Genomic DNA, 69,409 nt, shown 5'->3' with positions numbered 1-69,409 from the left:
GATTTTTTTCGCTATTTCCTTATCTTACTTTGATTTGTAATAATAATAATTTTAAATAAATGTAAATGAAAAAGAAACACGACTTTTCTCAAGTCTTTTACAAAGTCCATCTTCTCACTCTTTTGCTGTTGATTTGCTCATAAAAAAGCAATTTCTCATGTTTCATTATTCCCATTAGTCACCATACCCTCACCTCGGTTCGGATTGTTACCCTCATGGGCATTTCAGATTTGAACGATTCATGACCTTGTTTTTACGGTTTTGATGGGAATTGTAGCCATTTTTTTCCAGTTGTGACCGGTCCATAAGGTCAACTGGCCCAGCTCAGATCGACAAGAACTCAGTTGAAACGGTCGGCGATAATTAAAAAAGCCGAACGGTTGACATGGCAAAGAACTTGACTTTTTATTACTCAAAAAAAAAATCTTATTAAGCAGCAGCCAAATAGGAATAACCACATTTTAAAACAGAGTCCCACCGCGCTCTTTAATCTCTCTGCCATTGTTGTGTGCCCGGCGGACATTTTATTGCAGCTTTGTTCGCTCGAACATTCGTACATAGTCAAAGAAACATGTCAGAAGCGCCATGAAACCACAAGCCTCGGGGCGGAGGATGAGGGGGGGTGGGGCGTGGTGATACCATGCCACCGATTCCGGGTATATAAAAAAACCAAAGAGGATGATGGTGCAGAATGCGGAAACATTTACGTAAGATAAAAACTGTTCAATTTCCTTGGAATTTGCCCAAGATACATAGTAGTAACTTACATTAAACGGGCGTAAAAATGTAGTTTGGGTGTAGCTTTAATTTTGACGTTTTAAAACCGTCAACTTTACAAAATTTTTGAGACGATCTCCATTTAAAATAAACCCCGCGTCTCCCCATTACGTTTTCTTCTATTATCTTTATTCTTATCATCATTACTATTATTACTACTATTATTATTTCTATTATTAGTAGTATTATAACTACTATTATCATTATTATTTTAACTTCCGTAAATCATTGTGATTTCTGATCGCCAATTTCTTCGTTTGTTAGAAGCAACGAACATTTCCGTGGAGCTTTCAAATACCAATTTTAATTTCGTATTCATTCCAAATTGCGGCGTAGCTACGAGTTCAGTAGTAAAAGCTATTTGTAAGGGCGTCCTAGTAGCACCGGAGTAAAACAAAATTGCTATCGTATTGACAAGTTTTCATTCAGTGCCTCTAGTGTTAGAATACCACTTAGTGATTATTACTACAATAGAGCACTCAGGGAGAATTAAAATCACAGGAACGTTCGCAGCTCATCTGAAAGGTTCATTTTACGCCCTTAGATAAAGAAAACATTAATTTTGGTGTCACTCGAGCTCGTTGAAATTCCCATGGATGTAACTTCTTAACAGCAGACAAGCATAGGATATCAAAAGTTCTCTTCCAGTACAATGAAAACAGATTTCACTCCAGTCCTCTTTGAGCGTAAGTTAATAGCCAACTTGAAACTCTGATGAAGCTTTATCAAAACACAAGCCTACCTCTCGTTGTCCAGTTTGCGATTCTATCTTTAATTGTATTTTTTAGGGCGGTCTAAGGTGGGAAAGGGAAAAAGTTTACACTATTATGGCTAGGATTGAAGCTTTTTCAGTATTGTTATCACACCTCACATCTCTCCGTACACTGTAAGAATTTGATTTGTTCAAACGAGAGGGTCAGATCGGATGGGGGAGGGGCAGGGGGGAGAGGGTACAAATGCACGCCTTTTTTCAACAAAAGTGTCACCCTTGTATCAGCTGACTGTTAAATATTTTCTTTAGATATAAATAGGAAGAAAATACAATTACCTAAATCGTTATGAATCGACTTTAAAACCATAATGGAGACAAACGGGTACACCAGTGAAGAAATATAGAGAGGCAGACATTTTTTGTTTTCCAGTGCAACTATTTTCCTCATATATCTACTTCTACTTCAACTGTTATGGAGAAATTTCAAGTTATTCCAACCGGCCTTAGTCAATGCAGTGCACTGAGCGCGCGCAACATGCATTGGAAGCAATTATTTTCATGGTAACATGACATCACAATGAACGAAGCAGAAATCCTTGGAGTTCGTCTGAGAGATTTTGTGAGAAGCAGCAATGGCTTGTGTTCTCATACCGTTCCGTCGGGAAAAAGCAAGAGCTGATAATTTTCTAATCACAGCATCTGTTTCGTTACTGAATGTTGAATTACGCAAGAAAAGGTGGTAAGGGACAAGATAAAGTATTTTCTTTCTCTCTTTTCTATTAAGAGTTTAGCCTTCGAAGCTACTTGTCTCCCTAGAGTCAGACTTTTTTTTACTTTTCTGATTAGAAAATGATCAAAAGTTAAACTCTGACAAAGCGTACAATTTCAAAAACAATATAAATTTCACTAGGGATTAATTGAATTGAGGAAAAAATATGCGTTTTAGAATTTGGCTGAGTTCGATTTCACTGTTGAATTCCGCGTGAGACTTAAGCAACAGAAACAAAGGGTCTTTTCCCAAACTGAATATTGTTTGCCCTTTGAAGTTGCAAGACTCGGTGAAAAACAAATACTAAGCTAATTGGTATTTTTCACGGCAGTGCTGCAAGAGAAAGTTTTTGATAACGGTCAATCATTAACAGCGAGGGGGAGGGAGGGGTACGTTTTACTAGTTACCAGTCTTGGCATTAAGACATCATGGCGGCCGCCTTGAAGATATGATGTACTTCTTTGCCTTTTTGTCATATTCCAAAATAACAAAAGATGTAAGTGCATCTCAATGGCAACTTTCTCACATTATGCTGACATTCTTGTTTTGTTCTTCAACTAGGTTTCCCCACAAGCTTGCAGTTTTTTGGAAAAAAAGGAAAGCGAAAGACAGTACAAAGGTAGTCAGTGTAGACTTTGGATCTCTGTTCTTTCTCTCTTAGCTCATTAAACGTTATTGATGTCTTAATCGTCAGTTTGAGTTAAAGAAATATTTCTTGCAATTACTTTTTCTCTCAGCCTGTAGCATGGTTTGGAGATGTTGAAAATGGTTATCGTGGTGTTCATTTTTGGCCTGAGCCTGATCCAGTAGATGGTAAACTTACTCTCCTCAAGGTAAGTTTTGAACAAAGGCAACATGAGGTAGAAATTTGAGGACAGATTTCCTTAAAGTGCCACAGTATTTGGAAACGAAATTTTAGTCCAAAAGACTTGCCTTCGTCATAGTTTTCTTTTCGAAACCATCGTTTCCGTAAACACGTTATACCTACTTACTGAAGCCCTCTTTGCTTTTTTCATAGGCTTGCTCCTTCCTCCGATTCAATTTGCGTTGCGTTTTAAGAAATTTTGAAATAAAAACAGTCCATCTTAATGTTAAATATATTATAACTTTCATTGTAAAAGTTAAAAGCACAGCAACTGAAGAGAAAAAAAAATTATGAAACGCTATTGAATCTACGAAACGGTTGAGGACAGATGATTAAATTTATATTGCCAAAACCATTATATGAACTTTATTTCACAATAACACTTCCTGTAGGTTAAAAGACACTGCACAGGCAAAATTAATAGGGACCTTAACCAGTCAGGAGAGTGATGCCTAGGAAGACAAATTGATTAAAAAATAAATCTAAATTTTTGTTTGGAATTTCCTTAATAGCAGCATGAATGCTTTTACTGTCTCTAACAGTGCCACATCTCAACCTCTGTATAATGTGTGTGAGCCACATTGAGTTCCATATTGAAAGTGAAATAATTTTCTGTCAGTGTTCCTGTACACAGACCACGTCAAATTTGATTTGACTTCAACATAAAAAAGTTCTAAATGCTAGTGCTTAGCTGTTTTTCTGCTCATTTGGTCTTTTTTTTTTTTGCCACATCTTCGATTCCATTGTTCTTGTGGTTTGTTCAAGGTCCCTAATATTGTTGTCATCAAGTTTGTTTCTTTATTTTAAAACAATATTTATTTGTATTTGTAGAACTCAGAGGATAAAATGACAGAATATCAAGAAAAGCAGTGGAATATTTACATCTGTAATGTAAGCTTTTCCCTCTTCAATATTATGCAAGCATGTAGTCGCTCTTTGATATTATTTTCACTCCACACAGTTTGGAGTAAATCTGAACACTGTTTATCTTCCTCTTGCTTCTTTGAAATCATTAGGTGTCTCCTAGTGGTTGTCAACAGCTTCTGGCCACTGGCTGTATTGATATCAGCAATTACATTACAGAGATGCCTGGAAAAGTGGATGTTACTGTCACCCTTAAGCCAGCAATCAAGAAAGTTGTTTGTGGCAAAATTGAGTTTGAATTATCATGGATTATCCAGGAAGATGACGGAGTCATTCAGTGAGTATCCTTCAGTAATTTCCATAGCTAGTTATTGTAATGATCATCTAGCCTATGTTTGGCATTTATAAGTCAGTTACTATTATAATGTTATTTTAGATCCATGAACTTGATCAATAAACTTTCACAGTGAGATATTATTATTATTTTTGCTGCATAATCACAAGGGTCAACTAAAATCTAAAGTTTACTTGCTCAATGGTTTTTATTCATGCAGTTATTATTTGTTTTGTTTAAAAGTAATTGTATTGTGAAATTCCATTAACTCTTTTGCATTACCTTTACAGTCCCACAGATGAAGAGATATGGGAAGAGATAATGCAGGATGTCAGGGAGGAACAAGCAAGAAGAAAAGCTGTGGGGAAGACAGCAAAATATAAATCTTTGAAAAAAAGAAGGCACAGGAAACGTGGCTGCTCAAGTGATACAGACATTGCGACTGAAGAAGACAAAAAAAAGATAAAAGCAATAAAGTTGGCTGCTCAAGTGGTACAAAAATTGCCATTGGGGAAGATAAAGAAACTATTGAACAACAAGGTGGCATCTTCCCAAATGCTGAACCTCAGGTGGATCCCTCATCTGGCAGCAATACCAAAGTGGGGTCAGGAAAGGTCGGGAGGCAGTCTTCACCTCATCATGCACATCTTAGCCCTGTTTCCCCCCAAACACACCCACCTGCTAGCCAGGGTCTGCCATTAGAGAGTGAAGAGAAAAAAGAGGTGCAGAGTAAAAGGAACCTTCATAAAACTGTCAGGTTTCAAATTGATGAACAGCCTGAGGTATTACATGTTGTTGTACATGATGAAGAAGCACTGGACTCCTTGTCTGTGTTTTCTTCAGAAACTGTTTACAGAGAAACAGTTTTCATAAAGGAAGATGAAGTTGCAACAAAAGAGAAGTGCATTCCCAAGAGAGATGAAAATTCATGTAAGTTCTGTTTTGATTTCCAGCCTCCCATTCCAAATGGAAAGGGGCTTAAATTTGAATACTTTTGATCTTGATTTATTTTCAATCAAACAGTTTTATTGTAAGACTCCTTGGAACCTTGAGCTATAAGCACTAAATAAAAATCATAACTTTACATTTTTTTATTCTGAATTACAACTATTTTTGTTGATTATTGATGTTAACTTTTTTGTTCAGCCTCAAGTGGAAGCCAGCTTCACTCAGAGTTGGCCAGTTATGTTGAAGAGGAACTGAAGCTTGTTCAAGATGAATTATTATCTTCGGAAGAAGTCCGCTCAAAAGTAAAACTTGAAATGCAGAGAGCTATGTCATCAGGTGGATGATCCATTTCCAAAATGATAAAGTGAAATACCTTGGAATTTCAAAAAAACTTATGTTAAGTTCTTTTCCCCACTAATGAGTTATAAATCTTTAACTCCAGGATCTTATAGGTAATTCTCTTTACTGTCTGCAGTACAATTCTTATGATATTAGATCAGTAAAATTGGTATTGAATGGACTAATGCTATTGTTTTGATATTGTAAGGATAAATTCTGTCTTGATCATTCTCAGGAGTGAAAGTATTAAAAATATTAAAAAACAGCTAATCCCCAAACTAGAGATACTGCAAGTTTTTACACTTATTTCAGGTGTTATAAGCCTTGCTTAACTTACACAGCTTATACAATGTATTTGTTTACTTTTTGTCTGTAGACCACAAAGAAGAGTTTGAAAGCTTAAACCAAGGCTTGCTTATATTGGATAGCTTCCATTCCAAAGTGATGAAAAGAAAAGATGACCTTCTTGCCCTGTAAGTAATAAAGACTTATTTTAGAAACGAAATAAACATGTCCATTGTGACCTAAACTGTAGTCTTACATTGTAATCCATGATCCAATAACTCTGCACAGGTGCCTATATATGTTTACCAACTGCCTTTGATATGGATAACTAATCTATCTATCATATATTGCTTAATTAGTTTCTCTGGATTCATTTTTATTATTGTTAATAATAAAAAATGCGAGCAATGGATTGAATAATATTTGATTTAGAGATCGAGAAGTTCCAATGTTTGTCCTTGTTATTTATTTGGGTTTTTCAGAGACTGTAGTGGTTCTGCTTAACTAAAGGTTGTATTTAGCTTGAGGCAGATTTGCTTGATTTTCTGTTTTCCTTTCACCAATATAGTGACAAAGGAAATAACATTGAAAATTGTCTTAACTTGCTGTGTTCAGATTTGAGATGCCTTTCAGAAGTGGAAGGTAAGTATTCAGTTGTTTCTCCTCCTTTTTCTCAGTTTAGTGTTATTGGGACTGGTTTAGTGAGCCTTGATTCTTAACCCTTTACACCCTAACATCATTCTGTATATATATAAATACTCCAAAGTGTTGTCTTTACATTTCATAAGGTGCTGACAGGTGAATTTGTTTAACAACCTTGCGTTTCTTTACATAGTGATCATTTCCTTTATCCTTGTAATATTCTAAAGAGAAATTAGATGCTATTCACTCTTCAGGGCCAAAGGCATAAGCCAAAATGTAGATGAAGGAAACAATGTTTTGTATTTTGATTTTAGGGTGTAGGAAAACAGATGAGAACAAAGCTCATGAAAAAAGAGTTGCTGGACTCATTGCTGCAATTCGCCAGCAAAGCCTTCATGCCTAAATAATGGTAAGAAACAGTAATCTTAACTAATTTGAAATGCAAGTTATTAATTGTGACTCTAACACTTCATATAATAGCAGTCAATGTTGTATCTTAATTAGTTGAAATTCAAGGCTTATAGCTAATTTAATTTTCAGTGTTTTTGATTACTACAATCTAGCAATAAAATGTACTGTCTATAATTCTCTCATATGAAGTGGTGCAGATGTTCTTATGTTGGTTTATTTTCTTTTTTGCATTTCAGAATGAATGAAAATCCATCTACTATTTTTGAATATTGGTCATTTGTGTTTTGGATTCTTGTGAAAAAATTAAGGCAAGAATTGCGTTTTAGTAAGAACATGCTGCTGCTCTTTTTTCAAACAAATTGTTCTGTAATAAGTTCATTTATAACAGTATCTTAAGTATGATTTTTCTAAAAATGTTATATGATATTGAGTGCTCTATATTCAGAAAGAAAAATTCTTTTGATGAAACATTTTCTCTCCACTTTGTAAATAATCCTTTGTAAATAGTCCAAAATATGTTGTGTAAACAGGTCATGGTGCATTCTTGTTTCAATCTTTTAATGGGATTTAAATTTTTAAGAATTAATTTTTTCCTGCAGTATTTATGAAGCCACTGTAAGTTGTAATAACAGCACATTCCAAATCCTTTTCCTTATTTTGATATGATGTACCTTAAGTAGTTTTATAAGTCAGATCTCCTGTCTTAATTGTAAACAATATTTTGTAACTAGCTCATCTTATGGTTTGTGAAGTTTATCATCTGTACAAAAACACTTTTTTCCTGCAATATTCATGAAGCCACTGTCAAAGTAACACATTTCAAATTATTTTTCTTATTTTCAAAAGATCTACTATTCAAATAGTAATTCACAGGTAAAAGACTTCATACTCTCTTGTCAATATAACTTGCCTAAAACTGAAGAAAAACTTTGTTTACGTCTTGAAGATTTTTTGAGGTAAAGCAAAGTAAATGTCAACAGTCATGCTAAGTGGTTACATGTGCACATGTGGCAGTTTGGTTTATAAGTGAATCAGTATTGTTGCTGATGTTGGGGGAACACATTGTAATGGAGACTGAGAGACAATCAGTGTGACTTCAATATATATTCAGAACTTAACCTCACAGAAATAATGACATAATCAATTCATCTTGACCTTTCAAATCTGTGACATGTCAGTCCTTCTCATTAATTTAAGCTTGAAACTCTTTCTTGGTGCAGTTGAAGTCTTTTTTGTCAATCACACATGAAGTTTTTATCTTTGTTGCATAACATTTTATATGTAACACTCTTGTACTGACATTGGTATTGAGGTCATTATACAGTGGCTCTGAAATTTAAAAAAAAGTTAAAAGTTTATGCTCATAACTTCCTGTTATTATTGGATGGTTTCTTTTAGTTTGTAGTACTTTTGTATGTACATTACTACTGAGATCATTTTGCAGTAGCTTCAAAGTACGAAAAAAACCTGTAATTAGTTTCTGGCTACTTATCATATTATTTTTTAATGTTCTTTTATGAATGTTGGTTTTGAGATAATTCTACAGTGGCTTCAAAGTATGAAAAGAAAAACCTGTAAGTTAAGTATTAATAAACTTTGTTGTTGTAAAGTAGGTGATGATCATTGTTGTGTTCATGAGGCCATTTCCATTGAGTGTCGAAATTAAAGTGATCCGTGATTGCCACAGTTTTACTTCACCATTCTCGGTGATTAGGCCAGAAAACTCACCCCAAATGCAAGACTAAGACTAGTCGCTGCTCAATTTTTCCCGCGCTTATGTCTATCGTCCCGTTTTAAAATTACCTTAGCCGGTCAAGATTGAAGAGATCTTGACGCAAGTGATAAAGAAACAAACCAAAGAAATAATGGTTATGACACCAAATATAACAATAACTTTTCGATCGCAAGACAACCAGCTTAACTCACTTGTCATGTGTCGACTTGGCACTCGGAGAGCTCAGATACACAGTTTGTGCTGTGAGCCTCCTGTTGGTCGATCAATTCTGATAACAAGCAATGTGATAATCAGGATATGTATGGTACCATGCGATACACAGGTCACTATCCACTCAGAGCTTTCACCCCACTTCACAGATTAGAACTGTTGTGCAAGATTTTAAAAGAAGGAAAATCACAAACATAAACGGTAAAAAAATTTGCGTAACTGTGTAATCATGGCATTAAAATCGCCTGGTTACTAATTCTACCACTGTCATCGAAACGTGGAGGGGGACAGGGGGCAGGAGCCCGGGAGAACAGGGGACGGGAGAGGGCGGGAAGCGGGATCTACACGAGGGAAGGAAGCGGGAGCAGAAATAAAGAAGGCGATAGTTTGTTGTTTATTACTGGGTATTATTCAATCAAACACACTTACCTGGCAAAGTTTGAAATTTCCATTTAACATCACCAGTGCTTAAGGAAAATTTTGGAAACAAGAGAACGTAAATTTGCACTCGGGCTGGAAAAATAGCATTACTTCCGGTGAATTTGGAAATCCCTTCAATTCAATTACGTCATAGGTCATGAGATAGCATGACACATGTACACGTCTGGCAAGTTGTAGCTGCCGAAAATCTCCTGCAGAGAAAGCGATTCAGGTTCATACAGGTCAAATGTCGTCAAAGACTATAATAATCGGCCTCAGTATTTTTCGGTGTGGCAACGAGTGCACATCCCAAATTACTGAAGATTTTGCCTCCTGGTGCAAACTTAAACCTTTCCGCAGAAGTTTAAATAAGATTTCAACCTATCGATTCTACATCCTCTTTCCCAACCTCTCTTCCTCTCTCGAAAGACGAAGAAAAAGGACCCTGGGAACGAGGCTGTCGGGTCTATTACTTCCTCGCGTGCGTAACATACTGAAGCTAGTATACCAACAAGAATCAGAGCAGTCGCGCTTTTTGTCTTGCCAGCCGAGTGAGAGAATGATAGAACCCGTGCTCGTCATCAGTAACTGTACGTTTTCTTCGGTCGCTTGATGAACATTTCTTTGTGCACCGGGAGCCTGAAGCAGTTGCCTTGTCTAGAACCACTTGACAGTGAGCGAAAGCAAATGAATGATCAGCAATTAACTTGAAAACTCCTAGGCTAAACCTCTGTAAGCTGACAGCGGGAGCACCTACCACTGCCTCCTCAGGCTTACCGCACATTTCACAAAGATAGAGTTGCACAAGGTCAGTCATTCCATCTTCTTCGCCTCTCAATGGAGATGATGTGTCCACAATCCTCTTTTCCGCCTGAATTGTTAGTTTCCATATCGTTCCAGCGAGTATAACTAACTCGAGATCCGTCAACACACATCCAGAGTCTTTTGGTACTAGGATCTCTAAACAAGCTGATCCATATCCATTTATTTGGTGTACGTAGAGACGGAACGGCTTGTTGCTCAGGTGCTGAATTTCTCGAGGCAAGCTTGCCTCGAGAATCTAGCACCTGAGCAACAAGCCGTTGCCTCTTTACGTACACCAAATGAATGGATATGGAGCAGCTTGTATACACATCCTAATATCGAACTATTGAACTATAACAATAATGACAATTATCGTTTATTACGGGTTCCACGCTTTAGATACTCCTCTTAAGTAAATCTCTGGAAAAACTAAAAACACACGAACGATACGCCTAAAGAGGAGTGAGACCCTACAAAGATTCGGCAACTTTCTGAAAACGCAGTTCACAACGGCAAGTTTCCGGTTTCTCACCATTTATTCATTTAGGTATGTTTGAGTCGAAACATTTTGACCGAAGTCTATTGTAGCTAGTTACCTGAATGCTCGCTGTTCCGATAAAGGCTAGACTTCAAAGTCCGTAAATAAAAATAAATTGAACTTATCAATTTGAATAAACTTGTAAATACATTTGGCTGTAAAAAAAGCCTTCAAAAAGTCTTTTGACAGTCTTGAAAATAAGCAATCAAAAAAGTTTTGATAATCAAGAGTTAAAGAAAAACTAAACAAATGTACACGTCAACCACAGTGTTGATCAGATCACGCACGTCACTCATGAATATAAGAAAGGTTACCAAGGCAGGACGGATGGGGAAAATTGCAATTCCAAACAGGAACACCCAAAACTCACACTTCTACGCCTGGTCTTTGGTGAATTTGGCAGTTTTAACTTTATAGCTCCCTTGTAAAAATAAAAAAGTGAAATTAAAAAGGCTAAGCGGTATTTTAGGAACGATTCTGCAAATAAAAAGACAATTAAAAATAAACGGCATTTGTAATATCCATGCTAGATTCACTTCGCTGTCAACTTTAATGCTGGTTTTCCGAGGAAAATCAACCGAACAACAAAACTTTTCATTTATTTTCATTCCTATATGGCCAACTAGTAAACTGCAAGCAGTTTATTTATTTTTGAAACGTCTCAGAGTTTTTGCGTGATTTTCTGTTAGTATCTAATATTGGCTTTACGCATCGTCATCACGCTTAACTGAACGGTATTTCGGCGTGCTCATCAGTATAAAACAATTACGGCTTTTTTCGTTACAGAGGAAGTTTGATATACAGAAGTATAACGATTTATCATTTATTTTGAATCAAGTCATAGCTTTCGTTCCTGTGAAAAATCGAAAGCACCATTTACAGTGGCGTGTTACACTGGAAATGAGACTGGAAGCTATCGTCATGGCTACATGACATCACAATGGATAAACAGAAGATTTTCATTCCTCTGAAACGCATGTGATCGTTTTCAACAAAAGGAAGCAATCATGAGTTTTTTGAAGAAAATGCGTGAAAAAAGTCCAAGTAAAAATCATCAAGAATTACAATTGAGAGCTTCGGTTCCTTCTCCGACTGTGAAATGTGCCAAAGACAAATGGTAAGTGGAGAAAAAAGAGTAGAAAACTCATCGGGAAAGATCACCGATAAATGTAGGCATGTTAGATTTAGGTGAAGTTTTTTTTTCTATTTGCGCTTTTGGTACGGCAAGAGAATAAAGCAGCCATTACAAAAGAAAACACGCCAGCAAAAGAAAAAAAACCAACAGTTTTTTAAGTCTGGGACAAAAACTGAATGACTCCAAGCAATTTACCACTTAACTTGCGATTTTTTAGTTTCATCGACGCGCGCTAAATCTCAGTTTAAAGAGGCCAATGAAATGATTTTTGGAAATCGCGGTGATATGACGGCAATTGAGACTCAGAAAAATGAAACTGAAAACCTCTGATAGACTGATGTGAAGATAACAAGATCCCAAATTTTCGAATCTCTATTTTCAAGGAAGGCTTAGATATAAAGCAAGTTCATAAAAAATTGAGTCAAAGTATTACTTCTTGCTCTTTTGGAGTATTAAGGAAACATTTTGATTACTTGAATTCACTGTACCCTTGTGATTATCTTGCAGTCTCCCAAACAAGAAAGATACCATCAGGGAAGAAAGCAGGAGACTGTCGCGTCCAAGTTCCTTAAAGAGTTTCCGAAAGGAAAAGCGCGATGGCGATGTTACCAGTGCTGCTGCCTGTTCGAAGGTAGCCACCACAAAGGTCAATGCTGCTGCACTTGCTCCATTGTCAGGTGTCGTCGGTAACCATGAGAAAAAGAAGGAAGCGAAAGCTGATGCTGACACTAAGGGTAATAGTTCTCAGGCGGTTTCGTGTCGAGGCCGCAATAAAACAAGATCAGGACCAACAAAGGTCAAAAGGAAAGCTCCATCTCCACCACTGCCTCTCTCTGAGAGGCCTTCCGTTTCTCACACCAGTCCATCCCAATCTGGTTTACCTCGTCCTGTTTCAGCCCGTCCTTCTCCTCCGATACCTCCACCGCGTCAACCACCAACTCGTAAGGCGGCTCCACCTCGCCCCCCTCCACCGAATATGAAGCAGTCTGGAAAAAAGAGTGATACCACAAGTGTTAAGAAGAAGGAAAACGAGATGCGCCACTATCCAAAGGATCTAAACCCGTTTGCAAGTTCCAACGGTACCACCGATAATGACTGCTCGTCCCAAAATAGCGGGAAGGCCTCCAGCGCTCGTCGCCAAAGGCATAAAAGAAGACGGAAGAACTCTAAAAGTGGAGAATACCCGATGGAAAATAATCCATTTAATGATACTGATGAGATGAGCGAGACGCCCTCCAGTACTCGTCGTCAAAGGCGTAGAAGAAAACGGAGAGAATCCATGAATGAGGAATACAAAATGGAAGACATCTCATCCAGTGATGCTGATGACATGCGCAACAAGCCCTCCAGTACTCGTGGTCAGAGGCGTAGAACAAAACGGAAAGAATCGAATGGTGAAAAATACAAAATGGAACACAATCCATCCAATGATACCGATGAGGAAAATAGTTCGTCAGTCTTGGAGTCGACCGATACTTCTGACATGTGGTCTGTTTCTTCATTGGAAGATATTCAGTTTGTGGTGAACACAGCTGTAGAAGAAGAGATAAATGTAAAGACTGCATTACAAGGCTTGGCTGCCAGCGATGGAAAAGACAAACAGGTTGACCGAGAAGGTTCTGGTGACTCAAAGGCCCAGTCATTCCCATCTGATAAGGTCTCTCCTGACGATCTCTCTTTCACAAACAAGGATAATGTTCCTGCAAGTATGGGATCAACAAACCTTGATGCTTCGACTGCTAAAGATTGTTCAAATGTGGGCGAGAGATCAATTATCAATCAAGTACAACCTTCCGAGGAAGTAATTGCTATGGAAAAGTGCCAGGGTGGAGACAGCTGTGGTAAGTTGTTCTGTAAGCATACCACAGAATAGATCCTAATGAGCGGAAATTATTGGAAAACAGTGCATCTTTATCCACCGAACCCGAGAAAAGAGTCATTAGAAACATTCCCATCCGCGCGCAAGTAAACCTTCATTCCCGACTATTGCTAGTACTTTGATTGCTCTTAACCAAATAGATTTAATTGCTTTAATATCAACTTCATCAGAATGTGTATATATTCGCCTGCTCTTTTCATCATTTAAGCACATGTATTTTCTGAAATCTTCTTTAGCTTCCATCGTAAGCAGTCAGTTCCCAGAGTTGGCCATTTATGTGGAGACAGAGATTAAGGTTGTCGAACACGAGTTGCTTTCATTGCACAAGGTGATGGTTAAATTGGAATTACAGATGAAAGAAGCAATAGACACTGAAGGTTAGTTTTCTATTTTTTTTTACCTTTGCATGAGTCAATATATAAAACCTAACATACTTGCTTCAAAAGTGCATAACAGTGATTTTCGAGAGCCACTATCCTGAGTCCCTAGCTTCAAACCTTTCCAACTGTTCACTTTCGTCAAATAGCAGCCGAACTATCCTGCTAGCTGACAGGAATCTTTCGGGATTCGAAGTGCTTATTTTCCCTCACGCAACGCTAAAGGAAAACAGTTTCCTTCCTAGGAACAGGTAAAGTCTGGAAACAATTATTTGGGTATACCGTCGCGCCAAATAGAGGGTGATGCACGTGTAACTAACTAAACACAAATTAAATGCAGCCTTCTTTAATTTACCCCTTTTAGATTGTGAGGCCGAGTTTGAAAGCTTATCACTTGACTGGTTAGCGCTAAATAAGTTCCGTTCTGAACTTGACGAAAGGAAACAAGACCTTCTTACTCTGTAAGTACATCTTATCCTTATAAAGCTGTTTTAAACCTTGCCGGATAGTTGGGAACAAGTCAATATGCCCAATTAATACATACATATTCAATAACCAAAGCGAATGATTTAAATTAAGTGTATATAAGCACTCCTTGTTTTCATTAAGTATTTTGATTCCTTGCATTGTATTTCCATTTGAAAGTTTATCGTATTAAAGCCTTATCTTTCGTCTCTGTTGTGTTCAGTTCCAGACAGGAAAACCGGAAGGAGTGTTTGAAATTCTTACGTCAGGACCTTAAATGCCTGTTTGAAGTCAAAGGTGGGAATCAGTTTCTAAGTTATTTCCTCAGTGTGATAGTACTAAATTTTCTCTTTTATGATGTTAAACAAGTGGTTTGTTACCCACGTCTGGGTTTTTTATGCAATCTTTTATTTGTCTGCTATCGTATGGCGAGTGATGTTTTATTACGTTTTCTGCTGCAGGTTGGAAGAAAACCGAAGAACACAAAGATCAGGAAAAGAATGTCCTGGATCTTATCCTCAAGTTGACCAACATGGACTGAATAACAAACGGCATTAAAAGTAAGAATCTTGCAGTTTAATTCAGTTGAAATGCCTTTGGTTCTCTTTTTGTAATCTTACTTTCCATTCTATAATAAGTTTGCCACGGATCATCAGGATTATGTTGGTTTTAACAGACTTCATTATGAATAACAATGGCTAATTCTGCTTTTTGCTTTCCTTTCCTTTTGCAGTTTCGATGCACAACTATTTCCTTATTTCTGGTCTGACTTGTATAGTAACATGTTTTTATAACAACAAAAGATTACAATCTCTTGCTTAAAATCCTTTGTAAATCTATAAATTTTGGGCAGTTTCATTTTTTCAATGTAAGGCTCTTTCTCTTAGAGAATCATTCAGATATTATCCTTGAATCATGAGATTACTTTATTTGTCATACAATTTTTCATGTACATAACTACTATGAATTCAAATAATTTTTATTGTCGTAAAAATTTTCATTTTTTAACATAAGTAATTATCTTTATCTTTTCTCGTCTTTTTTTCACTTGCTCAGAACTATTTCATGAGTATAAACACCTCTTTTGTGAATGTAATATCTTAAGTTCAGGGTCACGGACAAAAGATCTAACAAGGTTTCTTTCATTACGACCCTGTTATCTTTTATTTTGATTACGTTTTATTTCAAAGGTGAAGGTAGATAGATCTAAGGTGAAGTCGTAGTTTACGTATTTCAATTTAATGGCTTTGTTTTCTTCCAATCAGATGCGCTGATATAAAATCATTTGTAATGAAAGTGACGTAAGCGGTTACAAGATCACTGCACGTAACTGAATACTTCACCTTTGGCACTGCACACTTTTTTTTTTGTTCGTACTTTTCTTTTTTTTCTGTTATTTTTTTTCGCTTTTTTGTTTGATTTAGTTAGGTAGGTTATGGATCTCCAGGTACTCATTCTAAGGTAATCCGTATTTTCAATTTTAACTTAGGTTTTTTTTAGGTATTTTGTAATTTGGGTTTGGAATCTACTTTTGCAATTTTCTCATCCTCTCCTTTTTTTCTCCTTTTTTATGATTTTGGGTTGTTTTTGTTTCCTTTTCCTTTTTTCTTTCGTTCTTTCTTCCTTTTTTCTTTTTGAATAACATTGCCCTTTTCCACCACCTGTATTAACAGCGATTCGAACGCTGTGGGTTATGTTGGGTGGTTTTCTTGCTGCATGCGTCACTTTTCTTTGCGATCAATCCATATGAGTGCTGATGATTAACCGAATGCTAAGACAAGGACACTGGGACTCATTGAGTATAACGTCACGCCATTACTTCACCAGGGAAAGGAGTAACGTAATCGCCTTAGTTTTTTTCTTTCAAATTGACACGAGATCATTTTTGATTCAATTGTGAGCATATTGAGTTGCCTAATTTTCATTGCGATTTTTTTCGCTATCTCCTCATTTTACCTTGATTTAGAAAATAATTGTAAATAAATGTAAATGAAAAAGAAACACGACATTTCCTAAGTCTTTTACAAAGTCCATCTTCTCGCCCTTTTGCTGTTGATTTGCCAATAAAAAAGCAATTTCTTATATTTCATTATTCCCATTAGTCACCATACCCTCACCGCGGTTCGGATTATTACCCTCATAGGCATTTCAGATTTGAACGATTCATGACCTTGTTTTTACGGTTTTGATGAAAATTGTAGCCATTTTTTCCAGTTGTGACCGGTTTATAAGGTCAACTGGTCCAGCTCAGATCGACAAGAACTCAGTTGAAACGGTCAGCGATAATTAAAAAAGCCAAACGGTTGACATGACAAAGAACTAGACTTTTTATTACTTAAAAAAAATTTTATTAAGCAACAGCCAAATAGGAATAACCACATTTTATAACAGAGTCCCACCGCGCTCTTTAATCTCTCTGCCATTGTTGTGTGCCCGGCGGAAATTTATTGCAGCTTTGCTCGCTCGAACCTTCGTACGTAGTTAACGAAACATGTCAGAAGCGTCGTGAAACTACAAGTCTCGGGGCGGAGGATGAGGGGGGGGGGGCCTGGTGTTACTATGCCACTGATTCTGGGCATATCAAAAAACCAAGGAGGTTGATGGTGCAGAATGCGGAAACATTTACATAATTTAAAAACCTCAATTACCCTGGGACTCACCCAAGATACATAGTGGTGACTTACATCAACCTGGCGTAAATTTGTGGTTTGGGTGTAACTTTAAATTTGACGTTTTAAAACCGTCAACTTTACAACATTTTTGAGACGATCTCCATTTAAAATAAAAACCCCGCGTCTCCCCATTACGTTTTCTTCTATTATCTTTATTCTTATCATCATTACTATTATTACTATTATTATTATTTTTATTTCTATTATTATTAGTATTATAATTACTATTATCATTATTATTTTAACTTCCATAAATCATTGTGATTTTTTCTGATCGCCAATTTCTTGGTTTGTTAGAAGCAAGGAACATTTCCGTGGAGCTTTCAAATACCAATTTTAATTTTGTATTCATTCCAAATTGCGGCGTGGCTAAGAGCTCACTAGTAAGAGCTATTTGTAAGGGCGTCCTCGTATCACTGGAGTAAAACAAAATTGCTATCGTATTGACAAGTTTTCATTCAGTGCCTCTAGTGTTAAAATATCACTTAGTGATTATTACTACAATAGAGCACTCAGGAAGAATTACAATCACAGGAACGTTCGCAGCTCATCTGAAAGGTTCATTTTACGCCCTTAGATAAAGAAAAAAAACAATTTTGGTGTCGCTCGAGCCTGTTGAACTCCCCATGGATGTAACTTCTTGACAGTAGACAAGCATAGGATATCACAAGTTCTTGTCTAGTACAATGAAAACAGATTTCACTCCAGTCCTCCTTGAGCGTAAGTTAATAGTTAACTTGAAACCCTAATGAAGCTTTATCAAAACACCAACCTACCTCTCATTGTCCAGTTTGTGATTCTATCTTTAATTGTATTTTTTAGGGCGGTCTAAGGTGGGAAGGGGAAAAAGTTCAAACTATTATGGCTAGGATTGTAGCTTGTTCAGTATTGTTATCACACCTCACATCTCTCCGTACATTGTAAGAATTTCGTTAGTTCAAACGAGAGGATCAGATCGGAAAGGGGAGGGGCAAGGGGGAGGGGGTACTAATGCACGCCTTTTTTCAACCAAAGTGTCAGGCTTGTATCAGCTGACTGTTAAATGTTTCCTTTATGAATAAATAGGAAGAAAACACAAAAAATACAATTACCTAAATCGTTATGAAACGACTTTAAAGCCATAATGGTACACTGGTGAGGAAATGTAAAGAAGGACATCTTTTTTCCCAAATGCATTTATTTTTCTCATTTAGCTACTTCTACTTCAACTGCTATGGAGAAATTTCAAGTTATTCCAACCGGCCTCAATCAATGTAGCGCACTGAGCGCGCGCAACATGCATTCGAAGCAATTATTTTCATGGCAACATGACATCACGATGAATGAAGCAGAGATCCTTGGAGTTCATCTGAGAGATTTTGTGAGAAGCAGTGATGGCTTGTGTTCTCATACCGTTCCGTCGGGAAAAAGCAAGAGCTGATAATTTTTTGATCACAGCATCTGTTTCACTATTGAATGTTGAATTACGCAAGAAAAAGTGGTAAGGGACACGATAAAGTATTTTCTTTCTCTCTTTTCTATTAAGAGTTTAGTCTTCGAAGCTGCTTGTGTCACTAGAGTCAAATTCTTTTTTTACTTTTCTGATTAGAAAATGATCAAAAGTTAAACTCTGAAGAAGCATGCAATTTTGGAAATAATATAAATTTCACTATGATTAATTGAATTGAGGAAAAAAAATATGCGTTTTAGAATTTGGTCGAGTTCGATTTCACTGTTGAATACCGCGTGAGACTTAAGTAACAGAAACAAAGGGTCTTTCCCCAAACTGAATATTGTTTGCTCTTTGAAGTTGCAAGACTCGGTGAAAAACAAATACTAAGCTAATTGGTATTTTTCACTGCGGTGCTGCGAGAGAAAGTTTTTGATAACGGTCAATCATTGACAGCGAGAGGGAGGGAGGGGTACGTTTTACTAGTTACCAGTCTTGGCATAGAGACATCATGGCGCCCGCCTTGAAGATACAATGTACTTCTTTGCCTTTCGCCGTATTCCAAAACAACAAAAGATGTAAGCGCATCTCAGCCCTTGAATCATAAAACGCCAATCGCTTATACAAGGGTAGAATCCGCACTGAACACAAATACGGTTAACTATGGCAACTTTTTCACATTATGCTGACATTCGTGTTTTCTTCCTCAATTAGGTATCCACACAAGCTTGCAATTTTTTGGAAAAAAAGGAAGGCGAAATACAGTACAAAGGTAGTCAACTTAGACTTTGGATCTCGTATCTTTCTCTCTTAGCTCATTAAACGTTATTGATTTCTTAATCGTCAGTTTCAGTTAAAGAAATATTTCTTGCAATTACTTTTTCTCTCAGCCTGTAGCATGGTTTGGAGGTGTTGAAAATGGTTATCGTGGTGTTCATTTTTGGCCTGAGCCTGATCCAGTAGATAGTAAACTTACTCTCCTCAAGGTAAGTTTCAAACAAAGGCAACATGAGGTACAAATATGGGGACAGATTTCCGTAAAGTGCCACAGCATTCGGAAACGAAATTGTGGTCCAAAAGGCTTGCTTTCGTCATAGTTTTCTTTATCCAAGAGCTCTCTGCATAACGAACTATGGGGAAGTGCGGAAATCTCGGCCAACTTTTTGAAACCATCGTTTTCGTAAACATGTATTGAAGCCTTCCTTGCTTTTTTCTTACGCTTGCTGCTTCCTCCGATTCAATTTGCGTTACGTTTTAAGAAATTTTGAAATAAAAACAGTCCATCTTTCGTTGTAAAGGTTTCTTGAAGCCACAAGGTTTTTAATATGGCTTAGCCTCTTGCGTTGGATTTACTAAGTAATATTATGCTAATTTATTAATGTTAAATCTATTATAACTTTCATTGTAAAAGTTCAAAGTACGATAGCTGAAGAGAAAAAAAAAATTATGAAATGCTATTGAATCTATGAAACATTTGAGGACAGATGATTAAATTTAAATTGCCAAAACCATGACATGAACTTTACTTCACAATAACGCTCCCTGGAAGTTAAAAGACACTGCACTGGCAAAATTAGTAGGGACCTTAACCAGTCAGGAGAGTGATGCCAAGGAAGACAAACTGATTAAAAAATAAATCTATATTTTTGTTCAGAATTTCTTGAATGACCACATAAATGTTCTCACTGTCTCTAACAGTGCCACATCTCAACCTTTGCATAATGTGTGTGAGCCACATTGAGTTCCATATTGAAAGTGAAACAATTTTCTGTCAGTGTTCCTGTACACAGACCACGCTAAATTTGATTACTTCATGTTGTTGTTTGGCCAAGGACAGCTTCAACATAAAAAAAAGTTCTAAACGCTAGTGCTTAGCTATTGTTCTGCTCATTCGGTCTTTTGTTTTGCCACATCTTTGTTTCCATCATTCTCATGGTTTGTTCAAGGTCCCTAATATTGTTGTTATCAAGTTTGTTTCTTTATTTTAAAACAATGTTTATTTGTATTTGTAGAACCCAGAGGATGAAATGACAGAATATCAAGAAAAGCAGTGGAATATTTACATCTGTAATGTAAGCTTTTCCCTTTTCAATTTTACATGAGCATGTAGTTGCTCTTTGCCTTTGACATTATTTTCACTCCACACACTTTGGAGTAAATCTGAAAACTGTTCATCTTCCTCTTGCTTCTTTGAAATCATTAGGTGTTCCCCAGTGGTCGTCACCAGCTTCTGGCCACTGGCTGTATTGATATCAGCAATTACATTACAGAGATGCCTGGAAAAGTGGATGTTACTGTCACCCTTAAGCCAGCAATCAAGAAAGTTGTTTCTGGTAAAATTGAGTTTGAATTATCATGGATTATCCAGGAAGATGATGGAGTCATTCAGTGAGTATCCTTCAGTAATTCCCATAGCTAGTTATTGTAATGATCATCCAGCTTATGTTTGGCATTTAAAAATCAGTTACTATGATAATGTTATTTTAGATCCATGAACTTGATCAGTAAACTTTCAAAGTGAGATATTATCTATTGTGCTGCATTAGCAAGTGTCCACTAATATATAAAATATAAAAGTTCACTTGCTCAATGGTTTTTATTCATGCAATTATTATTTGTTTTTATTATTATTATTATTATTTACAGTCCCACAGATGAAGAGATATGGGAAGAGATAATGCAGGAGGTCAGGGAGGAACAAGCAAGAAGAAAAGCTGAGGGAAAGACAGCAAAATATAAATCTTTGAAAAAAAGAAGGTGCAGGAAATGTGGGTGCTCAAGTAATACAGACATTGCCACTGAAGAAGACAAAAAGAAAGATAAAAGCAATGAAGTTGGCAGCTCAAGTGGTACAAACATTGCTGTTGGGAAAGATAAAGAAACTATTGAACAACAAGGTGGCATCTTCCCAAATGCTGAACCTCAGGTGGATCCCTCATCTGGCAGCAATACCAAAGTGGGGTCAGGAAAAGTCACGAGGCAGTCTTCACCTCATCATGCACATCTTAGCCCTGCTCCACCCCAACCACACCCATCTGCTAACCAGGGACTGCCATCAGAGAGTGAAGAGAAAAAAGGGGTGCAGAGTAAAAGGAACCTTCATAAAACTGTCAGGTTTCAAATTGATGAACAGCCTGAGGTATTACATCTTGTTGTACATGATGAAGAAGCACTGGACTCCTTGCCTGTGTTGTCCTCAGAAACTTTTTACAGAGAAACAGTTTTCATCGAGGAAGATGAAGTTGCAACAAAAGAGAAGTGCATTCTCAAGAGAGATGAAAATTCATGTAAGTTCTGTTTTGTTTCTCAGCCTCCCATTCTAAATGGAAAGGGGCTTAAATTTGATTACTTTTCTCTTGTTTGATCTGATTTATTTTCAATCAAACAGTTTTATTGTAAGACTCCTTGGAACTTTGATCTATAAGCGCCAAATAAAAGTCATAACTTTACATTTTTTATTCTGAATTACAACTATTTTTGTTGATTTTTGATGGCAACTTTTTTGTTTAGCCTCAAGTGGAAGCCAGCTTCTCTCAGAGTTGGCCAGTTATATTGAAGAGGAACTGAAGCTTGTTCAAGATGAATTATTGTCTTCGGAAGAAGTCCGCTCAAAAGTAAAACTTGAAATGCAGAGAGCCATGTCATCAGGTGGGTGATCCATTTCCAAAATGATCAAGTGAAATACCTTGGAATTTTAAATCATACAAAGAATATATTCCATTCGCTTGTTGAGTCAAATTTCAGAGCAGGAACTCCTTTGTTAAAAATCTTATGTTAAGTTCTTTTCCCCACTAATGAGTTATAAATCTTTTACTCCAGGATCTTATAAATAATTCTCTTTACTGTTTGTAGTACAATTCTTATGATATTAGATCAGTAAATTTGGTATTGAATGGACTTATAGCCTGCTTTATATTGTTTTGATATTGTAAGGATAAATTCTGTCTTGATCATTCTCAGGAGTGAAAGCATTAAAAATATTAAAAAACAGCTAATCCCCAAACTAGAGATACTGCAAGTTTTTACACTTATTTCAGGTGTTATAAGCCATGCTTAACTTACACAGCTTATAATATGTATTTGTTTAATTTTTGTCTGTAGACCACAAAAAAGAGTTTGAAAGCTTAAACCAAGGCTGGCTTATATTGGATAGCTTCCATTCCAAAGTGATGAAAAGAAAAGACGACCTTCTTGCCCTGTAAGTAATAAAGACTTATTTTAGAAGCGCAATAAACATGTCCATTATGACCTAAAATGTAGTCTTACATTGTAATCCATGATCCAAAAACTCTGCACAGGTGCTTATATATGTTTACCAATTGCCTTTGATATGGATAACTGATCTATCTATCACATATTGCTTAATTAGTTTCTCTGGATTCATTTTTATTATTGTTAATAATAAAAAATGTGAGCAATGGAATGAATAATGTTTGATTTACAGATTGTGAACTTCCACTGCTTGTCCTTGTTATTTATTTGGGTTTTTCAGAGACTGTAGTGGTTCTGCTTAACTAAAGGTTGAATTTAGCTTGAGGCAGATTTGCATGATTTTCTGTTTTCCTTTCACCAATATAGTGACAAAGGAAAAAGCATTGAAAATTGTCTTAACTTGCTGTGTTCAGATTTGAGACGCCTTTCAGAAATGGAAGGTAAGTATTCAGTTGTTTCTCCTCCTTTTTCTTAGTTTCTCAGTTTAGTGTTATTGGGACTGGTTTAGTGAGCCTTGATTCTTAACCCTTTACACCCTAACATCATTCTGTATATATATAAATACTCCAAAGTGTTGTCTTTACATTTCCTAAGGTGCTGACTGGTGAATTTGTTTAACAACCTTGAGTTTCTTCACATAGTGATCATTTTCTTTATCCTTGTGATATTCTTAAGAGAAATTAGATGCTATTCACTCTTCAGGGTCAAAGTCAGAAGCCAATATGTAGATGATTAGGGAACAATGTTTTGTATTTTGATTTTAGGGTGGAGGAAAACAGATGGGAACAAAGCTCATGAAAAAAGAGTTGCTGGACTCATTGCTGCAATTCGTCATCAGAGCCTTCATGCCTAAATAATGGTAAGAAACAATAATCTTAACTAATTTGAAATGCAAGTTATTAATTGTGGCTCTGTATCTTAATTAGTTGAAATTCAAGGCTTTTAGCTAATTTCATTTTCAGTGTTTTTGATTACTACAATCTAGCAATAAAACATACTGTCTATAATTCTATCATATGAAGTGGTGCAGATGTTCTTATGTTGGTTTATTTTCTTTTTTGCATTTCAGAATGAATGAAAATCCGTCTACTATTTTTGAATATTGGTCATTTGTGTTTTGGATTCTTGTGAAAAAATTGTGGCAAGAATTGCCTTTTAGTAAGAACATGCTGCTGCTCTTTTTTCAAACAAATTGTTCTTGAATAAGTTCATTTATAACAGTATCTTAAGTATGATTTTTTCTAAAAATGATATATGATATTGAGTGCTCTATATTCAGAAAGAAAAATTATTTTGATGAAACATTTTCTCTCACCATTGTAAATAATCCTTTGTAAATAGTCCAAAACATGTTTTGTAAACAGGTCATGGTGCATTCTTGTTTCAATCTTTTAATGGGAATTGAATTTTTAAGAATTAATCTCTTCCTGCAGTTTTTATGAAGCCACTGTAGTTTGTAATAACAGCACATTCCAAATCCTTTTCCTTATTTTGAAATGATGTACTTTAAGTAGTTCTGATCAGACAGATCTCCTGTCTAAATTGTAAACAATATTTTGTAACTAGCTCATCTTATGGTTTGTGAAGTTTATCATCTGTACAAAAACCCTTTATTCCTGCGATATTCATGAAGCCACTGTTAAAGTAACACATTCCAAATTATTTTTCTTATTTTCAAAAGATCTACTTTTCAAATAGTAACTCACAGGTAAAAGACCTAATACTCTGTTGTCAATATAAATTGCCTAAAAATGAAGAAAAACTTTGTTTACTTCTCAAAGATTTTTTGAGGTAAAGCAAAGCAAATGTCAACAGTCGTGCTAAGTGGTTACATGTGCACATGTGGCATTTTGGTTTATAAGTGAATCAGTATTGGTGCTGATGTTGGGGGAACACATTGTAATGGAGACTGAGAGACAATCAGAGCGACTTCAATATATATTCAGAACTTAATCTCTCAGAAATGATGACATAATCGATTCAACTTTCAAATCTGTGACATGTCAGTCCTCCTCATTAATTTCAGCTTGAAACTCTTTCTTGGTGCAGTTGAAGTCTTATTTATCAATCACACATGAAGTTTTTTTCTTTGTTGCATAACATTTTATATGTAACACTCTTGTACTGACATTGGTATTGAGGTCATTATGCAGTGGCTCTGAAATAAAAAAAAAAAGTTAAAAGTTTTTGCTCATAACTTCCTGTTATTATTGGATGGTTTCTTTTAATTTGTAGTACTTTTGTATGTACATTACTACTGAGATCGTTTTGCAGCGGCTTCAAAGTATGAAAAAAAACCTGTAATTATTTTCTGGCTACTTATCATATTATTTTTTAATATTATTTTATGAATGTTGGTTTTGAGATAATTATACAGTGGCTTCAAAGTATGAAAAGAAAAACCTGTAAGTTAAGTATTAATAAACTTTGTTGTTGTAAAGTATGTGATGATTATTATTGTGTTCATGAAGCCATTTAGATCGATTTTCGAAATTAAAGTGATCCGTGATTGCGACAGTTTTACATCACCATTCTCGGTGACTGGGCCAGAAAACTCGCCCCAAATGCAAAACTAAGACTAGTCGCTGCTCACTTTTTCCCGCGCTTTGGGCAGTTTGCTTAGCCTCACTAATAGTTCTCATTGGCTCCTTGACTGACCCTCGTGATCACATTGGTTTATATCTTTCATCATACTGTGAAAATTTACACGACTCGCGTGAGTGAGGAAATTAAAGTGATCCGTGATTGGGACAGTTTTACCTCACTATCCTCAGTGATTGGGCCAGAAAACTCGCCCCAAATGTAGTACTACAACCTAATAAGAGAGATATGTGGGAACTATTAGCTGAGCCGGGCTGATTATTTTTTACAAGATGACTATCGTCCCGTTTTAAAATTACCTTAGCCGGTTAAGATTGAAGAGATCTTGACGCAAGTGTTAAAGAAACAAACCAAAGAAATAATGGTTATGACATTAATTATAACAATAACTTTTCGATCGCAAGACAACCAGCTTAACTCACTTGTCATGTGTCGACTTGGCACTCGGAGAGCTCAGATACACAGTTTGTGCTGTGAGCCTCCTGCTGGTCGATCAATTCTGATAACAAGTAATGTGATAATCAGGATATGTATGGTACCATACGATACGCAGGCCACAATCCACTCAGAGCTTTCACCCCACTTCACAGGTTAGAACTGTTGTGCAAGATTTTAAAAGAAGGAAAATCATAAACGGTTAAAACATTTGCGTAACTGTGTAATCATGGTATTAAAATCACCTGATTGCTAATTCTACACCGTCACCGAAACGTGGAGGGGGACAGGGGGCAGGAGCCCGCGAGAGCAGGGGGCGGGAGAGGGCGGGAAGCGGGATGTATATGAGGGCGGGAAGCGGGAGCAGAAATAAAGAAGGCGATAGTTTGTTGTTTATTACTGGGTATTATTCAATCAAGAAAACTTACCTAGCAAAGTTTTGAAATTTCCATTTAACATCACAGGTGCTTAAAAGAACATTTTGGAAGTAAGAAAACGTAAATTTGTACTCTGGCTGAAAAAATAGCATTACTTCCGGTGAATTTGGAAATCCCTTCAATTAGATTACGTCATAGGTCATGGATAACATGACACATGACACATGTACACGTCTGGCAAGTTGTTGCTGTCGAAAATCTCCTGCAGAGAAAGCGATTCAGGTTCAAAACAGGTCAAATGTCGTCAAAGACTATAATAATCGGCCTCAGTATTTTTCGGTGTGGCAACGAGTGCACATCCCAAATTAATGAAGATTTTTCCTCCTGGTGCAAACTTAAAACTTTCCGCAGAAGTTTACATAGGATTTCAACCTATTGAGTCTACATCCTCTTTCCCAACCTCTCTTCCTCTCTCGAGAGACGAAGAAAAAGGACCCTGGGAACGAGGCTGTCGGGTCTATTACTTCCTCGCGTGCGTAACATACTGAAGCTAGTATACATACAAGAATCAGAGCAGTTGCGCTTTTTGTCTTGTTAGCCGAGTGAGAGAATGATAGGACCTGTGCTCGTCATCAATAACTGTACGTTTTCTTCGGTCGCGTGATGAACATTTCTTTGTGCACCGGGAGCCTGGGGCAGTTGCATTGTCTAGAACCACTTGACAGTGAGCGAAAGCAAATGAATGATCAGCAATTAACTTGAAAACCCCTAGGCTAAACCTCTGTAAGCTGAGAGCGTGAGCACCTACCACTGCCTCCTCAGGCTTACCGCGCATTTCACAAAGATAGAGTTGCACAAGGTCAGTCATTCCATCTTCTTCGCCTCTCAATGGAGATGATGTGTCCACAATCCTCTTTTCCGCCTGAATTGTTAGTTTCCATATCGTTCCAGCGAGTATAACTAACTCGAGATCCGTCAACACACATCCAGAGTCTTTTGGTACTAGGATCTCTAAACAAGCTGCTCCATATCCATTCATTTGGTGTACGTAGAGAGGGAACGGCTTGTTGCTCAGGTGCTGAATTTCTCGAGGCAAGCTTGCCTCGAAGATCTAGCACCTGAGCAACAAGCCGTTGCCTTTTTACGTACACCAAATGAATGGATATGGAGCAGCTTGTATACACATCCTAATATCGAACTATTGAACTGTAACGATAATGACAATTATCGTTTATTACGGGTTTCACGCTTTAGATACTCCTCTTAAGTAAATCTCTGGAAAAACTAAAAACACACGAACGATACGCCTAAAGAGGAGTGAGACCCTACAAAGATTCGGCAACTTTCTGAAAACGCAGTTCACAACGGCAAGTTTCCGGTTTCTCACCATTTATTCATTTAGGTATGTTTGAGTCGAAACATTTTGACCGAAGTCTATTGTAGCTAGTTACCTGAACGCTCGCTGTTCCGATAGAGGCTAGACTTCAAAGTCCGTAAATAAAAATAAATTGAACTTATCAATTTGAATAAACTTATAAATACATTTGGCTGTAAAAAAAAGCCTTCAAAAAGTCTTTTGACAGTCTTGAAAATAAGCAATCGAAAAAGTTTTGATAATCAAAAGTTAAAGAAAAATTAAACAAATGTACACGTCTACCACAGTGTTGATCAGATCACGCACGTCACGCATGAATATAAGAAAGGTTACTAAGGCAGGACGGATGGGAAAATCATCGGCAATTCCAAAAAGGAACACCCAAAACTCACACTTCTGCGCCTGGTCTTTGGTGAATTTGACAATTTTAACTTTATAGCTCCCTTGTAAAAATAAAAAAGTGAAATTAAAAAGGCCAAGTGGTATTTTAGGAACGATTTTGCAAATAAAAAGACAATTAAAAATAAACGGCATTTGTAATATCCATGCTAGATTCACTTCGCTGTCAAATTTAATGCTGGTTTTCCGAGGAAAATCAACCGAACAACAAAACTTTTCATTTATTTTCATTCCTATATGGCCAACTAGTAAACTGCAAGCAGTTTATTTATTTTTGAAACGTCTCAGAGTTTTTACGTGATTTTCTGTTAGTATCTAATATTGGCTTTACGCATTGTCATCACGCTTAACTGAACGGTATTTCGGCGTGCACATCAGTATAAAATAATTGCGGCTTTTTTCGTTACGGAGGAAGCTTGATATAAAGAAGTATGACGACGTATCTTTTATTTTGAATCAAGTCATAGCTTTCGTTCCTGTGAAAAATCAAAAGAACTATTTACAGTGGCGTGGTACGCTGGAAATGAGACTAGAAGCTATCGTCATGGCTACATGACATCACAATGGATAAACAGAAGATTTTCATTCCTCTGAAACGCATGTGATCGTTTTCAACAAAAGGAAACAATCATGAGTTTTTTGAAGAAAATGCGTGAAAAAAGTCCAAGTAAAAATCATCAAGAATTACAATTGAGAGCTTCGGTTCGTTCTCCGACTGTGGAATGTGCCAAAGACAAATGGTAAGTGGAGCAAAAAAGAGTAGAAAACTCATCGGGAAAGATCACCGATAAATGTAGGCATGTTAGATTTAGGTGAAGTTTTTTTTCCTATTTGCGCTTTTGGTACGGCAAGAGAATAAAGCAGCCGTTACAAACGAAAACACGCCAGCAAAAGAAAAAAAAACGAACAGTTTGTTTTTGAGTCTGGGACAAAAACTGAATGACTCCAAGCAATTTACCACTTAACTTGCGATTTTTTAGTTTCATCGACGCGCGCTAAATCTCCGTTTAAAGAGCCCAATGAAATTATTTTTGGAAATCGCGGTGATATGACGGCAATTGAGACTCAGAAAAATGAAACTGAAAACCTCTGATAGACTGATGTGAAGATAACAAGATCCCAAATTTTCGAAACTCCATTTTCAAGGAAGGCTTAGATATAAAGCAAGTTCATAAAAAATTGAGTCAAAGTGTTACTTCTTGCTCTTTTAGAGTATTAAGGAAACATTTTGATGACTTGAAGTCACTGTACCCTGGTGATTATCTTGCAGTCTCCCAGACAAGAAAGATTCCATCAGGGAAGAAAGTAGGAGACTGTCGCGTCCAAGATCTTTAAAGAGTTTCCAAAAGGAAAAGCGCGATGGCGATGTTACCACTGCTGCTGCCTGTTCGAAGGTAGCCACCACAAAGGTCAATGCTGCTCCACTTGCTCCATTGTCAGGCGTCTTTGGTAACCATGAGAAAAAGAAGGAAGTGAAAGCTGGTGCTGACACTAAGGGTAATAGTTCTCAGGCGGTTTCGTGTCGAGGCCGCAATAAAACAAGATCAGGACCAACAAAGGTCAAAAGGAAAGCTCCACCTCCACCGCTGCCTCCCTCTAAGAGGCCTTCCGTTTCTCATACCAGTCCATCTCAATCTGGTTTACCTCGTCCTGTTTCAGCCCGTCCCTCTCCTCCGATACCTCCACCGCGTCAACCACGAACTCGTAAGGCGGCTCCACCTCGCCCCCCTCTACCGAACATGAAGGAGCCTGGAAAAAAGAGTGATACCACAAGTGTTAAGAAGAAGGAAAACGAGATGCGCCACTATCCAAAGGATCTAAACCCGTTTGCAAGTTCCAACGGTACCACCGATAATGACTGCTCGTCCCAGAACAGCGGGAAGGCCTCCAGTGCTAGTCGCCAAAGGCATAAAAGAAGACGGAAGAACTGTAAAAGTGGAGAATACCCGATGGAAAATAATCCATTTAATGATACTGATGAGATGAGCGAGACGCCCTCCAGTACTCGTCGTCAAAGGCGTAGAAGAAAACAGAGAGAATCCATGAATGAGGAATACAAAATGGGAGACATCTCATCCAGTGATACTGATGACATGCGCAACAAGCCCTCTAATACTCGTGGTCAAAGGCGTAGAACAAAACGGAAAGAATCGAATGGTGAAAAATACAAAATGGAACACAATCCATCCAATGATACCGATGAGGAAAATAGTTCGTCAATCTTGGAGTCGACCGATACTTCTGACATGTGGTCTGTTTCTTCATTGGAAGATATTCAGTTTGTGGTGAACACAGCTACAGTAGAAGAGATAAATGTAAAGACTGCATTACAAGGCTTGGCTGCCAGCAATGAAAAAGACGAACAGGTTGACCGAGAAGCTTCTGGTGACTCAAAGGCCCAGTCATTCCCATCTGATAAGGTCTCTCCTGGCGATCTCCCTTTCACAAACAAGGATAATGTTCCTGCAAGTATCGGATCAACAAACCTTGATGCTTCGACTGCTAAAGATTGTTCAAATGTGGGCGAGAGATCAATTATGAGTCAAGTACAACCTTCCGAGGAAGTAATTGCCATGGAAGAGTGCCAGGGTGGAGACAGCTGTGGTAAGTTGTTCTGTAAGCATACCACAGAATAGATCCTAATGAGCGGAAAGTATTGTAAAACAGTGCATCTTCATCCACCGAACCAGCGAAGAGATTCATTAGAAACATTCCCATCTGCGCCACAGCCGCCACCTTCATTCCCGACTGTTGCTAGTACTTTGATTGCTCTTAACCAAATAGATTTGATTGGTTCAATATCAACTTCATCAGAATGTGTATACATTCGCCTGCTCTTTTCATTATTTAAGCACGTGTATTTTCTGAAATCTTCTTTAGCTGCCATCGTAAGCAATCAGTTCCCTGAGTTGGCCATTTATATGGAGACAGAGATTAAGGTTGTCGAACACGAGATGCTTTCATTGCACAAGGTGATGGTTAAATTGGAACTAGAGATGAAAGAAGCAATGGACACTGAAGGTTAGTTTCCTATTTTTTACCTTCACATGAGTCAAAATATAAAAACTAACATATTTGCTACAAACGTGCAGAACAGTGATTTTCGAAAGCCACTATCCTGAATCCCTAGCTTCGAACCTTTACAACTGTTCACTTTCCGGGTATACCGTCGCGCTTAATAGAGGAAGATGCATGTGTAACTAACTAAACACAAATTAAATTATCCGGGTATACCGTCGCGCCTAAACACAAATTAAAAACTTACAAAACACAAATTAAATGCAGCCTTCTTTAATTTACCCCTTATAGATTGTGAGGCTGAGTTTGAAAGCTTATCACTTGACTGGTTAGCGCTAAATAAGTTCCGTTCTGAACTTGACGAAAGGAAACAAGACCTTCTTACTCTGTAAGTACATCTTATCCTTATAAAGCTGTTTTAAACCTTGCTCGATAGTTGGGAACAAGTCAATATGCCAAATTATGGTAATACATATTCAATAGCCAGAACAAATGATTTAAATTAACCATTGATATAAGCACTCCTTTTTTCATTAAGCATTTTAATTCTTTGTATTGTATTTCCATTTGAAAGGTTATCATATTAAAGCCTTATCTTTCGTCACTGTTGTTTTTAGTTCCAGACAAGAAAACCGGAAGGAGTGTTTGAAATTCTTACGTCAGGACCTTAAATACCTGTTTGAAGTCAAAGGTGAGAATCAGTTTCGTTATTTCTTCAATGTGATAATGCTAAATTTTTTTTTGTATGATGTTAAACAAGTGTTCTGTTACCAACGCCTGGGTTTTTTTTATGCAATCCTTTATTTGTCTGTTATCATATGGTGAGTGATGTTTTATAACGTTTTCTGCGGCAGGTTGGAAGAAAACCAGGGAACACAAAGATCAGGAAAAGAATGTCCTGGATCTTATCCTCAACTTGACCAACATGGCCTGAATAACAAACTGCATTAAAAGTAGGAAACTTGCATTTTAATTCAGTTGAAATGCTTTTGGTTCTCTTCTTGTAATCTTACCTTGTATTCTATAATGAGTTTGCCACGAATCATTAGGGTTATGTTGATTTAAGAGACTTTATTATAAATAACAATGGCTAATCCTGTTTTTACTTTTCTTTTCTTTTTGCAGTTTCGATTTCACAACTTTTTCTTTATTTCTGGTCTGGCTTGTATGGTAACATGTTTGTATATGGCTAAGAACAAGAGATTATTATCTCTTGATAAAAATCCTTTGTAAATCTATGAATTCTGAGTAGTTTCATTTTTCAATGTAAAATCCTTTCTCTTAGCGAATCATTCAGATATTATCCTTGAATCATGAGATTACTTTATTTGTCAAACACATTTTCATATGACTACTATGAATAACTACTATGAATTCAAATAATTTCTATTGTCGTAAAAATTTTCATCTTTTTTTTTAATTGCTCAGAACTATTTCATGAGTATAAACACCTCTTTTGTGAATGTAATATCTTAAGTTCAGAGTCACGGACAAAAGATCTAACCAGCCTTCTTTTTATTACGACCCTGTTGTCTTTTATTTTGATTACGTTTTATTCCAAAGGTGAAGGTAGATAGATCTAAGGTAAAGTCATAGTTTACGTATTTCAATTCAATGGCTTTGTTTTCTTCCAATCAGATGCGCTGATATAGAATCATTTGTAATGAAAGTGACGTAAGCAGTTACAAGATCACTGCACGTAACTGAATACTTCACCTTTGGCACTGCACACTTTCTTTTTGTTCGTACTTCTCTTTTCTTTGTCTGTTTTTTTTCCGCTTTTTGTTTGATTTTAGGTGGGTAGGTTAAATATTTCTAGGTACTTTATCATTTTTAAGTTAGCCCATATTTTCAATTTTAACTTAGGTTTTTTTAGGTATTTTGTACTTTGGGTTCGGAATCTCTTTTTGCAATTTTCTCATCCTTTTTTTCTCCTCTTTTATTATTTTGGGTTGTTTTCGTTTCCTTTTCCTTCTTTCTTTCGTTTTTCCTTCCTTTTTTTCTTTTTGAATGACATTGCCCTTTTCCTCCACCTGTATCAACAGCGATTCGAACGCTGTGGGTTATGTTGGGTGGCTTTCTGGCTGCATGCGTCACTTTTCTTTGCGATCAATCCATATCAGTGCTGATGATTAACCGAATGCTAAGACAAGGAGACTGGGACTCATTGAGTATAACGTCACGCCATTACTTCACCAGGGAAAGGAGTAACGTAATCGCCTTAGTTTTTTTCTTTCAAATTGACACGAGATCATTTTTGATTCAATTGAGAACATATTGAGTTGCCTATTTTTCATTGCGATTTTTTTCGCTATTTCCTTATTTTATTTTGATTTGTAATAATTGTAAATAAATGTAAATGAAAAAAAGACACGACTTTTCTCAAGTCTTTCATAAAGTCCGTCTTCTCACTCTTTTGCTGTTGATTTGTCAATAAAAAAGCAATTTCTCAAGTTTCATTATTCCCATTAGTCACCATACCCTCACCTCGGTTCAGACTGTTACCCTCATAGGCATTTCAGATTTTAACGATTCATGACCTTGTTTTTACGGTTTTGATGAGAATTGTAGCCATTTTTTTCCAGTTGTGACCGGTTTACATGGTCAACTGGCCTAGCTCAGATCGACAAGAACTCAATTGAAAGGGTGGACGATTATTAAAAAAGCCAAACCGTTGACATGGCAAAGAACTAAACTTTTTATTACTCAAAAAAAAATCCTATTAAGCAACAGCTAAATAGGAATAACCACATTTTATTCATTTTATTCATTATTCCAAATTGCGGCGTAGCTACGAGCTTAGTAGTAAGAGCTATTTGTAAGGGCGTCCTTGTATCACCGGAGTAAAACAAAATTGCTATCGTATTGACAAGTTCTCACTCAGTGCCTCTAGTGTTAAAATATCACTTAGTGAGAATTATAATCACAGGAACGTTCGCAGCTCATCTGAAAAATTCGTTTTACGCCCTTAGATAAAGTAAAAACAGTTTTGGTATCGCTCGAGCTTGTTGAGCTCCCCATGGATGTAACTTCTTGACAGCAGACAAGCATAGGATATCAAAAGTTCTTGACTAGTACAATGACAACAGATTTCACTCCAGTCCTCCTTGAGCGTAAGTTAATAGTCAACTTGAAACCCTAATGAAGCTTTATCAAAACACTAACCTACCTTTCGTTGTCCAGTTTGTGATTCTGTCTTTAATTGTATTTTTAGGGCGGTCTAAGGTGGGAAGGGGAAAAAGTTTAAACTATTATGGCTAGGATTGCAGCTTGTTCAGTATTGTTATCACACCTCACATCTCTCCGTACACTGTAAGAATTTGGTTTGTTCAAACGAGATGGTCAGATCGGAAGGGGGAGAGGCAAGGGGAAGGGGGTACTAATGCACGCCTTCTTTCAACCAAAGTGTCAGCCTTGTATCAGCTGACTGTTAAATGTTTCCTCTATGAATAAATAGGAAGAAAACACAAAAAATACAATTACCTAAATCGTTATGAATCGACTTTAAAGCCATAATGGTACACGAGTGAGGAAATGTAAAGAGGCGGACATTTTTTTTCCCAAATGCAACTATTTTTCTCATTTAGCTACTTCTACTTCAACTGTTATGGAGAAATTTCAAGTCAATAGAGTGGCTACTTCTACTTCAACTGTTATGGAGAAATTTCAGTCAATAGAGTGGTTTAGCAAGAGGACAGGAACGTCATTTCAGAACGGGAAAGCGCGCAGATAATCCGAACACGACTCTATTTCAACTTCCGGTGTTAGCGTTGCCGTTCTCCCCATCAAGTTCAGAACGTCGTTACGCTAGTTTTCCCGTCGTGATCAAAACGCCTAGGATTTGCATTAATTGTGCACTTATAAACGAGATAATGCTGGTTGGAATGATTTCAGAACTCATTTCCAGGATAACCAGGTTCCTTTCTTTGTTTTGTTCGGTGAATCTGCGACATTTATTCTGGATTCCCGAAAGGAAACACGATCGTCAGCAAGCAATCTGATTTTAGGGCTCAGTTACCTTTTGTAATTGCGCGTGGCTTTAAGCAACGTAAGGGCTTTTTTTTTGATACATTTCTTGAACCATGTATGAAAACTCTAAGAACGGGTACTGTTCATTTTATCGTGAATTAATTCATCAATAAATTAAACTTGCTTCATGTTGAAGTTTATCAAAATGAAACAACACGAAGGTTACCTGCTTTATTATTCAGTGATATTTGTTGTCATTGTCGTTTTAACCGTGATTAAAAAGTGTTCTGCTATTTGAAGTCAGAGATTAAAAAAAAAAAATTGAGAATAGCTCGGGTTTGCGCTATTTTATGTCTTTAGTTTTGATCAGCGCCGGTGAAAACTTAGACAAGAAAGTCACCTACGAAATAAAATAACAATCAACTTGATTTCGGCACGGCTTTCTAAATCTATTGATTTGATTCAGTCTTGAACGACTTTATTCGTTAAAAAATTAAATTAAACAAAAACAAAATAAAACAGGAACGAATTCTGATTCCTCAGTCTAACCGTTTCGTTGGTGACTAGTTTGAGTGCATTTCATTCGTTCATGGTTAAACGGGAACTGATTGTAAACAACTCCATCGTTGGGTCGCTTGATCTCTACATGTTTTCGCCACAACTCCTGACAACTCCGTTCAAAATGCATTGCAACTCTAAGAAGGTGGTGCTTAAAAGAGGTGTACTGTCATGATTGAGAAGAATATTCAGTAAACAAGGGAAAAAACGGCGACGATTTCAACTCCAAATTATATTTAACAAAATTTTGAAGAAAAACGAGTAGTGCTGAAATCTAGAAGCACGAAACGAAATGACAGCGATACAGATCATAGAAAAGAAGATATTTAGAGGGCTTCAAAATTTGATAGATGAATCTGCAGACTCGAGACTTAACTGGAATGAAATAATTTCAAAGTTTAATCGCCCATGTGGATTCATATTAACAACTCACTTGTAGTAAACTGTCCTCGGTTTTTGTTTGTTACACTCTCAAAGAGGATAATTTCGTTGGCCTTCAAGTAGTCTATGAAACAGAAAATTCAAAGCTAATGATGATCCTTAAGAGCCAAGGTTAGGATATTCAAGAACAAATATAACGTGGACGGTTCGTTGAAACGACTGCTAAGTCACTTTTCAACAAAACGCGACGGCGTTCTCGACCCAGTTTTTTCTCGGCATTTTTGCTGCAAGCGCTGTTCTGAAATGACGTTCCCGCCCTCTTGCTAAACCACTCTAATGTAGTTCACTGAGCGCGCGCAACGCATTCGAAGCAATTATTTTCATGGCAACATGACATCACAATGAACGAAGCAGAGATCCTTGGAGTTCATCTGAGAGATTTTGTGAGAAGCAGTAATGGCTTGTGTTCTCATACCTTTCCATCGGGAAAAAGAAAGAGCTGATAATTTTTTGATCACAGCATCTGTTTCACTATTGAATGTTGAATTACGCAAGAAAAAGTGGTAAGGGACACGATAAAGTATTTTCTTCCTCTCTTTTCTATTAAGAGTTTAGTCTTCGAAGCTGCTTGTCTCACTAAAGTCAAATTCTTTTTTACTTTTCTGATTAGAAAATGATCAAAAGTTAAACTCTGACGAAGCATGCAATTTCGGAAATAATATAAATTTCACTATGATTAATTGAATTGAGGACAAAAATATGCGTTCTAGAATTTGGTTGAGTTCGATTTCACTGTTGAATACCGCGTGAGACTTAAGCAACAGAAACAAAGGGTCTCTCCCCAAACTGAATATTGTTTGCTCTTTGAAGTTGCAAGACTCGGTGAAAAACAAATACTAAGCTAATTGGTATTTTTAATGGCGGTGCTGCAAGAGAAAGTTTTTGATAACGGTCACTTATTGACAGCGGGGGGGAGGGGGGGTACGTTTTACTAGTTACCAGTCTTGGCATAAAGACATCATGGCGGCCGCCTTGAAGATACCATGTACTTCTTTGCCTTTGTCGTATTCCAAAATAACAAAAGATGTAAGCGCATCTCAGCCCTTGAATCGTAAAACGCCAATCGCTTATACAAGGGTAGAATCCGTACTGAACAGAAATATGGTTAACTATGGCAACTTTTTCACAGTTTGCTGACATTCGTGTTTTCTTCCTCAATTAGGTATCCCCGCAAGCTTGCAGTTTTTTGGAAAAAAAGGAAAGCGAAATACAGTACAAAGGTAGTCAACTTAGACTTTGGATCTCGTACCTTTCTCTCTTAGCTCATTAAACGTTATTAATTTCTGAATCGTCAGTTTGAGTGAAAGAAATATTTCTTCCAAATAATTTTTCTCTCAGCCTGTAGCATGGTTTGGAGGTGTTAAAAATGGTTATCGTGGTGTTCATTTTTGGCCTGAGCCTGATCCAGTAGATAGTAAACTTACTCTCCTCAAGGTAAGTTTCAAACAAAGGCATCCTGAAGTACAAATATGGTGACAGATTTCCGTAAAGTGCCACAGCATTCGGAAACGAAATTTTGGTCCAAAAGGCTTGCTTTCGTCATAGTTTTCTTTATCCAAGAGCTCTATGCATAATGAACTATGGGGAAGTGCGGAATTCTTGGCCAACTTTTTGAAACCATCGTTTACGTAAACACGTTATACCTACTTACTGAAGCCTTCCTTGTTTTTTTCTCAGGCTTGCTGCTTCCTCCGATTCAATTTGCGTTACGTTTTAAGAAGTTTTGAAATAAAAACAGTCCATCTTTCGTTGTGAAGATTTATTGAAGCCACAAGGTTTTTAATATGGCTTAAAGTCAGTCAGGAGAAAGATACCAAGGAAGACAAATTGATTAAAAAATAAATCTATATTTTTGTTCGGAATTTCCTGGATGGTCACATGAATGTTTTTACTGTCTCTAACAGTGCCACATCTCAACCTCTGCATAATGTGTGTGAGCCATATTGAGTTCCATATTGAAACTGAAATAATTTTCTGTCAGTGTTCCTGTACACAGACCATGCTAAATTTGATTACTTCACGTTGTTGTTTGGCCAAGGACAGCTTTAACATAAAAAAAAATTCTAAACGCTAGTGTTTAGCTATTGTTCTGCTCATTTGGTCTTTTGTTTTGTCACATCTTTGTTTCCATCATTCTCATGGTTTGTTCAAGGTCCCTAATATTGTTGTTATCAAGTTTGTTTCTTTATTTTAAAACAATGTTTATTTGTATTTGTAGAACCCAGAGGATGAAATGACAGAATATCAAGAAAAGCAGTGGAATATTTACATCTGTAATGTAAGCTTTTCCCTTTTCAATTTTACATGAGCATGTAGTTGCTCTTTGCGTTTGATATTATTTCCACTCCACGCAGTTTGGAGTAAATCTGAAAACTGTTCATCTTCCTCTTGCTTCTTTTGAAATCATTAGCTGTTCCCCAGTGGTCATCACCAGCTTCTGGCCACTGGCTGTATTGATATCAGCAATTACATTACAGAGATGCCTGAAAAAGTGGATGTTACTGTCACCCTTAAGCCAGCAATCAGGAAAGTTGTTTCTGGTAAAATTGAGTTTGAATTATCATGGATTATCCAGGAAGATGATGGAGTCATTCAGTGAGTATTCTTCATTAATTTCCATAGCTAGTTATTGTAATGATCATCCAGCTTATGTTTGGCAATTAAAAGTCAGTTACTATGATAATGTTATTTTAGATCCATGAATTTGATCAGTAAACTTTCAAAGTGAGATATTATCATTTTTGCTGCATTAGCACGAGGGTCCACTAATATATAAAATATAAAAGTTTACTTGCTCAATGGTTTTTATTCATGCAATTATTATTTGTTTTGTCTAAAAGTAATTGTATTGTGAAATTCCATTAACTCTTTTGCATTACCTTTACAGTCCCACAGATGAAGAGATATGGGAAGAGATAATACAGGAGGTCAGGGAGGAACAAGCAAGAAGAAAAGCTGAGGGAAAGACAGCCAAGTATAAATCTTTGAAAAAAAGAAGGCGCAGGAAACGTAGCTGCTCAAGTAATACAGACATTGCCACTGAGGAAGACAGAAAGAAAGATAAAAACAATGAAGTTGGCTGCTCAAGTGGTACAAACATTGCTGTTGGGGAAGCTAAAGAAACTATTGAACAACAAGGTGGCATCTTCCCAAATGCTGAAGCTCAGGTGAATCCCTCACCTAGAAGTAATACCAAAGTGGGGACAGGAAAAGTCACGAGGCAGTCTTCACCTCATCATGCACATCTTAGCCCTGCATCACCATAACCACACACATCTGCTAACCAGGGACTGCCATCAGAGAGTGAAGAGAAAAAAGGGGTGCAGAGTAAAAGGAACCTTCATAAAACTGTCAGGTTTCAAATTGATGAACAGCCTGAGGTATTACATCTTGTTGTACATGATGAAGAAGCACTGGACTCCTTGCCTGTGTTGTCCTCAGAAACTTTTTACAGAGAAACAGTTTTCATCGAGGAAGATGAAGTTGCAACAAAAGAGAAGTGCATTCCCAAGAGAGATGAAAATTCACGTAAGTTCTGTTTTGTTTCTCAGCCTCCTATTCCAAATGGAAAGGGGCTTAAATTTGATTACTTTTCTCTTGTTTGATCTGATTTATTTTCAATCAAACAATTTTATTGTAAGACTCCTTGGAACTTTGATCTACAAGCAGTAAATAAAAATCATAACTTTACTTTTTTTTATTCTGAATTACAACTATTTTTGTTGATTTTTGATGGCAACTTTTTTGTTTAGCCTCAAGTGGAAGCCAGCTTCACTCAGAGTTGGCCTGTTATATTGAAGAGGAACTGAAGCTTGTTCAAGATGAATTATTGTCTTTGGAAGAAGTCTGCTCAAAAGTAAAACTTGAAATGCAGAGAGCCATGTCATCAGGTGGGTGATCCATTTCCAAAATGATAATGTGAAATAGCTTGGAATTTCAAATCATACAATTAATATGTTGCATTCACTTGTTGAGTCAAATTTCAGAGCAGGCATTCCTTCGTTAAAAAACTTATGTTAAGTTCTTTTCCCCACTAATGAGTTATAAATCTTTTACTCCAGGATCTTATAAATAATTCTCTTTACTGTTTGCAGTACAATTCTTATGATATTAGGTCGGTAAATTTGGTATTGAATGGACTTATAGCCTGCTTTATATTGTTTTGATATTGTAAGGATAAATTCTGTCTTGATCATTCTCAGGAGTGAAAGCATTAAAAATATTAAAAAACAGGTAATCCCCAAACTAGAGATACTGCAAGTTTTTACACTTATTTCAGGTGTTATAAGCCATGCTTAACTTACACAGCTTATACAATGTATTTGTTTACTTTTTGTCTGTAGACCACAAAGAAGAGTTTGAAAGCTTAAACCAAGGCTGGCTTATATTGGATATCTTCCATTCCAAAGTGATGAAAAGAAAAGACGACCTTCTTGCCCTGTAAGTAATAAAGACTTATTTTAGAAACGAAATGTCCATTATGACCTAAAATGTAGTCTTACATTGTAATCCATTATACAAAAACTCTGCACAGGTGCCTATATATGTTTACCAACTGCCTTTGATATGGATAACTGATCTATCTATCATATATTGCTTAATTAGTTCATCTGGATTCATTTTTATGATTGTTAATAATAAAAAAATGTGAGCAATGGATTGAATAATGTTTGACTTACAGATCGAGAAGTTCCACTGTTTGTCTTTGTTATTTATTTGGATTTTTCAGAGACTGTAGTGGTTCTGCTTAACTAAAGGTTGTATTAAGCTTGAGGCAGACTTGCTTGATTTTCTGTTTTCCTTTCGCCAATATAGTGACAAAGGAAAAAACATTGAAAATTGTCTTAACTTGCTGTGTTCAGATTTGAGACGCCTTTCAGAAGTGGAAGGTAAGTATTCAGTTGTTTCTCCTCCTTTTTCTTAGTTTCTCAGTTTAGTGTTATTGGGACTGGTTTAGTGAACCTTGATTCTTAACCCTTTACACCCTAACATCATTCTGTATATATATAAATACTCCAAAGTGTTGTGTTTACATTTCCTAAGGTGCTGACAGGTGAATTTGTTTAACAACCTTGAGTTTCTTTACATAGTGATCATTTCCTTTATCCTTGTAATATTCTAAAGAGAAATTAGATGCTATTCACTCTTCAGGGCCAAAGGCATAAACCAAAATGTAGATGAAGGAAAGAATGTTTTGTATTTTGATTTTAGGGTGGAGGAAAACAGATGAGAACAAAGCTCATGAAAAAAGAGTTGCTGGACTCATTACTGCAATTCGCCAATGGAGCCTTCATGCCTAAATTTGAAATGCAAGTTATTAATTGTGGCTCTAACACTTCATATTATTGCAGTCAATATTATATCTTAATTAGCTGAAATTCAAGGCTTATAGCTAATTTAATTTTCAGTGTTTTTGATTACTACAATCTAGCAATAAAACATACTGTCTATAATTCTGTCATATGAAGTGGTGCAGATGTTCTTATGTTGGTTTATTTTCTTTTTTGCATTTCAGAATGAATGAAAATCCATCTACTATTTTTGAATATTGGTCATTTGTGTTTCGGATTCTTGTGAAGAAATTAAGGCAAGAATTGCCTTTTAGTAAGAACATGCTGCTGCTCTTTTTTCAAACAAATTGTTCTTTAATAAGTTCATTTATAACAGTATCTTAAGTATGATTTTTCTAAAAATGATATATGATATTGAGTGCTCTATATTCAGAAAGAAAAATTCTTTTGATGAAACATTTTCTCTCCACTTTGTAAATAATCCTTTGTCAATAGTCCAAAATATGTTGTGTAAACAGGTCATGGTGCATTCTTGTTTCAATCTTTTAATGGGATTTAAATTTTTAAGAATTAATTTTTTCCTGCAGTTTTTATGAAGCCACTGTAAGTTGTAATAACAGCACTTTCCAAATCCTTTTCCTTATTTTGAAATGATGTACTTTAAGTGGTTTTGATAAGACACATCTCCTGTCTTAATTGAAGGAATACTTGTAACTAGCTCACCTTATGGTTTGTGAAGTTTATCATCTGTACAAAAACACTTTTTTCCTGCAATATTCATGAAGCCACTGTTAAAGTAACATATTCCAAATTATTTTTCTTATTTTCAAAAGATCTACTATTCAAAATAATAAATGATAATAATAAATAATAGTAACACACAAGTAAAAGACCTAATACTCTCTTGTCAATATAACTTGCCTAAAAATGAAGAAAAAACTTTTTGTTTACTTCTTGAAGATTTTTGAGGTAAAGCAAAGCAAATGTCAACAGTCATGCCAAGTGGTTACATGTGCAAATGTGTCATCTTGGTATATAAGTGAATCAGTATTGGTGCTGATGTTGGGGAACACATTGTAATGGAGACTGAGAGACAATCAGAGTGACTTCAATATATATTCAGAACTTAACCTAACAGAAATAATGACATAATCGATTCCACTTGACCTTCCAAATCTGTGACATGTCAGTCCTTCTCATTAATTTAAGCTTGAAACTCTTTCTTGGTGCAGTTGAAGTCTTTTCTGTCAATCACACATGAAGTTTTTTTCTTTGTTGCTTAACATTTTATTTGTAACACTCTTGTACTGACATTGGTATTGAGGTCATTATGCAGTGGCTCTGAAATAAAAAAAACAGTTAAAAGTTTATGCTCATAACTTCCTGTTATTATTGGATGGTTTCTTTTAATTTGTAGTACTTTTGTATGGACATTACTACTGAGATCATTTGGCAGCAGCTTCAAAGTATGAAAAATCTGTAATTATTTGTTGGCTACTTATCATATTGTTTTTTAATGTTTTTTATGAATGTTGGTTTTGAGATAATTATACAGTGGCTTCAAAGTATGAAAAGAAAAACCTTTAAGTTAAGTATTAATAAAATTTGTTGTTGTAAAGTATGTGATGATCATTGTTGTGTTCATGAGGTCATTTCGATTGAGTGTCGAAATCAAAGTGATCCGTGATTGCGAAAGTTTTACCTCACCATCCTCAGTGATTGGGCCAGAAAACTCGTCCCAAATGTAGTACCACAACTTAATAAGAGAGATATGTAGGAACTATTAGATGAGCCGGGCTGATTATGTTTTACAAGATGACTATCGTCCCGTTTTAAAATTACCTTAGCCGGTTAAGATTGAAGAGATCTTGACGCAAGTGTCAAAGAAACAAACCAAAGAAATAATGGTTATGACATTAAATATAACAATAACTTTTCGATCGCAAGACAACCAGCTTAATTCACTTGTCATGTGTCGACTTGGTACTTGGAGAGCTCAGATACACAGTTTGTGCTGTGAGCCTCCTGTTGGTCGATCAATTCTGATAACAAGTAATGTGATAATCAGGATATGTATGGTACCATACGATACACAGGTCACTATCCACTCAGAGCTTTCACCCCACTTCACAGGTTAGAACTGTTGTGCAAGATTTTAAAAGAAGGAAAATCATAAACATAGACGGTAAAAAAATTTGCGTAACTGTGTTATCATGGTATTAAAATCGCCTGGTTGCTAATTCTACCACCTCCAAACGTTGAGGGGGACAGGGGGCAGGAGCCCAGGAGAACAGGGGGCGGGAGAGGGCGGGAAGCGGGAGCAGAAATAAAGAAGGAGATAGTTTGCTGTTTATTACTGAGTATTATTCAATCAAAAACACTTAACTGGCAAAGTTTTGAAATGTCCATTAAATATCACCAGTGCTTAAAAGAAATTTTGAAAGCAAGAAAACGTAAATTTGTACTCGGGCTGGAAAAACAGCATTACTTCCGGTGAATTTGGAAATCCCTTCAATTACGTCTTAGGTCATGAGATACCATGACACATGACACATGTACACGTCTGGTAAGTTGTAGCTGTCGAAAATCTTCAGCAAAGAGAGCGATTCAAGTTCAAGTGAAATGTCGTCAAAGACTACATTAATCGGCCTCAGTATTTTTCGGTGTGGCAGCGAAAAATCCGTTCATGGAAGACCTTAGGAGCTCGCTCCGCACGAGTGCACATCCCAAATTACTGAAGATTTTGCCTCCTGGTGCAAACTTAAAACTTTCCGCAGAAGTTTAAATAAGATTTCAACCTACTGAGCAAATCTGATGATAAGCCGACTACGAATGTTCAATCGTGCTTCACTAGCAGTTAAACGGAACACTCAAAATGCAAACGGTTCAGTAATTGATGTGCAGGGATTTAAATCATCCTTTGGAGTCAGCTTTTTTATTTGCTCACGACTAGCTACGACAAGTTACTTACGTCAAAAAGGGAGAGCAAGTACGGATTCAGGAGAAGCAAACTGTAAAAGTTACGTCTGGCTCTTGATTTTTATAATTGCTTTTGATATGGTATTCCTAAATGCATGGAAAAGCCTATATTAAATTGCAATAGCTATTACATCACACAGAGGACTGAGAATTTCGTCTTTATAACGAGATGTCAGACGCGATGGTCAAACTGTGATAACTAGGTTAAACTTAGTTTAATTAAGAAAACTGACCTGTAATAACTTTCATCGGTCCGATGATCCTCCCGCCAAAACAAAGGCCAGAAGATGAACAAGAATGTTAAGTTTTGGCTCAGTTTGAAAGTTAATGATCGATTAACCTGAAGACGGGAGCAACACAATCAAGGGTGGGAGTCGGGAGGCAAAGGGGCACAAAAGTATGGGAGGCGGGAGAACGTGGTACAGGAAGCGGGAGACTCTGACCCCCCTGTCACCCCTCACCGAAATGTGAATGACATCTGCAACTTACAAAAGTACGGGAGGCAGGAGAACGTGGTACGGGAAGCTGGATACTCTGATCCTGTCCCCCTCACCGAAAAGTGAATAGCATCTGCAACTTACAGTAAGGGGTGGGGGGCAGGCTAATTTCCCAAACAGTGTTAGCTATCGAGTCTACATCCTCTTTCCCAACCTCTCTTCCTCTCTCGAGAGACGAAGAAAAAAGACCCTGGGAACGAGGCTTTCGGGTTTGTTACTTCCTCGTGTGTGTAACATACTAAAGCTAGTATACCTACAAGAATCAGAGCAGTTGCGCTTTTTGTCTTGCTAGCCAAGTGAGAGAATGATAGGGCCTGTGCTCGTCATCAGCAACCGTACGTTTTTCTTCAGTTGCTTGATGAACATTTCTTTGTGCACCGGGAGCCTGGGGAAGTTGCATTGCTTAGAACCACTTGACAGCGAACGAAAGCAGATGAATGATCAACAATGAACTTGAAAGCTCCTAGGCTAAACCTCTGTTAGCTGGCAGCACGAGCACCTACCGCTGCCACCTCAGGCTTACCGCGCATTTCACAAAGATAGAGTTGCACAAGGTCAGTCATTCCATCTTCTTCGACTCTCAATGGACATGACGTGTCCACAATCCTCCTTTCCACCTGAATTGTTAGTTTCCATATCGTTCCAGTGACTATAACTAACTCGAGATCCGTTAACACACATCCAGAGTCTTTTGATATTAGGATTTCTATACAAGCTGATATATATCCATTCATTTGGTGTACGTAGAGAGGCAACGGCTTGTTGCTCGGGTGCTGAAATTCTCGCGGCGTATGAATGGATATGGATCAGCTTGTATAGACATCCTAATATCAAACTTAAGTTTCGATCAAAGGGATTCACGGGCAGATTTGGCTACATTTCAGTTTAGTCTGTTGGTAGTGAATACATTTGTAGTCATTGTAAAAATAAAAGGTAGTATGATATTGGCTGATGGTGGATGATAATTCGTGTTTATGAGTTCATAAGTCTTGTAGATTCTAATTTTTACGGCTTGGTCGTAGATAAGCCGCTTTCAATTTCTTCAGTGTCTGAAAAGAGTTCTGCTGCTGCCCTTGGGTGACTTCTTTTTATTCTGTTGTCATATTTTGGAAAATGAGTGTTAAATAATGGTTATATATTGCTATTTGGTTCCTTTGGTGCTCGTCCTGATATCAAATCCCTTCTCGCTACAGAAATAGATGGATGTTCCTGGGCTCCAAAGTTGCAAATTGAGAAATGCATGTGACTGACTTTTGAATATCACAACCAAGGGAAATATTTAGGATTTGAACGTTTAAGCTACTCTTGTTTTTACCTTCTGTATTTTGACAGTGTGATAAATGTTATTACGGATTTCACGCTTTAGATACTCCTCTCAAGTAAATCTCTGGAAAAACTAAAAACACACGAACGATACGCCTAAAGAGGAGTGAGACCCTACAAAGATTCGGCAACTTTCTGAAAACGCAGTTCACAACGGCAAGTTTCAGGTTTCTCACCATTTATTCATCTAGGTATGTTTGAGTCGAAACATTTTGACAGAAGTCTATTGTAGCTAGTTACCTGAACGCTCGCTGTTCCGATAAAGGCTAGACTTCAAAGTCCGTAAATAAAAATAAACTGAACTTATCAATTTGAATAAACTTGTAAATACATTTGGCTGTAAAAAAAGCCTTCAAAAAGTCTTTTGACAGTCTTGAAAATAAGCAATCGAAAAAGTTTTGATAATCAAGAGTTAAAGAAAAATTAAACAAATGTACACGTCAACCACAGTGTTGATCAGATCACGCACGTCACTCATGAATATAAGAAAGGTTACCAAGGCAGGACGGATGGGAAAATTGCAATTCCAAACAGAAACACCCAAAACTCATACTTCTGCGCCTGGTCTTTGGTGAATTTGACAATTTTAACTTTATAGCTCCCTTGTAAAAATGAAAAAAGGGAAATTAAAAAGGCCAAGTGGTATTTTAGGAACGATTTTGCAAATAAAAAGACAATTTAAAAAAAACGGCATTTGTAATATCCATGCTTCGCTGTCAACTTTAATGCTGGTTTTCTGAGGAAAATCAACCGAACAACAAAACTTTTCATTTATTTTCATTCCTATATGGCCAAGTAGTAAACTGCAAGCAGTTTATTTCTTTTTGAAATGTCTCAGAGTTTTTACGTGATTTTCTGTTAGTATCTAATATTGGCTTTACGTATCGTCATCACGTTTAACTGAACGGTATTTCGGCGTGCACATCAGTATAAAAAGATTACGGTTTTTTTCGTTACTGAGGAAGTTTGATATACAGAAGTATGATGACTTATCATTTATTTTGAATCAAGTCCTAGCTTTCGTTCTAGTGAAAAACCAAAAAAACTATTTACAATGGCGCGGTACACTGGGAATGAGATTAGAAGCTATCGTTATGGCTACATGACATCACAATGGATAAACAGAAGATTTCCATTCCTCTGAAATGCATGTGATCGTTTTGAACAAAAGGAAGCAATCATGAGTTTTTTGAAGAAAATGCGTGGAAAAAGTCCAAGTAAAAATCATCAAGAATTACAATTGAGAGCTTCGGTTCCTTCTCCGACTGTGGAATGTGCCAAAGACAAATGGTAAGTGGCGAAAAAAAAGGTAGAAAACTCTCGGGAAAGATCACCGATAAATGTAGGCATGTTAGATCTAGGTGGAGTTTCTTTTTTCTATTTGCGCTTTTGGTACGGCAAGAGAATAAAGCAGCCGTTACAAAAGAAAACACGCAAAAGAAAAAAAACAACAGTTTGTTTTTAAGTCTGGGACAAAAAACTGAATGACTCCAAGCAATTTACCACTTAACTTGCGCTTTTTTAGTTTCATCGACGCGCGCTAAATCTCAGTTTAAAGAGGTCAATGATATGATTTTTGGAAATCGCGGGGATATGACAGCAATTGAGACTCAGAAAAATGAAACTGAAAACCTCTGATAGACTGATGTGAAGATAACAAGATCCCAAATTTTCGAAACTCCATTTTCAAGGAAGGCTTAGATATAAAGCAAGTTCATAAAAAATTGAGTCAAAGTGTTACTTCTTGCTCTTTTAGAGTATTAAGGAAACATTTTGTTTATTTCAATTCACTGTACCCTGGTGATTATCTTGCAGTCTCCCAGACAAGAAAGATACCATCAGGGAAGAAAGCAGGAGACTGTCGCGTCCAAGATCCTTAAAGAGTTTCCGAAAGGAAAAGCCCGATGGCGATGTTACCAGTGCTGCTGCCTGTTCGAAGGTGGCCATCACAAAGGTCAATGCTGCTCCACTTGCTCCATTGTCAGGCGTCGTTGGTAAACCTGAGAAAAAGAAGGAAGCGAAGGCTGGTGCTGACACTAAGGGTAATAGTTCTCAGGCGGTTTCGTGTCGAGGCCGCAATAAAACAAGATCAGGACCAACAAAGGTCAAAAAGAAAGGTCCACCTCCACTGCTGCCTCTCTCTGAGAGGCCTTCCGTTTCTCATACCAGTCCATCTCAATCTGTTTTACCTCGTCCTGTTTCAGCCTGTCCCTCTCCTCCGATACCTCCACCGCGTCAACCACCAACTCGTAAGGCGGCTCCACCTCGCCCCCCTCCACCGAATATGAAGCAGCCTGGAAAAAAAGAGTGATACCACAAGTGTTAAGAAGAAGGAAAACGAGATGCGCCACTATCCAAAGGATCTAAACCCGTTTGCAAATTCCGACGGTACCACCGATAATGACTGCTCATCCCAGAACAGCGGGAAGGCCTCCAGCGCTAGTCGCCAAAGGCATAAAAGAAGACGGAAGAACTCTAATAGCGGAGAATACCCGATGGAAAATAATCCATTTAATGATACTGATGAGATGAGCGAGACGCCCTCCAGTACTCGTCGTCAAAGGCGTAGAAGAAAACAGAGAGAATCCATGAATGAGGAATACAAAATGGGAGACATCTCATCCAGTGATACTGATGACATGCGCAACAAGCCCTCCAGTACTCGTGGTCAGAGGCGTAGAGCAAAACGGAAAGAATCGAATGGTGAAAAATACAAAATGGAACACAATCCATCCAATGATACCGATGAGGAAAATAGTTCGTCAATCTTGGAGTCGACCGATACTTCTGACATGTGGTCTGTTTCTTCATTGGAAGATATTCAGTTTGTGGTGAACACAGCTACAGTAGAAGAGATAAATGTAAAGACTGCGTTACAAGGCTTGGCTGCCAGCAATGAAAAAGACGAACAGGTTGACCGAGAAGCTTCTGGTGACTCAAAGGCCCAGTCATTCCCATCTGATAAGGTCTCTCCTGACGATCTCTCTTTCACAAACAAGGATAATGTTCCTGCAAGTATCGGATCAACAAACCTTGATGCTTCGACTGCTAAAGATTGTTCAAATGTGGGCGAGAGATCAATTATCAAGCAAGTACAACCTTCCGAGGAAGTAATTGCTATGGAAGAGTGCCAGGGTGGAGACAGCTGTGGTAAGTTGTTCTGTAAGCATACCGCAGAATAGATCCTAATGAGCGGAAAGTATTGGGAAACAGTGCATCTTTATCCACCGAACCGGCGAAGAGAGTCATTAGAAACATTCCCATCTGCGCCCAAGTAAACTTTTATTCTTGACTGTTGCTTGTATTTTGATTGCTCTTAACCAAATAGATTTAAGTGGTTCAATATCAACTGTGTATACATTCGCCTGCCCTTTTCATTATTTAAGCACCTGTATTTTCTGATATCTTCTTTAGCTGCCATCGTAAGCAATCAGTTCCCTGAGTTGGCTATTTATGTGGAGACAGAGATTCAGGTTGTCGAACACGAGTCGCTTTCATTGCACAAGGTGATGGTTAAATTGGAATTAGAGATGAAAGAAGCAGTAGACACTGAAGGTTAGTTTTCTATTTTTTACCTTTGCATGAGTCAATATATAAAAACTAACATATTTGCTACAAACATGCAGAACAGTGATTTTCGAGAGCCACTATCCTGAATCCCTAGCTTCGAACCTTTTCAACCGTTCACCTTCGTCAAATAACAGCCGAACTATCCTGTTAGTTGAGAGGAATCTTTCGGGGTTCAAAGTGCTTGGTTTCTCTCACGCAACGCTAAAGAAAAACAGTTTTTCTCCTAGGAAGAGGTAAAGTCTGGAAACAGTTATCCGGGTATACCGTCGCGCCAAATAGAGGGTGATGCATGTAACTAACTAAACACAAATTAAATGCAGCCTTCTTTAATTTCCCCTTTTAGATTGTGAGGCCGAGTTTGAAAGCTTATCACTTGACTGGTTAGCGCTAAATAAGTTCCGTTCTGAACTTGACGAAAGGAAGCGAGACCTTCTCACTCTGTAAGTACATCTTATCCTTATAAAGCTGTTTTAAACCTTGCTCGATAGTTGGGAACAAGTCAATATGCCAAATTATGGTAATACATATTCAATAACCAGAACGAATGATTTAAATTAACCACATATAAGCACTCCTTTTTTTATTAAGCATTTTAATTCCTTGCATTGTATTTCCAATGGAAAGTTTATCGTATTAAAGCCTTATCTTTCGTCTATGTTGTTTTTAGTTCCAGACAACAAAACCGGAAAGAGTGTTTGAAGTTCTTACGTCAGGACCTTAAATACCTGTTTGAAGTCAAAGGTGAAAATCAGTTTCTATGTTAGTTCTTCAATGTGATAGTACTAAGTTTTCTTTTTTATGATGTTAAACAAGTGTTCTGTTACCAACGCCTGGGTTTTTTTTATGCAATCTTTTATTTTTTTGCTATCGTATGGTGAGTGATGTTTTATAACGTTTTCTGCGGCAGGTTGGAAGAAAACCAAAGAACACAAAGATCGGGAAAAGAATGTCCTGGATCTTATCCTTAACTTGACCAACATGGCCTGAATAACAAACTGCATTAAAAGTAGGAAACTTGTATTTTAATTCAGTTGAAATGCTTTTGGTTCTCTTTTTGTAATCTTACTTTCCATTCTATAATGAGTTTGCCACGAATCATTTGGATTATGTTGATTTAAGAGACTTTATTATAAATAACAATGGCTAATTCTGTTTTTACTTTCTTTTCCTTTTACAGGTTCGATTTCACAACTTTTTCCTTATTTTTGGTCTGGCTTGTATAGTGCTGATGTTTGTATATAGCTAAGAACAAGAGATTATAATCTCTTGCTAAAAATCCTTTGTAAATCTATAAATTCTGAGCAGTTTTATTTTTCAATGTAAAGCTCTTTCTCTTAGAGAATCATTCAGATGTTATCCTTGAATCATGAGATTACTTTATTTGTCAAACAAATTTTCATGTGACTACTATGAATAACTACTATGAATTCAAATAATTTCTATTGTTGTAAAAATTTTCATTTTTTAACGTAAGTAACTATCTTATAATTCTAGGCAATTTAAAAAAAGATGAGAAAAGATAAAGATCTTTGTCTTTTCTCGTCTTTTTTCAAATTGCTTAGAACTATTTCATGAGTATAAACACCTCTTTTGTGAATGTAATATCTTAGGTTTAGGGTCACGGACAAAATATCTAACCAGACTTCTTTTCATTACGACCCTGGGAGCTAATCAAAATGGAAATTAGGAATTCGACTATCTCGTATGCGAAATACAAAGCAAAAGTATCCAGAGACAGGGCAGAGGATATTAAACGCCAGCTCGAACAGTTAGACGACACTATTTGTAATAACTTTTTCTCGCCAGATACTAATCAAATCTTGCTGCACTATGACAACCTTAAATCCGAACTTCAGTCTCTGTACGAAAATAAAGGAAAGCAAGCGATGTTTAGAGCGAAATGTCGTTGGGTAGAACAGGGCGAACGACCAACAAAATATTTTTTCAATATGGAAAAAAGGAATTATAATAAAAAGACCATAAGGGAACTTCGCCTAGAAGATGAATCCACTACAATCAATGATAAACAGATCCTCGACCAAATTGAAGTTTACTTTAGAGACTTGTACACATCAGCAAAAACATTCTCTCAAGAGGAATACGATGAATTTACACAGCATTTGCAAGTACCAAAACTTTCAGACGACGATCGGGACAACTTGGAAGGTCCTCTAAGTTATGATGAGTGCAAAAATGTACTAGAATCTTTCCAAAGTGATAAGGCGCCAGGTGAAGACGGATTCACCGTGGAATTCTATAAATTTTTCTACGACCTATTAGGCGAAAATCTTCTGGCATGCTTAAACGAGGCTTACGAGAAAAATGAACTTACCATCTCGCAAAGAAGGGGCATTATTACTTTATTACCAAAGGAAGACAGCTCTTTACTCGACCTGCATAACTGGAGACCGATAACCCTACTGAATGTCGATCAAAAAATCGCTGCGAAAGCAATAGCCAAAAGATTAGAAACGGTTTTGCCGAACTTAATACATCCAGACCAAACAGGCTTTGTAAAAGGACGCTACATTGGGGAAAACATTAGACTTATAAGCGACGTTCTAGACCTAACAAAAGAGCAAAAAATTCCGGGCATTCTTATAGCTCTTGATTTTCGTAAGGCTTTTGATTCTCTAGAATGGCCCTTTATTATGAGTGGGCTACGCATGACAGATGTAGATCTTATGTTTAAAGCCTTGAGACTTGCATGGATTCCTAGACTTTTGAATGCTGGAGATAAAAATTGGTGCTCTGTCCCAAACCACTATTTCAGGAAAAAGGGGGGCTTAAATTTTCTTCTAAAATGCAACTACGACACAAAGTACTTCCCTCAATTGCCAGCCTTTTATAAGAACATTCTCAAATTCTTTCAAGAATTAAAAATACTTTACGGTTACGACCAGGAAAGTGATGTAGTACTGTATAATAATAAAGAAATTCTAGTAGATGAAACACCCGTTTATCTCAGCAACTGGATGGAGAAGGGAATCGTTTCTATTAAAGACTTGTTGAAGGAGGATGGTAGCTATCTCTCATTCCAGGAATTTAAAGGAAAGTTTTCTTGCAAGACAAACTTCCTCCAGTATTTTCAGATTATTAGTGCCATACCTGACCGGCTACGGTCGAAAGCAAGACAAATAGAATCAGTTAATAATCAGTTTTTCACAAGTAACGATCATCTTTTTCACCTCAACGGAAATTTCACGCTCAACCTTGATAAAGCCAAATCAAGGGATTTCTATAATCTTTTAATTGCTAAAATCCACACTGGAGGTCAGGCAGGTCCTAAAAGATGGAGCGAAATACTTTCTTTGAATGATGAAAAATGGGCAAAGATATTTAAGTCAATACGAAAGCTGTGCAAAGAAACAAAACTAAAAGAATTTCAATTTAAGTTTATTCATAGAATCGTGGTGACAAAGAGAGAACTATTCAAATATGGTATTAAAACTGACGAAGAATGCTGCTTTTGTGGGGAAAAAGACTCAATCGATCACACCTTTATTCACTGTCCCTTTACGAAATCATTCATACAGAAAGTCATTCGGTGGTTTAACACAACGTACAATTCACAGTTCTCCCCAACTACGGAGGAACTTTTATTCGGAATTACCTCCAACTTAAACGAGAATAGTACCACCAAGAAATTCGACTACGTCACACTATTCATGCGTTATTATATCTATAGTTGTAAACTTAACAACAAGCCCATTGTCCTCCACGACTTTGTGAATGCAGTTCACCAAAGGGACCTAATTGAAAATACCGTCAATAACTAGCTCCTTACAAATGCGGTTAAAATATCTCAACTCTCTTTAAAAAATACAAAATAAAATAAAAACAAAATTTAAATAATAAAAAAGTAAATAAATAAAAAACTTAGTGGTACACCTGCAAACAGTGAAACTCTCACCAAAACACTTCAAACAATACTCCTTACGTTCTTTTTCTTTTTTCACTTTTGTTATAGTTCCTCATTTAATGTATCAAAGTCTCAATGCACAAATGTAATTTAGCAGTAATAGCTTTTCAATCAACGTATTGTATTCGGATATGGTAAAGTTATCGTTTTATGTTATTCATATTGTATTATTGAACTTTATTGTAAGTAGACTAACATCTCCCTTTGGAGAGTACGGCGCAATAAAGAGATACTATTAAAAAAAAAAAAAAATCTTTGGAAAGGCGTATCTTGCGTGAGGTAAGTTCAGCAAATGCCTGGTATGAGATCAATGGAATGATAGCAAATCCCAGCTAACACCAAGGGATGATACTAGGAAAAACTGATCATCAATTTAATTTCTCAGTAAATGACTCAGTAGAACTTTTTGGCGTCACAATTGATAAAGATCTTACGTTTAAGCAACATGTGTCCTCTATATGTAAAAAGGTAAACAATCAGTTTAGCGTTATGACAAGGTTCGGCAAACTGATGTCCACTGAAACCATGCTACGTCTTTATAAGGCATTTATACTTCCTCACTTTTATTTTTGTACTATGGTGTGGCATTTCTCTGATAAAAAAGATTCTGATAAATTGGATCTTTTAAACAAACGTATTCTTCGATTTATTTTCAAGGATTTTAACTCTGAATACAATAATTTACTTAAAAGGGCAGGAACTGTAAACCTTAAGGACAAGCGTTTACAAAACATGATTCTTACTATTTTAAATGTCTACATTTTTCTGATTATCCAAGATATTTAAAAGATATGTTTCGCTTGCGCTCTAGCACCTATTCTTTAGGAGGACATAATATACTCTGTTTGCCTAAACCATTGACCACTTCTTATGGTATCAATTCCTTTAGTTACTTGGTAGTAATATCTTGGAATTCTCTTCCTGACCATCACCGCATTTTTTCTGATTTTACTTCTTTTCGACGACTGTTATCTACTGGGTACAATAATTTACTTAAAAGGGCAGGAACTGCAAACCTTTCTACATCAAGATGATTTGTTAGTTAGTTGTCTTGGTAGTTAGTTATCCTATTTGTTATAGAATAAATCTCTTTATTATAATTAGTTATTAATGCAGTTTGCTTGAAGATATTAGCATCCGAGTGCTACACTGTAAATTTGAGGGTAAATAAAGTTTATTGATTGATTGAAAAAAAAAAAAATTACGACCCTGTTATCTTTTATTTTGATTACGTTTTATTTCTAAGGTGAAGGTAGATAGATCTAAGGTAAAGTCATAGTTTACGTATTTCAATCCAATGGCTTTGTTTTCTTCCAATCAGACGCGCTGATAAAGAATCATTTGTAATGAAAGTGACGTAAGCAGTTACAAGATCACTGCACGTAACTGAATACTTCACCTTTGGCACTGCACACTTTTTTTTTGTTCGTACTTCTCTTTTTTTCGGTTGTTTTTTTTCGCTTTTTTGTTTGATTTAGTTAGGTAGGTTATGCATCTCTAGGTACTCATTCTTAGGTAATCCGTATTTTCAATTTTAACTCAGGTTTTTTTTAAGTATTTTGTAATTTGGGTTTGGAATCTTTTTTGCAATTTTCTCATCCTCTCCTTTTTTTCTCCTCTTTTATTATTTTGGGTTGTTTTTGTTTCCTTTTCCTTCTTTCTTTAGTTTTTTCTTCCTTTTTTCTTTTTGAATAACATTGCCCTTTTCCACCACCTGTATTCGATTCGAACGCTGTGGGTTATGTTGGGTGGTTTTCTGGATGCATGCGTCACTTTTCTTTGCGATCAATCCATATCAGTGCTGATGATTAACCGAATGCTAAGACGTGGAGACTGGGACTCATTGAGTATAACGTCACGCCATTACTTCACCAGGGAAAGGAGTAACGTAATCGCCTTAGGTTTTTTTCTTTCAAATTGACACGAGATAATTTTTGATTCAATTGAGAACATACTGAGTTGCCTGTTTTTCATTGCGATTTTTTTCGCTATTTCCTTATCTTACTTTGATTTGTAATAATAATAATAATTTTAAATAAATGTAAATGAAAAAGAAACACGACTTTTCTCAAGTCTTTTACAAAGTCCATCTTCTCACTCTTTTGCTGTTGATTTGCTCATAAAAAAGCAATTTCTCATGTTTCATTATTCCCATTAGTCACCATACCCTCACCTCGGTTCGGATTGTTACCCTCATGGGCATTTCAGATTTGAACGATTCATGACCTTGTTTTTACGGTTTTGATGGGAATTGTAGCCATTTTTTTCCAGTTGTGACCGGTTCATAAGGTCAACTGGCCCAGCTCAGATCGACAAGAACTCAGCTGAAACGGTCGGCGATAATTAAAAAAGCCGAACGGTTGACATGGCAAAGAACTTGACTTTTTATTACTCAAAAAAAAATCTTATTAAGCAGCAGCCAAATAGGAATAACCACATTTTAAAACAGAGTCCCACCGCGCTCTTTAATCTCTCTGCCATTGTTGTGTGCCCGGCGGACATTTTATTGCAGCTTTGTTCGCTCGAACATTCGTACATAGTCAAAGAAACATGTCAGAAGCGCCATGAAACCACAAGCCTCGGGGCGGAGGATGAGGGGGGGTGGGGCGTGGTGATACCATGCCACCGATTCCGGGTATATTAAAAAACCAAAGAGGATGATGGTGCAGAATGCGGAAACATTTACGTAAGATAAAAACTGTTCAATTTCCTTGGAATTTGCCCAAGATACATAGTAGTAACTTACATTAAACGGGCGTAAAAATGTAGTTTGGGCGTAGCTTTAATTTTGACGTTTTAAAACCGTCAACTTTACAAAATTTTTGAGACGATCTCCATTTAAAATAAACCCCGCGTCTCCCCATTACGTTTTCTTCTATTATCTTTATTCTTATCATCATTACTATTATTACTACTATTATTATTTCTATTATTAGTAGTATTATAACTACTATTATCATTATTATTTTAACTTCCATAAATCATTGTGATTTCTGATCGCCAATTTCTTCGTTTGTTAGAAGCAACGAACATTTCCGTGGAGCTTTCAAATACCAATTTTAATTTCGTATTCATTCCAAATTGCGGCGTAGCTACGAGTTCAGTAGTAAAAGCTATTTGTAAGGGCGTCCTAGTAGCACCGGAGTAAAACAAAATTGCTATCGTATTGACAAGTTTTCATTCAGTGCCTCTAGTGTTAAAATACCACTTAGTGATTATTACTACAATAGAGCACTCAGGGAGAATTAAAATCACAGGAACGTTCGCAGCTCATCTGAAAGGTTCATTTTACGCCCTTAGATAAAGAAAAAATTAATTTTGGTGTCACTCGAGCTCGTTGAAATTCCCATGGATGTAACTTCTTAACAGCAGACAAGCATAGGATATCAAAAGTTCTCTTCCAGTACAATGAAAACAGATTTCACTCCAGTCCTCTTTGAGCGTAAGTTAATAGCCAACTTGAAACTCTGATGAAGCTTTATCAAAACACAAGCCTACCTCTCGTTGTCCAGTTTGTGATTCTATCTTTAATTGTATTTTTTAGGGCGGTCTAAGGTGGGAAAGGGAAAAAGTTTACACTATTATGGCTAGGATTAAAGCTTTTTCAGTATTGTTATCACACCTCACATCTCTCCGTACACTGTAAGAATTTGATTTGTTCAAACGAGAGGGTCAGATCGGATGGGGGAGGGGCAAGGGGGAGAGGGTACAAATGCACGCCTTTTTTCAACCAAAGTGTCACCCTTGTATCAGCTGACTGTTAAATATTTTCTTTAGATATAAATAGGAAGAAAATACAATTACCTAAATCGTTATGAATCGACTTTAAAACCATAATGGAGACAAACGGGTACACCAGTGAAGAAATATAGAGAGGCAGACATTTTTTGTTTTCCAATGCAACTATTTTCCTCATATATCTACTTCTACTTCAACTGTTATGGAGAAATTTCAAGTTATTCCAACCGGCCTTGGTCAATGCAGTGCACTGAGCGCGCGCAACATGCATTGGAAGCAATTATTTTCATGGTAACATGACATCACAATGAACGAAGCAGAAATCCTTGGAGTTCGTCTGAGAGATTTTGTGAGAAGCAGCAATGGCTTGTGTTCTCATACCGTTCCGTCGGGAAAAAGCAAGAGCTGATAATTTTCTAATCACAGCATCTGTTTCGTTACTGAATGTTGAATTACGCAAGAAAAGGTGGTAAGGGACAAGATAAAGTATTTTCTTTCTCTCTTTTCTATTAAGAGTTTAGCCTTCGATGCTACTTGTCTCACTAGAGTCAGACTTTTTTTTACTTTTCTGATTAGAAAATGATCAAAAGTTAAACTCTGACAAAGCGTACAATTTCAAAAACAATATAAATTTCACTAGGGATTAATTGAATTGAGGAAAAAATATGCGTTTTAGAATTTGGCTGAGTTCGATTTCACTGTTGAATTCCGCGTGAGACTTAAGCAACAGAAACAAAGGGTCTTTTCCCAAACTGAATATTGTTTGCCCTTTGAAGTTGCAAGACTCGGTGAAAAACAAATACTAAGCTAATTGGTATTTTTCACGGCAGTGCTGCAAGAGAAAGTTTTTGATAACGGTCAATCATTAACAGCGAGGGGGAGGGAGGGGTACGTTTTACTAGTTACCAGTCTTGGCATTAAGACATCATGGCGGCCGCCTTGAAGATATGATGTACTTCTTTGCCTTTTTGTCATATTCCAAAATAACAAAAGATGTAAGTGCATCTCAATGGCAACTTTCTCACATTATGCTGACATTCTTGTTTTGTTCTTCAATTAGGTTTCCCCACAAGCTTGCAGTTTTTTGGAAAAAAAGGAAAGCGAAATACAGTACAAAGGTAGTCAGTGTAGACTTTGGATCTCTGTTCTTTCTCTCTTAGCTCATTAAACGTTATTGATGTCTTAATCGTCAGTTTGAGTTAAAGAAATATTTCTTGCAATTACTTTTTCTCTCAGCCTGTAGCATGGTTTGGAGATGTTGAAAATGGTTATCGTGGTGTTCATTTTTGGCCTGAGCCTGATCCAGTAGATGGTAAACTTACTCTCCTCAAGGTAAGTTTTGAACAAAGGCAACATGAGGTAGAAATTTGAGGACAGATTTCCTTAAAGTGCCACAGTATTTGGAAACGAAATTTTAGTCCAAAAGACTTGCCTTCGTCATAGTTTTCTTTTCGAAACCATCGTTTTCGTAAACACGTTATACCTACTTACTGAAGCCCTCTTTGCTTTTTTCATAGGCTTACTCCTTCCTCCGATTCAATTTGCGTTACGTTTTAAGAAATTTTGAAATAAAAACAGTCCATCTTAATGTTAAATATATTATAATTTTCATTGTAAAAGTTAAAAGCACAGCAACTGAAGAGAAAAAAAAATTATGAAACGCTATTGAATCTACGAAACGGTTGAGGACAGATGATTAAATTTATATTGCCAAAACCATTATATGAACTTTATTTCACAATAACACTTCCTGTAGGTTAAAAGACACTGCACAGGCAAAATTAATAGGGACCTTAACCGGTCAGGAGAGTGATGCCTAGGAAGACAAATTGATTAAAAAATAAATCTAAATTTTTGTTTGGAATTTCCTTCATAGCAGTATGAATGCTTTTACTGTCTCTAACAGTGCCACATCTCAACCTCTGTATAATGTGTGTGAGCCACATTGAGTTCCATATTGAAAGTGAAATAATTTTCTGTCAGTGTTCCTGTACACAGACCACGTCAAATTTGATTTGACTTCAACATAAAAAAGTTCTAAATGCTAGTGCTTAGCTGTTTTTCTGCTCATTTGGTCTTTTTTCTTTTGCCACATCTTCGATTCCATTGTTCTTGTGGTTTGTTCAAGGTCCCTAATATTGTTGTCATCAAGTTTGTTTCTTTATTTTAAAACAATATTTATTTGTATTTGTAGAACTCAGAGGATAAAATGACAGAATATCAAGAAAAGCAGTGGAATATTTACATCTGTAATGTAAGCTTTTCCCTCTTCAATATTATGCAAGCATGTAGTCGCTCTTTGATATTATTTTCACTCCACACAGTTTGGAGTAAATCTGAACACTGTTTATCTTCCTCTTGCTTCTTTGAAATCATTAGGTGTCTCCTAGTGGTTGTCAACAGCTTCTGGCCACTGGCTGTATTGATATCAGCAATTACATTACAGAGATGCCTGGAAAAGTGGATGTTACTGTCACCCTTAAGCCAGCAATCAAGAAAGTTGTTTGTGGCAAAATTGAGTTTGAATTATCATGGATTATCCAGGAAGATGACGGAGTCATTCAGTGAGTATCCTTCAGTAATTTCCATAGCTAGTTATTGTAATGATCATCTAGCCTATGTTTGGCATTTATAAGTCAGTTACTATTATAATGTTATTTTAGATCCATGAACTTGACCAATAAACTTTCACAGTGAGATATTATTATTACTTTTGCTGCATAATCACAAGGGTCACCTAAAATCTAAAGTTTACTTGCTCAATGGTTTTTATTCATGCAGTTATTATTTGTTTTGTTTAAAAGTAATTGTATTGTGAAATTCCATTAACTCTTTTGCATTACCTTTACAGTCCCACAGATGAAGAGATATGGGAAGAGATAATGCAGGAGGTCAGGGGGGAACAAGCAAGAAGAAAAGCTGAGGGAAAGACAGCAAAATATAAATCTTTGAAAAAAAGAAGGCACAGGAAACGTGGCTGCTCAAGTGATACAAAAATTGCCATTGGGGAAGATAAAGAAACTATTCAACAACAAGGTGGCATCTTCCCAAATGCTGAACCTCAGGTGGATCCCTCATCTGGCAGCAATACCAAAGTGGGGTCAGGAAAGGTCGGGAGGCAGTCTTCACCTCATCATGCACATCTTAGCCCTGTTTCCCCCCAAACACACCCACCTGCTAGCCAGGGTCTGCCATTAGAGAGTGAAGAGAAAAAAGAGGTGCAGAGTAAAAGGAACCTTCATAAAACTGTCAGGTTTCAAATTGATGAACAGCCTGAGGTATTACATGTTGTTGTACATGATGAAGAAGCACTGGACTCCTTGTCTGTGTTTTCTTCAGAAACTGTTTACAGAGAAACAGTTTTCATAAAGGAAGATGAAGTTGCAACAAAAGAGAAGTGCATTCCCAAGAGAGATGAAAATTCATGTAAGTTCTGTTTTGATTTCCAGCCTCCCATTCCAAATGGAAAGGGGCTTAAATTTGAATACTTTTGATCTTGATTTATTTTCAATCAAACAGTTTTATTGTAAGACTCCTTGGAACCTTGAGCTATAAGCACTAAATAAAAATCATAACTTTACATTTTTTTATTCTGAATTACAACTATTTTTGTTGATTATTGATGTTAACTTTTTTGTTCAGCCTCAAGTGGAAGCCAGCTTCACTCAGAGTTGGCCAGTTATGTTGAAGAGGAACTGAAGCTTGTTCAAGATGAATTATTATCTTCGGAAGAAGTCCGCTCAAAAGTAAAACTTGAAATGCAGAGAGCTATGTCATCAGGTGGATGATCCATTTCCAAAATGATAAAGTGAAATACCTTGGAATTTCAAAAAAACTTATGTTAAGTTCTTTTCCCCACTAATGAGTTATAAATCTTTAACTCCAGGATCTTATAGGTAATTCTCTTTACTGTCTGCAGTACAATTCTTATGATATTAGATCAGTAAAATTGGTATTGAATGGACTAATGCTATTGTTTTGATATTGTAAGGATAAATTCTGTCTTGATCATTCTCAGGAGTGAAAGTATTAAAAATATTAAAAAACAGCTAATCCCCAAACTAGAGATACTGCAAGTTTTTACACTTATTTCAGGTGTTATAAGCCTTGCTTAACTTACACAGCTTATACAATGTATTTGTTTACTTTTTGTCTGTAGACCACAAAGAAGAGTTTGAAAGCTTAAACCAAGGCTTGCTTATATTGGATAGCTTCCATTCCAAAGTGATGAAAAGAAAAGATGACCTTCTTGCCCTGTAAGTAATAAAGACTTATTTTAGAAACGAAATAAACATGTCCATTGTGACCTAAACTGTAGTCTTACATTGTAATCCATGATCCAATAACTCTGCACAGGTGCCTATATATGTTTACCAACTGCCTTTGATATGGATAACTAATCTATCTATCATATATTGCTTAATTAGTTTCTCTGGATTCATTTTTATTATTGTTAATAATAAAAAATGCGAGCAATGGATTGAATAATATTTGATTTAGAGATCGAGAAGTTCCAATGTTTGTCCTTGTTATTTATTTGGGTTTTTCAGAGACTGTAGTGGTTCTGCTTAACTAAAGGTTGTATTTAGCTTGAGGCAGATTTGCTTGATTTTCTGTTTTCCTTTCACCAATATAGTGACAAAGGAAATAACATTGAAAATTGTCTTAACTTGCTGTGTTCAGATTTGAGATGCCTTTCAGAAGTGGAAGGTAAGTATTCAGTTGTTTCTCCTCCTTTTTCTCAGTTTAGTGTTATTGGGACTGGTTTAGTGAGCCTTGATTCTTAACCCTTTACACCCTAACATCATTCTGTATATATATAAATACTCCAAAGTGTTGTCTTTACATTTCATAAGGTGCTGACAGGTGAATTTGTTTAACAACCTTGCGTTTCTTTACATAGTGATCATTTCCTTTATCCTTGTAATATTCTAAAGAGAAATTAGATGCTATTCACTCTTCAGGGCCAAAGGCATAAGCCAAAATGTAGATGAAGGAAACAATGTTTTGTATTTTGATTTTAGGGTGTAGGAAAACAGATGAGAACAAAGCTCATGAAAAAAGAGTTGCTGGACTCATTGCTGCAATTCGCCAGCAAAGCCTTCATGCCTAAATAATGGTAAGAAACAGTAATCTTAACTAATTTGAAATGCAAGTTATTAATTGTGACTCTAACACTTCATATAATAGCAGTCAATGTTGTATCTTAATTAGTTGAAATTCAAGGCTTATAGCTAATTTAATTTTCAGTGTTTTTGATTACTACAATCTAGCAATAAAATGTACTGTCTATAATTCTCTCATATGAAGTGGTGCAGATGTTCTTATGTTGGTTTATTTTCTTTTTTGCATTTCAGAATGAATGAAAATCCATCTACTATTTTTGAATATTGGTCATTTGTGTTTTGGATTCTTGTGAAAAAATTAAGGCAAGAATTGCGTTTTAGTAAGAACATGCTGCTGCTCTTTTTTCAAACAAATTGTTCTGTAATAAGTTCATTTATAACAGTATCTTAAGTATGATTTTTCTAAAAATGTTATATGATATTGAGTGCTCTATATTCAGAAAGAAAAATTCTTTTGATGAAACATTTTCTCTCCACTTTGTAAATAATCCTTTGTAAATAGTCCAAAATATGTTGTGTAAACAGGTCATGGTGCATTCTTGTTTCAATCTTTTAATGGGATTTAAATTTTTAAGAATTAATTTTTTCCTGCAGTATTTATGAAGCCACTGTAAGTTGTAATAACAGCACATTCCAAATCCTTTTCCTTATTTTGATATGATGTACCTTAAGTAGTTTTATAAGTCAGATCTCCTGTCTTAATTGTAAACAATATTTTGTAACTAGCTCATCTTATGGTTTGTGAAGTTTATCATCTGTACAAAAACACTTTTTTCCTGCAATATTCATGAAGCCACTGTCAAAGTAACACATTTCAAATTATTTTTCTTATTTTCAAAAGATCTACTATTCAAATAGTAATTCACAGGTAAAAGACTTCATACTCTCTTGTCAATATAACTTGCCTAAAACTGAAGAAAAACTTTGTTTACGTCTTGAAGATTTTTTGAGGTAAAGCAAAGTAAATGTCAACAGTCATGCTAAGTGGTTACATGTGCACATGTGGCAGTTTGGTTTATAAGTGAATCAGTATTGTTGCTGATGTTGGGGGAACACATTGTTATGGAGACTGAGAGACAATCAGTGTGACTTCAATATATATTCAGAACTTAACCTCACAGAAATAATGACATAATCAATTCATCTTGACCTTTCAAATCTGTGACATGTCAGTCCTTCTCATTAATTTAAGCTTGAAACTCTTTCTTGGTGCAGTTGAAGTCTTTTTTGTCAATCACACATGAAGTTTTTATCTTTGTTGCATAACATTTTATATGTAACACTCTTGTACTGACATTGGTATTGAGGTCATTATACAGTGGCTCTGAAATTTAAAAAAAAGTTAAAAGTTTATGCTCATAACTTCCTGTTATTATTGGATGGTTTCTTTTAGTTTGTAGTACTTTTGTATGTACATTACTACTGAGATCATTTTGCAGTAGCTTCAAAGTACGAAAAAAACCTGTAATTAGTTTCTGGCTACTTATCATATTATTTTTTAATGTTCTTTTATGAATGTTGGTTTTGAGATAATTCTACAGTGGCTTCAAAGTATGAAAAGAAAAACCTGTAAGTTAAGTATTAATAAACTTTGTTGTTGTAAAGTAGGTGATGATCATTGTTGTGTTCATGAGGCCATTTCCATTGAGTGTCGAAATTAAAGTGATCCGTGATTGCCACAGTTTTACTTCACCATTCTCGGTGATTAGGCCAGAAAACTCACCCCAAATGCAAGACTAAGACTAGTCGCTGCTCAATTTTTCCCGCGCTTATGTCTATCGTCCCGTTTTAAAATTACCTTAGCCGGTCAAGATTGAAGAGATCTTGACGCAAGTGATAAAGAAACAAACCAAAGAAATAATGGTTATGACACCAAATATAACAATAACTTTTCGATCGCAAGACAACCAGCTTAACTCACTTGTCATGTGTCGACTTGGCACTCGGAGAGCTCAGATACACAGTTTGTGCTGTGAGCCTCCTGTTGGTCGATCAATTCTGATAACAAGCAATGTGATAATCAGGATATGTATGGTACCATGCGATACACAGGTCACTATCCACTCAGAGCTTTCACCCCACTTCACAGATTAGAACTGTTGTGCAAGATTTTAAAAGAAGGAAAATCACAAACATAAACGGTAAAAAAAATTTGCGTAACTGTGTCATCATGGCATTAAAATCGCCTGGTTGCTAATTCTACCACTGTCATCGAAACGTGGAGGGGGACAGGGGGCAGGAGCCCGGGAGAACAGGGGACGGGAGAGGGCGGGAAGCGGGATCTACACGAGGGAAGGAAGCGGGAGCAGAAATAAAGAAGGCGATAGTTTGTTGTTTATTACTGGGTATTATTCAATCAAACACACTTACCTGGCAAAGTTTGAAATTTCCATTTAACATCACCAGTGCTTAAGGAAAATTTTGGAAACAAGAGAACGTAAATTTGCACTCGGGCTGGAAAAATGACATTACTTCCGGTGAATTTGGAAATCCCTTCAATTCAATTACGTCATAGGTCATGAGATAGCATGACGCATGACACATGTACACGTCTGGCAAGTTGTAGCTGTCGAAAATCATTTGTCCATTCATTTGGTGTACGTAGAGACGGAACGGCTTGTTGCTCAGGTGCTGAATTTCTCGAGGCAAGCTTGCCTCGAGAATCTAGCACCTGAGCAACAAGCCGTTGCCTCTTTACGTACACCAAATGAATGGATATGGAGCAGCTTGTATACACATCCTAATATCGAACTATTGAACTATAACAATAATGACAATTATCGTTTATTACGGGTTCCACGCTTTAGATACTCCTCTTAAGTAAATCTCTGGAAAAACTAAAAACACACGAACGATACGCCTAAAGAGGAGTGAGACCCTACAAAGATTCGGCAACTTTCTGAAAACGCAGTTCACAACGGCAAGTTTCAGGTTCCTCACCATTTATTCATCTAGGTATGTTTGAGTCGAAACATTTTGACCGAAGTCTATTGTAGCTAGTTACCTGAACGCTCGCTGTTCCTATAAAGGCTAGACTTCAAAGTCCGTAAATAAAAATAAACTGAACTTATCAATTTGAATAAACTTGTAAATACATTTGGCTGTAAAAAAAGCCTTCAAAAAGTCTTTTGACAGTCTTGAAAATAAGCAATCGAAAAAGTTTTGATAATCAAGAGTTAAAGAAAAATTAAACAAATGTACACGTCAACCACAGTGTTGATCAGATCACGCACGTCACACATGAATATAAGAAAGGTTACCAAGGCAGGACGGATGGGAAAATTGCAATTCCAAACAGGAACACCCAAAACTCACACTTCTACGCCTGGTCTTTGGTGAATTTGACAATTATAACTTTATAGCTCCCTTGTAAAAATAAAAAAAGTGAAATTAAAAAGGCCAAGTGGTATTTTAGGAACGATTTTGCAAATAAAAAGACAATTAAAAATAAACGGCATTTGTAATATCCATGCTAGATTCACTTCGCTGTCAACTTTAATGCTGGCTTTCCGAGGAAAATCAACCGAACAACAAAACTTTTCATTTATTTTTATTCCTATATGGCCAACTAGTAAACTGCAAGCAGTTTATTTATTTTTGAAACGTCTCAGAGTTTTTGCGTGATTTTCTGTTAGTATCTAATATTGGCTTTACGCATCGTCATCACGCTTAACTGAACGGTATTTCGGCGTGCTCATCAGTATAAAACAATTACGGCTTTTTTCGTTACGGAGGAAGTTTGATATACAGAAGTATGACGATTTATCATTTATTTTGAATCAAGTCATAGCTTTCGTTCCTGTGAAAAATCGAAAGCACCATTTACAGTGGCGCGTTACACTAGAAATGAGACTGGAAGCTATCGTCATGGCTACATGACATCACAATGGATAAACAGAAGATTTTCATTCCTCTGAAACGCATGTGATCGTTTTCAACAAAAGGAAGCAATCATGAGTTTTTTGAAGAAAATGCGTGGAAAAAGTCCAAGTAAAAATCATCAAGAATTACAATTGAGAGCTTCGGTTCCTTCTCCGACTGTGAAATGTGCCAAAGACAAATGGTAAGTGGAGAAAAAAGAGTAGAAAACTCATCGGGAAAGATCACCGATAAATGTAGGCATGTTAGATTTAGGTGAAGTTTTTTTTCTATTTGCGCTTTTGGTACGGCAAGAGAATAAAGCAGCCGTTACAAAAGAAAACACGCCAGCAAAAGAAAAAAAACCAACAGTTTTTTAAGTCTGGGACAAAAACTGAATGACTCCAAGCAATTTACCACTTAACTTGCGATTTTTTAGTTTCATCGACGCGCGCCAAATCTCAGTTTAAAGAGGCCAATGAAATGATTTTTGGAAATCGCGGTGATATGACGGCAATTGAGACTCAGAAAAATGAAACTGAAAACCTCTGATAGACTGATGTGAAGATAACAAGATCCCAAATTTTCGAATCTCTATTTTCAAGGAAGGCTTAGATATAAAGCAAGTTCATAAAAAATTGAGTCAAAGTATTACTTCTTGCTCTTTTAGAGTATTAAGGGAACATTTTGATTACTTGAATTCACTGTACCGTTGTGATTATCTTGCAGTCTCCCAAACAAGAAAGATACCATCAGGGAAGAAAGCAGGAGACTGTCGCGTCCAAGTTCCTTAAAGAGTTTCCGAAAGGAAAAGCGCGATGGCGATGTTACCAGTGCTGCTGCCTGTTCGAAGGTAGCCACCACAAAGGTCAATGCTGCTGCACTTGCTCCATTGTCAGGCGTCGTTGTTAACCATGAGAAAAAGAAGGAAGCGAAAGCTGATGCTGACACTAAGGGTAATAGTTCTCAGGCGGTTTCGTGTCGAGGCCGCAATAAAACAAGATCAGGACCAACAAAGGTCAAAAGGAAAGCTCCATCTCCACCACTGCCTCTCTCTGAGAGGCCTTCTGTTTCTCACACCAGTCCATCCCAATCTGGTTTACCTCGTCCTGTTTCAGCCCGTCCTTCTCCTCCGATACCTCCACCGCGTCAACCACCAACTCGTAAGGCGGCTCCACCTCGCCCCCCTCCACCGAATATGAAGCAGTCTGGAAAAAAGAGTGATACCACAAGTGTTAAGAAGAAGGAAAACGAGATGCGCCACTATCCAAAGGATCTAAACCCGTTTGCAAGTTTCAACGGTACCACCGGTAATGACTGCTCGTCCCAGAACAGCGGGAAGGCCTCCAGTGCTAGTCGCCAAAGGCATAAAAGAAGACGGAAGAACTCTAAAAGTGGAGAATACCCGATGGAAAATAATCCATTTAATGATACTGATGAGATGAGCGAGACGCCCTCCAGTACTCGTCGTCAAAGGCGTAGAAGAAAACGGAGAGAATCCATGAATGAGGAATACAAAATGGGAGATATCTCATCCAGTGATGCTGATGACATGCGCAACAAGGCCTCCAGTACTCGTAGTCAAAGGCGTAGAAGAAAACGGAAAGAATCGAATGGTGGAAAATACAAAATGGAACACAATCCATCCAATGATACTGATGAGGAAAATTGTTCATCAATCTCGGAGTCGATCGATACTTCTGACATGTGGTCTGTTTCTTCATTGGAAGATATTCAGTTTGTGGTGAACATAGCTACAGTAGAAGAGATAAATGTAAAGACTGCATTGCAAGGCTTGGCTGCCAGCAATGAAAAAGACGAACAGGTTGACCTAGAAGCTTCTGGTGACTCAAAGGCCCAGTCATTCCCATCTGATAAGGTCTCTCCTGACCATCTCCCTTTCACAAACAAGGATAATGTTCCTGCAAGTATCGGATCAACAAACCTTGATGCTTCCACTGCTAAAGATTGTTCAAATGTGGGCGAGAGATCAATTATCAAGCAAGTACAACCTTCCGAGGAAGTAATTGCTATGGAAGAGTGCCAGGGTGGAGACAGCTGTGGTAAGTTGTTCTGTAAGCATACTGCAGAATAGATCCTAATGAGCGGAAAGTATTGTAAAACAGTGCATCTTCATCCAGCGAACCGGCGAAGAGAGTCATTAGAAACATTCCCATCTACGCCCAAGTAAACCTTTATTCTTGACTGTTGCTTGTATTTTGATTGCTCTTAACCAAATAGATTTAATTGGTTCAATATCAACTTAAACAGAATGTGTATACATTCGCCTGTCCTTTTCATTATTTAAGCACGTGTATTTTCTGAAATCTTCTTTAGCTGCCATCGCAAGCAATCAGTTCCCTGAGTTGGCTATTTATGTGGAGACAGAGATTCAGGTTGTCGAACACGAGTTGCTTTCATTACACAAGGTGATGGTTAAATTGGAATTAGAGATGAAAGAAGCAATAGACACTGAAGGTTAGTTTTCTATTTTTTACCTTTGCATGAGTCAATATATAAAAACTAACATATTTGCTACAAAAAAAGCAGAACAGTGATTTTGGAGAGCCACTCTCCTGAATTCCTAGCTTCGAACCTTCGAACAACTGTTCACCTTCGTCAAATAACAGCCGAACTATCCTGTTAGTTGAGAGGAATCTTTCGGGGTTCAAAGTGCCTGGTTTCTCTCACGCAACGCAAAAGAAAAACCTAAGAAGAGGTAAAGTCTGCAAACAATTATCCGGGTATACCGTCGCGCCAAATAGAGGGTGATGCATGTAACTAACTAAACACAAATTAAATGCAGCCTTCTTTAATTTCCCCTTTTAGATTGTGAGGCCGAGTTTGAAAGCTTATCACGTGACTGGTTAGCACTAAATAAGTTCCGTTCTGAACTTGACGAAAGGAAGCAAGACCTTCTCACTCTGTAAGTACATCTTATCCTTATAAAGCTGTTTTAAACCTTGCTCGATAGTTGGGAACAAGTCAATATGCCAAATTATGGTAATACATATTCAATAACCAGAACGAATGATTTAAATTAACCACATATAAGCACTTTTTTTATTAAGCATTTTAATTTCTTGCATTGTATTTCTATTTGAAAGTTT

At 36.8% G+C, this 69,409-nt stretch overlaps 8 protein-coding genes and 1 long non-coding RNA gene across 9 annotated transcripts in view; 8 read left to right on the top strand and 1 right to left on the bottom strand.

The window, feature by feature from the left end:
• The first annotated feature begins 13,909 nt into the window (after positions 1 to 13,909).
• Positions 13,910 to 16,510, top strand: LOC149040215 (uncharacterized). Its single transcript, XM_089183047.1, has 5 exons — positions 13,910 to 14,044; positions 14,409 to 14,505; positions 14,733 to 14,806; positions 14,971 to 15,069; positions 15,243 to 16,510. Exons 1-4 carry the CDS (start codon positions 13,999 to 14,001, stop codon positions 15,048 to 15,050), a joined length of 297 nt encoding a protein of 98 aa, XP_089039173.1. The 5' UTR covers positions 13,910 to 13,998; the 3' UTR covers positions 15,051 to 15,069; positions 15,243 to 16,510.
• A 2,591-nt stretch (positions 16,511 to 19,101) lies between these two features.
• LOC149040214 (uncharacterized) lies at positions 19,102 to 25,207 on the top strand. Its single transcript, XM_089183053.1, has 11 exons — positions 19,102 to 19,188; positions 19,325 to 19,382; positions 19,501 to 19,596; positions 20,623 to 20,682; positions 20,814 to 20,998; positions 21,257 to 21,897; positions 22,121 to 22,258; positions 22,712 to 22,808; positions 23,189 to 23,262; positions 23,587 to 23,681; positions 23,892 to 25,207. The coding sequence occupies exons 1-10, from the start codon at positions 19,145 to 19,147 to the stop codon at positions 23,673 to 23,675; spliced, it is 1,482 nt and encodes a 493-aa protein (XP_089039179.1). The 5' UTR covers positions 19,102 to 19,144; the 3' UTR covers positions 23,676 to 23,681; positions 23,892 to 25,207.
• Positions 25,208 to 30,984: 5,777 nt separating this feature from the next.
• On the top strand, positions 30,985 to 33,631 carry LOC149040213 (uncharacterized). Its single transcript, XM_089183049.1, has 4 exons — positions 30,985 to 31,030; positions 31,319 to 31,415; positions 31,645 to 31,718; positions 31,882 to 33,631. The coding sequence occupies exons 1-4, from the start codon at positions 30,985 to 30,987 to the stop codon at positions 31,959 to 31,961; spliced, it is 297 nt and encodes a 98-aa protein (XP_089039175.1). The 3' UTR covers positions 31,962 to 33,631.
• A 3,316-nt stretch (positions 33,632 to 36,947) lies between these two features.
• LOC149040212 (uncharacterized) lies at positions 36,948 to 39,523 on the top strand. The gene is made up of 6 exons (XM_089183030.1): positions 36,948 to 37,021; positions 37,158 to 37,215; positions 37,334 to 37,429; positions 38,214 to 38,273; positions 38,406 to 38,590; positions 38,883 to 39,523. Coding segments are annotated over exons 1-6 (780 nt in total). The 5' UTR covers positions 36,948 to 37,019; the 3' UTR covers positions 39,262 to 39,523.
• Positions 39,268 to 41,960, top strand: LOC149040211 (EH domain-binding protein 1-like; the record flags this gene model as incomplete). Its single annotated transcript, XM_089181531.1, has 5 exons — positions 39,268 to 39,523; positions 39,748 to 39,885; positions 40,339 to 40,435; positions 40,811 to 40,884; positions 41,207 to 41,960. Coding segments are annotated over 5 exons (654 nt in total), but the record flags the coding sequence as incomplete, so codon positions are not given.
• A 7,634-nt stretch (positions 41,961 to 49,594) lies between these two features.
• On the top strand, positions 49,595 to 50,761 carry LOC149040210 (uncharacterized). Its single transcript, XM_089183353.1, has 4 exons — positions 49,595 to 49,640; positions 49,999 to 50,095; positions 50,323 to 50,396; positions 50,563 to 50,761. Exons 1-4 carry the CDS (start codon positions 49,595 to 49,597, stop codon positions 50,640 to 50,642), a joined length of 297 nt encoding a protein of 98 aa, XP_089039479.1. The 3' UTR covers positions 50,643 to 50,761.
• Positions 50,762 to 58,284: 7,523 nt separating this feature from the next.
• Positions 58,285 to 64,045, top strand: LOC149040209 (uncharacterized). Its single transcript, XM_089182986.1, has 10 exons — positions 58,285 to 58,433; positions 58,552 to 58,647; positions 59,510 to 59,569; positions 59,695 to 59,879; positions 60,167 to 60,741; positions 60,958 to 61,095; positions 61,475 to 61,571; positions 61,952 to 62,025; positions 62,340 to 62,434; positions 62,673 to 64,045. Exons 1-9 carry the CDS (start codon positions 58,344 to 58,346, stop codon positions 62,426 to 62,428), a joined length of 1,404 nt encoding a protein of 467 aa, XP_089039112.1. The 5' UTR covers positions 58,285 to 58,343; the 3' UTR covers positions 62,429 to 62,434; positions 62,673 to 64,045.
• On the bottom strand, positions 60,994 to 64,569 carry LOC149040208 (uncharacterized). Its single transcript, XR_016179883.1, has 3 exons — positions 64,363 to 64,569; positions 61,462 to 61,569; positions 60,994 to 61,132 (listed from the first exon to the last, which is right to left on the bottom strand). It is a non-coding gene; the product is annotated as an uncharacterized LOC149040208 (long non-coding RNA).
• A 1,768-nt stretch (positions 64,570 to 66,337) lies between these two features.
• LOC113676031 (uncharacterized) overlaps positions 66,338 to 69,409 on the top strand; it is an 11,887-nt gene continuing 8,815 nt past the window's right edge. The window contains exons 1-4 of the mRNA XM_089181530.1: positions 66,338 to 66,504; positions 67,029 to 68,362; positions 68,637 to 68,777; positions 69,129 to 69,225. Coding sequence (XP_089037656.1) covers positions 66,395 to 66,504; positions 67,029 to 68,362; positions 68,637 to 68,777; positions 69,129 to 69,225 — 1,682 coding nt within the window. The 5' untranslated portion in view covers positions 66,338 to 66,394. The remainder of the gene's footprint in view (positions 66,505 to 67,028; positions 68,363 to 68,636; positions 68,778 to 69,128; positions 69,226 to 69,409) is intronic.

The sequence above is a fragment of the Pocillopora damicornis genome, chromosome 9, assembly GCF_964200805.1.
Source record: "Pocillopora damicornis chromosome 9, jaPocDami1.2, whole genome shotgun sequence".
Classification (NCBI taxonomy): domain Eukaryota; kingdom Metazoa; phylum Cnidaria; class Anthozoa; order Scleractinia; family Pocilloporidae; genus Pocillopora; species Pocillopora damicornis.
This window is presented reverse-complemented; position numbering and strand designations above follow the sequence as displayed.

What these genes read in the sequence shown, in the direction of transcription:
- LOC149040213 (XM_089183049.1), top strand. Translation starts at nt 30,985, where the DNA reads ATGGTTAAATTGGAACTAGAGATGAAAGAAGCAATGGACACTGAAG. An exon ending in AAACAAGACCTTCTTACTCT is followed by an intron (nt 31,416 to 31,644) that starts GTAAGTACATCT and finishes TGTTGTTTTTAG; the next exon opens with TTCCAGACAAGAAAACCGGA. An exon ending in ATACCTGTTTGAAGTCAAAG is followed by an intron (nt 31,719 to 31,881) that starts GTGAGAATCAGT and finishes TTTCTGCGGCAG; the next exon opens with GTTGGAAGAAAACCAGGGAA.
- LOC149040215 (XM_089183047.1), top strand. Translation starts at nt 13,999, where the DNA reads ATGGTTAAATTGGAATTACAGATGAAAGAAGCAATAGACACTGAAG. An exon ending in AAACAAGACCTTCTTACTCT is followed by an intron (nt 14,506 to 14,732) that starts GTAAGTACATCT and finishes TGTTGTGTTCAG; the next exon opens with TTCCAGACAGGAAAACCGGA. An exon ending in ATGCCTGTTTGAAGTCAAAG is followed by an intron (nt 14,807 to 14,970) that starts GTGGGAATCAGT and finishes TTTCTGCTGCAG; the next exon opens with GTTGGAAGAAAACCGAAGAA.
- LOC149040210 (XM_089183353.1), top strand. Translation starts at nt 49,595, where the DNA reads ATGGTTAAATTGGAATTAGAGATGAAAGAAGCAGTAGACACTGAAG. An exon ending in AGAAGCAGTAGACACTGAAG is followed by an intron (nt 49,641 to 49,998) that starts GTTAGTTTTCTA and finishes TTCCCCTTTTAG; the next exon opens with ATTGTGAGGCCGAGTTTGAA. An exon ending in AAGCGAGACCTTCTCACTCT is followed by an intron (nt 50,096 to 50,322) that starts GTAAGTACATCT and finishes TGTTGTTTTTAG; the next exon opens with TTCCAGACAACAAAACCGGA.
- LOC149040214 (XM_089183053.1), top strand. Translation starts at nt 19,145, where the DNA reads ATGTACTTCTTTGCCTTTCGCCGTATTCCAAAACAACAAAAGAT. An exon ending in GAAGATGATGGAGTCATTCA is followed by an intron (nt 20,999 to 21,256) that starts GTGAGTATCCTT and finishes TATTATTTACAG; the next exon opens with TCCCACAGATGAAGAGATAT. An exon ending in AAAGACGACCTTCTTGCCCT is followed by an intron (nt 22,809 to 23,188) that starts GTAAGTAATAAA and finishes TCACCAATATAG; the next exon opens with TGACAAAGGAAAAAGCATTG.
- LOC149040209 (XM_089182986.1), top strand. Translation starts at nt 58,344, where the DNA reads ATGCTGACATTCTTGTTTTGTTCTTCAATTAGGTTTCCCCACAAGCTT. An exon ending in GTAAACTTACTCTCCTCAAG is followed by an intron (nt 58,648 to 59,509) that starts GTAAGTTTTGAA and finishes TTGTATTTGTAG; the next exon opens with AACTCAGAGGATAAAATGAC. An exon ending in CAAGAGAGATGAAAATTCAT is followed by an intron (nt 60,742 to 60,957) that starts GTAAGTTCTGTT and finishes TTTTTTGTTCAG; the next exon opens with CCTCAAGTGGAAGCCAGCTT.
- LOC149040212 (XM_089183030.1), top strand. An exon ending in GGAATATTTACATCTGTAAT is followed by an intron (nt 38,274 to 38,405) that starts GTAAGCTTTTCC and finishes TGAAATCATTAG; the next exon opens with CTGTTCCCCAGTGGTCATCA. An exon ending in GAAGATGATGGAGTCATTCA is followed by an intron (nt 38,591 to 38,882) that starts GTGAGTATTCTT and finishes TTACCTTTACAG; the next exon opens with TCCCACAGATGAAGAGATAT.